The sequence below is a fragment of the Glycine max genome, chromosome 11, assembly GCF_000004515.6.
Source record: "Glycine max cultivar Williams 82 chromosome 11, Glycine_max_v4.0, whole genome shotgun sequence".
Classification (NCBI taxonomy): domain Eukaryota; kingdom Viridiplantae; phylum Streptophyta; class Magnoliopsida; order Fabales; family Fabaceae; genus Glycine; species Glycine max.
Window position 1 is genome coordinate 24,602,840 of NC_038247.2, and position 72,089 is coordinate 24,674,928.

General features: G+C 32.9%; 6 protein-coding genes across 10 annotated transcripts; 3 read left to right on the top strand and 3 right to left on the bottom strand.

The window, feature by feature from the left end:
- The first annotated feature begins 6,486 nt into the window (after positions 1-6,486).
- On the top strand, positions 6,487-9,517 carry LOC100802403 (putative serine/threonine-protein kinase-like protein CCR3). The gene has a single exon (XM_003539279.5). The coding sequence runs from the start codon at positions 6,634-6,636 to the stop codon at positions 9,124-9,126; it is 2,493 nt and encodes an 830-aa protein (XP_003539327.1). The 5' UTR covers positions 6,487-6,633; the 3' UTR covers positions 9,127-9,517.
- A 4,656-nt stretch (positions 9,518-14,173) lies between these two features.
- LOC100801873 (O-glucosyltransferase rumi) lies at positions 14,174-18,489 on the bottom strand. Its single transcript, XM_003539278.5, has 6 exons — positions 18,005-18,489; positions 17,301-17,875; positions 16,092-16,281; positions 15,911-15,975; positions 15,434-15,644; positions 14,174-14,625 (listed from the first exon to the last, which is right to left on the bottom strand). The coding sequence occupies exons 1-6, from the start codon at positions 18,200-18,202 to the stop codon at positions 14,374-14,376; spliced, it is 1,491 nt and encodes a 496-aa protein (XP_003539326.2). The 5' UTR covers positions 18,203-18,489; the 3' UTR covers positions 14,174-14,373.
- A 6,944-nt stretch (positions 18,490-25,433) lies between these two features.
- LOC102670419 (protein MODIFIED TRANSPORT TO THE VACUOLE 1) lies at positions 25,434-29,697 on the top strand. 3 transcript variants are annotated; one of them, XM_026124442.2, is made up of 8 exons: positions 25,434-25,900; positions 25,982-26,454; positions 26,812-26,980; positions 28,139-28,230; positions 28,431-28,488; positions 28,605-28,668; positions 28,866-29,107; positions 29,213-29,697. In XM_026124442.2, exons 1-3 carry the CDS (start codon positions 25,703-25,705, stop codon positions 26,855-26,857), a joined length of 717 nt encoding a protein of 238 aa, XP_025980227.1. In that variant the 5' UTR covers positions 25,434-25,702; the 3' UTR covers positions 26,858-26,980; positions 28,139-28,230; positions 28,431-28,488; positions 28,605-28,668; positions 28,866-29,107; positions 29,213-29,697. The 3 variants fall into 3 exon arrangements, with proteins under 3 accessions (XP_025980227.1, XP_025980228.1, XP_025980226.1); XM_026124443.2 differs by lacking the exon at positions 28,605-28,668; XM_026124441.2 differs by lacking the exons at positions 26,812-26,980; positions 28,139-28,230; positions 28,431-28,488; ... (1 more) ...; positions 28,866-29,107; positions 29,213-29,697 and having other exon boundaries at positions 25,982-26,716.
- Positions 29,698-31,027: 1,330 nt separating this feature from the next.
- On the top strand, positions 31,028-37,229 carry CYP34 (peptidyl-prolyl cis-trans isomerase CYP34). Its single transcript, NM_001357167.1, has 7 exons — positions 31,028-31,174; positions 31,428-31,506; positions 35,444-35,491; positions 35,580-35,603; positions 36,042-36,224; positions 36,338-36,413; positions 36,722-37,229. Exons 1-7 carry the CDS (start codon positions 31,109-31,111, stop codon positions 36,858-36,860), a joined length of 615 nt encoding a protein of 204 aa, NP_001344096.1. The 5' UTR covers positions 31,028-31,108; the 3' UTR covers positions 36,861-37,229.
- An 18,380-nt stretch (positions 37,230-55,609) lies between these two features.
- LOC100791618 (SMR domain-containing protein At5g58720) lies at positions 55,610-61,335 on the bottom strand. 3 transcript variants are annotated; one of them, XM_003538243.5, is made up of 11 exons: positions 60,632-61,335; positions 59,768-59,793; positions 59,438-59,560; positions 59,044-59,129; positions 58,100-58,329; positions 57,279-57,355; positions 57,108-57,164; positions 56,568-56,635; positions 56,388-56,494; positions 56,215-56,285; positions 55,610-56,008 (listed from the first exon to the last, which is right to left on the bottom strand). In XM_003538243.5, the coding sequence occupies exons 1-11, from the start codon at positions 61,191-61,193 to the stop codon at positions 55,877-55,879; spliced, it is 1,539 nt and encodes a 512-aa protein (XP_003538291.1). In that variant the 5' UTR covers positions 61,194-61,335; the 3' UTR covers positions 55,610-55,876. The 3 variants fall into 3 exon arrangements, 2 of the variants coding, with proteins under 2 accessions (XP_003538291.1, XP_006591213.1); XM_006591150.4 differs by having other exon boundaries at positions 56,388-56,506; XR_416863.4 differs by lacking the exon at positions 55,610-56,008 and having other exon boundaries at positions 56,213-56,285; positions 56,388-56,448.
- Positions 61,336-64,369: 3,034 nt separating this feature from the next.
- LOC100499970 (uncharacterized) lies at positions 64,370-66,608 on the bottom strand. Its single transcript, NM_001248048.1, is given in 5 exon segments — positions 64,370-64,641; positions 65,520-65,662; positions 66,066-66,114; positions 66,214-66,362; positions 66,475-66,608. Coding segments are annotated over 5 exon segments (477 nt in total). The 5' UTR covers positions 66,524-66,608; the 3' UTR covers positions 64,370-64,554.
- Positions 66,609-72,089: the final 5,481 nt, after the last annotated feature.

The following is a 72,089-nucleotide window of genomic DNA, read 5'->3' on the forward strand; positions in this document are numbered from 1 at the left end:
CTCTTTTCTCTCCTTCTAATTTGGTCATCACACACTTCTCTGAGGGATAAAGGTTTATGAATAATTTTCTGGTCATGGTGCTGGAAAGAAATCTTGTTGGTGAAGCCATCATGCACTGCTTTGGTGTCCTCTTCAATGTTGGCCCTCACTAGTGCCATCTCCATCTCCTTGTCCTCCACAATCAAACTTCCTTGGGATAACCTTTGGAGTTTCTGTCGCATGGTTCTACTGTAGCTAGTTGGAACATACCTCTTTCGCATAACCCTTCTCATCTCAGTCCATGTATCTATATCCCGCCCTTCTTCTCTCTTCATCTCTCTTTGATTTTTCTTCCACCAAACAAGGGCATAGTCTGAGAATGTAGCTGCTGCTAACTTCACCTTTTGCTCTTTCGGATAATCATTGTAGGAGAATGCATGATGAATCTTCATCTCCCAGGTAAGGTAGGTGTCTGGGTCACTCCTGCCTTTAAAAGAGGATACATTGAGTTTTACTCCCTCGATTCTGTCTTGCCCCTCTATTCGGTTCGATCCATCATTGACCCTTTTATTGCCACCATAAGGTCTCCCAGCATTTGGATTCATTTGGTGCTCTAGTCCTTCTATTCGCCTGTAGAGCTCTTCACTGTTACGTTTCAACAAACATTGCATTTGTGTAGTCATCTCATCCAGTAATAAGCGCTGAAATCCGTCCAGTTGATGATATACACCACCATTATCACCAGTTCCTGCCATGATTAAGGAACAAAGAATTTTGCAGTAATTTTTTAAAAAAAATTCAGGACCTCACCACACTCTACTCACGTGTTTCTCTCTTTGATGGTAGTTCACTCGTGTTTGATGCTCTCAATATAGGCTTTTGTGTAATGTATTCCATCTTGCCTTTTACTACTCGTGTTCATTCTTAAGTTCCTGGATGGACTAAATTAGACACACAAGGTAATATAAAATAAAAAAGGAAAGACAATATAATTATCACAGACTGAGTAACAGATTTGATTTGGGATAACAACTTGGACTTGATTTGGATAACATATTGGATTTGATTTGGATAAAAGATCATATTTGATTTGGATAATATATTAGATTTGATTTGGATAACATATTAGATTTGATTTGGATAACAGATATGATAACAAATAAGATAACAGATAGGATAACAGATAAGATAATAGATAAGATAACAGATATGACAAGTAAACTTCAAATGCTCACTATATATCATAACTTTTGCTACGGTTGTCCATTTGAGGCTCACTATATATCAAAATGCTCAGAATTCAGAAGAGAATCCAGATAAGGGAATTTCATAAACGATTTTCTGCCAAAAAATGCCTCTAACTGCCTCAATTTCGTATTCAAAGATCAAACACCCACTTTCTTCCTTTTTTTTCTTCTTTTTTTTTTCAAAATTTCTGCAACTTTTTTTTTTATACTTGAAACAGAACTCAAACAGATTTTTTTTTTGACACAAAAGGTCATACGTATAAGGCTTACGAATCAAGTTGATCCGTAAGCTTCATACAGATCAAGTTGTTACGGATCAACTTGATCCGTATGAGGCTTACAGATCAACTTCATCTGTAAGACTCATACTGATCAAGTATGCACAAACCTACTTCCTACTTCATCTGTATGCCTAAACCTATTTCCTACATCAAATGCGGATCAACTACATCCGTAATAAATTAAAAACCAGCAATGGAAGCGACAACCATTAAAGGGGAAATGAAGCTTACCTCGATGGTGGAAAAGTCCCTTCACTGCACGTCCACAATGCCGACGGAGGAGAAGAAGGATCAAAGCCCAACGAAAATGACACAACGGTACAAACAGAGGGGAGAAGAATAGCGGAGGCGCAAATGGAAGCTCAGCTTGCTGGTGTACGAAATGCATAAAATGGTGTTGGGTGCACCAAAATCTTTTAAATTAAGTCAAGGGTATTTTTGACCTTTCACATTAAATGTTGGGTGCACCAGTATTATTGTTGGGTGCACCTAACATCACCCGCAACTTTAATGGTGAAATGACGTACCCCTATGCTCTTGATAAATTATCATATTGGGTCGTTTTTACATTTATAGGGCTCAATGATATGAATAAACTAGACATCGAAGGATTGGTATATGATATATTTCTCAATATGGTGGCTTTCATTGCATCCTCTTCAGCTTCACCATCATGCATCATATTATTTTAGGCGAATCATTTATGTTTCTACATCTAATTGTTGTCCAATAAATTCATGCTCCAACTGTTGCATATACTTGCATCACCTTCAAAGCCTTTTCTTTATATTAAGGACGTTCGTCAATCTCCTTAGCTGGTAAAAGGGATGTATCAACGAAAATTTATTTTATATTCTCTTTTGTTTCTTAAGAAGATTTATGACCATTACTAGATAATATATAATGTATAAATTTATTATAAGACTAACATGAAATGAAAAAAAATTAAACACCTGTAAAAAAAATTAAAACAAAAGAAAATTCAGCTTTTCTAGTAGAGCAAGAATTAAGGAAGAAAAACTCTATGGATCTTTTCAAAATGCTAGGATTTGCATAGGATCTTTTCAAGTGATATATATGGCTTCTGCACCTTAAAATTGAACTATATTAGCAACCCTGCTTTCGCTTTCCAATTTCTATAGCTCCAAAGTTTTTAGAAGGATAGAACTATTAATAAAATTTAATTAGAATATGTATTAATAGAACAAATTTAATTAGAATTATGAAAAAATATATAGTCAAATTTTGTAATAGTTAATTAATTTTAAAATATATTTAGAGTAATTTTTTTAATTAATTGACAATTTAAATTACAAACACAGTATATCAAAATTAATCTCTTAATAGTATTTAGACCATATAATTGATATCCTTTGACCAAAGTTAATTTAAATGCTAATCTGCTTTTAAAATCTGTTAGGGCCTTTTGAACACAGTTGTGGCCCCTATTGTATAAACCGAATGAGCATTCATGTAAATTTAAAACAGAAAGCTATAGAAGGTAGTTTACTTGAGAACATATAACAAACTAAACAAAGCCTACTAGAGAAAGGTTAGTTTATCACATGTAAATAGGTATATGGTGTAAACTTTAATTTGATACTATTGTTGATTATTTTCAATCAGAAAGATTCTAGCATGTATAAATTAAGTCAACTTGATCATTTAACTGGTAATAAGTAATGCCACGAACAAACTAAATTAAACAAACCAAAACAGTTCCTAGCTCAGATACAACTCGGATCCCGAGTCAAGTGTGTGTAGAGACAAAGCCCTAATTATCAACCTTTCTTTTTCTATTGTATCTGTATATGTTTGTTTTATTGTACACTATTAAACAAAAGTGCTACAAAACGAATCATTTGGTAATTGAATGGAAGAAGGTGCAAGAAATTAATTAATATTCCAACAAGTTTGATGACAACTCACTTTTAATTATGTGCTGTTTTCTAGCTAGCAGAGGCTAGGTAAAGCAAAGTTAATTCTTTAACCTGCCAAACCAAATTACTTTCAAATTAAATATAAGAGGTTCACATGCCAGCGAAACAACTAACTCAAATGTGATTTATGTCAACGTTATATGCATGATTGTTCTATACTTCTATCTTCCAAACATTTGAAATATATATAATTGTCAAATTTCAAATGGCACAGAATTTTCCATTAATAGCTCAAGAAAGATGGCATCGGTGTGTGTACAGTGTATACTATGGCGTAACAAGATGTACCTGCAATAAATGGTGTGTTTAGTTTCAGGAGGGTGATGATGGATTAAGTTTGACTCGATGAACGGATTAATTTGATCAAAATCAAATTAAAAAATATACTGTAGATTGATTTGGGTAATCAAACTAACTTATATTTAATGTGAACTAATTCAATTATTATTTATGAATATTACTTTTTTAAAATACTTTAATATATATAATTAATAATGTTATTTCTCTTAAAAAAATAGTGTTACTTTAATTATTCTTTAATTTTTTTAACATAAAGCGACATTATTGATTAGATAAAAATTAGCCAACTTAATATTATAGAAATTAAATTAAGTAAATTAGGATTGGTGAAAGAAAATTTTCTCAACCTAAATCTGATCGATTAAAATCAATCAGTTCATTTTTTATTTTTATTAAAAATCATTCCAATCTAACTGTTGATCACCCTAATTAGTACAGTGACTACTAAATGAAGGATTATTCTGAATTCAAATCTAAGTCAGTCAACCTCTCATGATAAAGTTACTTTAGTGAATTTTTCTTTTACCTTTCTTTCCCCAAACCATACCATGAAAATAAATAGAGAAGGAATAAACTATGGAGCCCGACGAATCTTTAGTTTTGGTTCAATAATAATCAATAAAAGCAGCCTCCCATGTTAGATAGATACAATACCAAATGGTTAGATATACCTTTATTAACTTTAACTATAAAAATTCTAAAATTAAATTTAATCACGTGGCAGTATTTCTATAATTTGTATGTACTGAAAATTTGCAAAGAAAAAAAAGAAGCAACAAACAATTAGTTATAATGATATATCAAGAAGTTTAACTCAGTTGGCTGAGTTGGGTGCTATAAGTCCCTTGACACCCTGATTAATGCCTATGGATTAAAAAAAGATATAGATGTATATCATTAAAACTATATCATTAATGATATAGATGTGATAAAAGAAAATTTTAATGATATAGATGCTTAATTTCCTCAAAAAAAAATTGTAGTAGTACATGTTTAATTTTTTAAAGTCCTGAATTCAAAATGTGTATGAAATAAAATCCAACTAGAAGAATTAACTCCACGTAGATGTTCTTAATTCAATGTTTTCGTGAAAATTCTTCTATAAAGAATATTTGTGATTTAAAAGAATTGTAACAAAAAGTTTGCATTATTAATATTAATTATATCTAAGACATAATTAATTTTTATTTTTTTTACTGGAATAATTTTTATTTTAATTAATGGGAGAATAAGATAATAATAAACTTTAATATTTAAAATATCAACTAATATTGATAAAAATAATAAATAGCGGAAGTATCCGTATCCACCTTGTTAGAAAAGTATTTATTGTACCACACCAATAAAAATCAAGCCTCTATTTTACACACATCATAAAATTATCCATATTAGCTTAACGCATTTAAGGGAATTAACTTCTGTCCAAGGCATGGAGCATGCCATCTTTGAACTTAATTTCAAATTTAATTATTTAACTTGGCAATTATCATGAAATAAACACAAACAAATCCAATTCCATACTTCGGGTTTTCTCTTCAAAAGGACCATGTAACTCTACAATTAATTACCATTACGATAGCAATGAATTTTACATTTTCAGGGACCACACGGTCCACAACTACAGGGCATTCAATCATCGCGATTAACACGTAGAAAAATCATAACTACTTAATGAATATCCCGTGCATTGTTGAGTATTTTGTTAATTTCAGTAAATTTAAAAACTTGAAGAAAAAACTCAAAATTATGAAAAAAGTACATAATTATTTAAAATAAATCATAATTAAATTTAATGAGAAATATAGCTATAAGAAATATGTGAAAATAATTATAACTACTATATCAGATTCATTCAAAGAAAAATTTGTTTGAATGTAAGTATGCCATTTAAAAATATTAAGATAATATTAATTATTTTCTTAGTTATATCTTCATCAAAACAAGAAAGAAAGAATAATGCATTAAATGTCACAGTAATATATAAGAGAGATAAAGGATGTAATAAAAAAATTGAAACTAACTTTAATAAAAAAATAAGAACTTATTTATAATAAGACAAAACAGGAAATTTTAATATAAAATGTTACAAATAATTACTAAAGACTAAATTCGAATAAAAATTTTATGATAAAAAAATTAAAATAATAGACTAAAATAAGATGATTTATTTTTCAGGAACTAAAAGTAAAATTATCTATTTACAAGAACTAAAAAAATATTTAATCAAAAAATATATTAATGTCATTAAATGCTACACTTTTAATAATAAATTTTATTTTGTATTTTTTAATTGGAGTTCATAATAATAAAATATATTTATCACATAATAATAGTAATAATAATATCTCATAATAATTATTAAAATTTATTAATTTAATTAATTATATTAAACTTGTTAAAAAATTAATTATTTACAAAATTACCTTTTAAATTATTGAGACATATACTTATTTTTTTATCCAATTAATTTCTACCTAAATAATGAATATGTGATTGGTAATCCATTAATTACAAAAGTCTTGTATAAAGTAATAACATTTTTATATAGTCTTTTAAAATCTAAAACTTTTATATGTCAAAATAATATTTCAAAATTCCAAATTTCCAATCTAATACACCAATTAATCAGAGAGAAGGAAAAGATCTTAATTTGTAATGTTAATTACTTTTTAAACAAAATTGTAAAATAATGAATGGGAGATATACAAACAAATTTGGCAAAAGTTAGGGAATGAGGAGGTAATATTATATTATTATTATGAATGTTTACTTTGCATTTATTTTCTTAACGAGACTTTTCTCTCGCAAGTGGCACTTTCTTCTTCAAACTCGTAACATTTTTTTTCCCCTCTCAATGAAGAAGAAGAAGAAGCCTCCACCTTCCCAATGACACCACCCTTTACTCTCTCCCTCTCCCTCTTCTCCATCCTCGCCGTCACCGCCGTCCACGGCCTGGGCTCCGCTGCCACCACCGCCGTCACCTACGGCACCGCCACCGTGTGCGGCATCGTCGCTGGGGAGCCCCAGCACCGCATCCAGTGCTCCCGCAACGGCAGCCGCGTCGTTCCTCTCACCCTCCCCAACGCCTCCTTCGACGCCATCTCCGGCGGCCGGAGCTTCTTCTGCGGCCTCCGCTCCGGTGGCCGCAGCCTCCACTGCTGGGACACCGCCGCCACAACTGCCTCCTTCCGCCCAAAGAGAGTCTTCCACAGCGACGTGGTGCAGTTGGCTGACGTGGCAGTTGGCGACTCCCAGGTCTGCGCGAGAGAGGTGCAATCCGGTGTGGTACGGTGCTGGAGAGGAAGCGGTGGGGCCCAGTTCAGTTCCCCTTCGGAGAGTTTAAGGTTTCGGAGCATCACATGTGGCTGTGGTTTTTCATGTGGGATAGTAAAAGAGAGTGGAAGAGTTGTGTGTTGGGGTGATGATAACGAGGGTGCAAATAGAAAAGGTAGTATTAGTGATGAGATTCACAGAGAGTTTAAGAATTTCACCATGTCAAGTTTGGTTGCTGGGGTGTCTCATGTGTGTGGTTTGACTCTTCACGGGGCTTTGGTTTGTAAAGGGAACAATGATTCTGGTCAACTAGGATACAACAACAACAACAATGGTGGTGTTTTTTTAACAACTTCTTTGGATCATTTTTCAGGTCTTGCTTTGGGAGAAGATTTCACGTGTGGAATTAGGACTAGGAACGGTGTTGTTGTGTGTTGGGGTGGTGGTTTTGATAGTAATGTGGTGAAAGGTGTTTCTTTTGAGTCACTTGTTGCTGGTTTGGATTACGTGTGTGGGTTAACAACTAGGAATTTGACAGTGGTGTGTTGGGGTAAAGGTAGGTTTTTTCATCATGTGCCTAGTGAGGTTCCATTGGGTGTGATTCTTCCAGGTCCATGTGTTGAAGGTGCTTGTAGTGGTTCTTGTGGTACATATCCTGATTCTGGTGCTCTTTGTCATGGCTCTGGGAGTATTTGTTACTCTTGTCAAACTGAGATCCCACTAGCTGTTCCATTGCTTCCACCATCATCATCAACAACAACACAAGCTGTTCCAAATCAAGAACAACCTTCTTCACGTGGAGGGAAAAACAAAAACTTGAAGGAGTTTTTGGTTTTTTTTATTGTTGGATCAGTTGGTGCTTTTGTGGGGTTATGCACTATTCTCTATTTCATTTGGATTTGTGCAAGGAGGTTTTTGTTGAGGAGAAAAGAAGTAGTAGTAGGAGGAGGTAATAATAATTCTGTGAAGCCTACTAGCTCAGAGAGTGATGCATATGTGGATATAATCCCCATGCCTAATTTTGGTTCCAATGGAACAACATTCAGAACATTTTCTAGCAAAAGTCGGGGATCAAGAAGATTGGGGAGGCATAGGAGTGGTTCATCGTCGAAGCGTGTGGACAGAACCGAGAGTTTCTCATTGTCTGAACTTGCAACAGCCACTGAAAACTTCTCATTGTGTAATAAAATAGGTGCTGGTAGCTTTGGAAGTGTTTACAAAGGCATGCTACGAGATGGTCGTGAAGTTGCAATTAAGAGAGGAGATAGTACTAGTACCATGAAGAAGAAATTTCAGGAGAAAGAGATTGCTTTTGATTCAGAATTGACCATGCTGTCACGGCTTCACCACAAGCACTTGGTGAGGCTAATTGGGTTCTGTGAGGAGAATGATGAGAGGCTCTTGGTCTATGAGTACATGAGCAATGGTTCACTTTATGACCACTTGCATGACAAGAACAATGTTGACAAGAGTAGCAGCATTTTGAATTCTTGGAGGATGAGGATCAAGATTGCATTGGATGCTGCTAGGGGAATTGAATACATTCACAACTATGCAGTTCCACCCATTATCCACAGGGACATCAAGTCCTCAAATATACTCTTGGATTCAAACTGGAATGCTAGAGTTTCTGACTTTGGATTGTCAAAAATTTGGCATGAGACTGAACAAGAATTGATGTCCACCACCAAAGCAGTTGGAACTGTTGGATACATAGACCCTGAGTACTATGTGTTGAATGTGTTAACCACAAAGAGTGATGTGTATGGTTTAGGAGTGGTGATGTTGGAGCTTCTCACAGGGAAAAGAGCAGTGTTCAAACCTGAAGATGGATCAGGCCCTATGGGGGTGGTGGAATACACAGGGCCAAAGATTGCATCAGGAGAGCTTTGGAGTGTGTTGGATTATAGAGTTGGTCATCCAGAAGTGAATGAGGTTGAGTCCATTCAAATCATGGCTTACACTGCTATGCATTGTGTGAACTTGGAGGGAAAAGAGAGGCCTGAAATGACTGACATTGTTGCTAACTTGGAGAGAGCATTGGCTTTCATTGAGGGCACCCCTACTAGCCTCTCCTTTGCTTCATTCTCTGCCCCTCTTGAATAAAATCTTATCCTCAAATTCACTCATGAAATTCTTTCATTTTTTTTCCTTTTCCTAAAATTATTCTTTGGATTGTACATGTATGAACTTTAGGTGAAAACACAAGAATTTCTCATCTGAGATAATGAGAAGAGCAAAAGAATTGATGGTCCATTGTGATTCTCAACAATTTTTGTTACAACCTCTAAGGTTTTTTAGATTTTATGACTATTGACCATTGAAATTATTTGTAATTTCCTGCTATATAAAAAATTGGAATGAAATAGCAGCACAATTTAAAACTTTGTTGCATAGTTAGCAATTGATTACATGATTTTGCTAGAATGTGAAGATGACTTAATAGTTCCGGGTGTTCAGTTAGAAATTAATGATGAAGTGTATGTTTGAATTAAAGTTTATAAAAAGTATATAAAAATATTTCAAGTCTTGCTTTACCAAAATGAAGATTGCGGGCAAAAATTTAGTGCATGTTTAGGTATTCGTTGCAACCAGATGTTGGTGACAAAAGGAAATTTGTAAAAGAATCTCTATTCTTTTTTTGTTGTTTAGTTTGTGGTGAATCATTGGATTTGATATCGGAATTCGTGCACAAGTTGGATTGGAAATTAAACATGCTCTTTTCTCTTAAACATATTTTTGAGTAATAATCAATCATGATTCTAAACTAATTTTACTCAAAGATACTTTTGAATCATCGCACGTGAAATCCAAACATATCCGTAGGTGTTACTTCACTAGTTTGACTTATTGAGTGAGGCCAGCTTATTTGTTTCTACTTAAACCGCCCAAAAGTACTAGCCATTCAGATTGGGTAACAATTTTGAATAAATTTAATTTAACGAATGCTCGCCTCATCATTTTTTGCTTAATTTAATTCCTGGCCAAGTAGGCATGGGGCATGCAGAATTAATTAGTGTTAAGGTAAGTCAAATGCTGCCAATTTTGAGATCAAAACCGCGTTGGGACACATTGATTTAAGCCCGTTTTCAACGGATCCAGCGGCCTTCATGCTTATACGCAAGAGATGGTGATCTGTCCTAGATGATTGTAATTGGATTTGTTTCTTAAAGCATCTTGATAATGCATTACTTAAATAAGTTATTTATATAAATAATTATTGTTTAATTCATTCATATCAATTAAATAATTATTTTTTAATTACAAAATTTAATATGCTTTTAGTTAAGCACTCACTTTAGTATTGAAGTAAATTTTTGTGTAAATTTTTTAAATCTAAGTGAATTATAGGATTCACAAAATTTAGATAAGTAATTCATTTAAGCAAGCTGTATTGTATATAGGCATTTCTTTGGGTTGATATTAAATTGTGACAATTTAAGCTCCTTCCTCAAGATAAGTTATAGCGTTGAAATTAATATTAGAAAATAATTACTTGTTTTTGAAAGAATTTTTTTAATTCACTCGATTTATGTATTTTTTTTTTGGAAAAATGTAAATTATATTAAATCCAAAATGATATAACAATAAACGGGGCATACTCCGCAGTTAGAGAAAATCAAAAGTCTCCCTAATACAAGAAGAGCTATATCAAGATGCTAAAACAAATGCAACAGGTAGGCTTGTCTATACATAAGAAACTTAATCTTGGTAATAACCTCTATTAATAATCTTCAAAAATCAGCTTGTTCCTAGACAACCAGATGCAGTAGACTGTAATTGCTATAGCCAGACAACGTAATTTTCCTTGAACACCTGATGTGGATCTGCCCCTAATTAAAGAGTCAGTAATGCGCTGTAAGGAAGTGAAACGCCTGCGGAAAGGAGCCAAATTACAAATGTGAATCCAAACTTAGAGAGATTTCCTGCAAGAAAAGAACAAATGAGCATTTGACTCAGTCTCATTTGAACATAAAAGGCAGAGGGAACCTTTGTTCAAAAAAAGCAACTTTGTCAAGAGTAAGCAGCCGACCACATAATGAAAGACATCTTAGTGGGGGATTGATTGTTGGATTCCATATAACAGAACACCAACTAAGGCTTGACACCTCTAATGTATTCATAGACTTTGCCAACAAACAATTGTTCATTGGTACTTCAAGATTGAATCTTCTTTTTAGCCTCTTCCGTACTTAGCTCTTTGAAGATAATAAAGTCTCGATTTATGTACTCATCTTGCTTATGGAAATTAAGAATATCCTACAATTTTTTTTTTTGCAAGATTTTCTTTAGAAGTTAAAGCTTGAATGATGGTTGATTCCGGTACTTAGAGTCACACATTTATCTAAGAATGATTGATTGAGATAGATAAATAGCAAACGTAGTTAGTGGACTCAAAAAGTGTTGTAGCATTAATTCTCCTTACTTGGTGTCGTAAACTTCCCCGCCATGGTTCCATTATCTATTGAATGGCCGAAAAGTCTGATTTTTGGCTCCTTTCTTTCTTTGATCCATTACTTGTGAAACTAGAAGATGCTGTTACAACTTAATATACGATATTTATACAAATTTCCATTATTTTGGTTGTTTAAACCATGCTTATAACGGCATATATATGTCTCCAATAAGCTATAGATTTTGAATTTGAATACGCATCAATCTCAAAAACATGTAATGATATAATGTTAGTTATTAATTTGTTATTTATTTATTTTTTTGTTTGTGGAAGGATTCAAAATTGCATTTGAGTGGCTTCCAAGAAAATTATATACCGAACTTCACTACTAGATCATCAAGAAAGAATTTTATTTCTGGCAGAAACTTCAACATACATGCAATTGCATTGCATACTATGTTCTCCCTCCTTAATTTAACCCATTTTACAACATGGCTCTTGCACCATCATGCGTGCAAGTTTGATATGATCCATATGGGAAGGAATCAAATGAAAAGCAAGTTTCTGAATAGATAAGCAAATTGCTTTTTAAACAACAAACCAGACTCCTCAAGCATTTCAACCCGATAAAAGCTAATTCAAAATTTACTTATCAATCTTGAATAGTGGCGCATTACCGTCAGTCCCAAAAATGTTTTTTTTTTTTACTGCATCCCAATAATGTTATAACAACACAAATTAAGAATTTAATAAAAAAAATAGTTATTATATTAGGATATGTTTGTTGATGTTTATAATAATTATTTTAAAAATTATATACTATAAGATTATTTTTTATTGGTTAATAATATAAAAATCTTTACCCTGTTATAAAATTAAACTCTACAAATTAAATATTTATGCTAAGAATTAATACTCATAAAGAAATACCCAATTTTTTTCTAAAAAATGATAAATAATAAATCTTAAGTTGCACAGATTAGATAAAAGTTAAGAGAATGTGCATTGGAAGGTTCTAAGAAAACAAAAAAAGAACAAAACATGGAAAAATAAAAAAAAAATTAAAGAAAAAAATAATATCAAAATAAAACTTATGATGTGTTAAATAATACTACCTCTGGTCATGTATATAAAAAATAAGTTATAGTGTAAAATATATTACAACTTGCTTCTTATCAAAAAAAACTTATTTCTTGTGTATTGGACCAAAGTATCAAAGAGGAGGTAACTTCTGTGTGAATGTTTAATGAATAAAATTAAGTTTTTTTTTTCAAAAAATAATAAATTTAGTCTTTCAAGCCTAACATAGTAGTGCTGCTGTTTTAGAGTATGAAATGCCGCTATTTTGATCATATTACTATTGAAAATCACTTAAAGTGTGTTTGGATAGGATAATTTAATTAGGTAATGTATTTTTTACAGGGAATTAAATTCTTTTTTTATTAAAAATAATTGTTTGGATATTTTAGTAAAAGGAATTCAAAATTTTAGAATTTTAAAAGGGATTTTAATTAGTTGAAAGAATAGAATTTCAAACTATCTTCAAAAGAGTGAATTTGGAAATTCTGTGGACAGAGGCACATCTCACTCTTGAACTTCTCTCTTTCTTTGATTTGTCTTCTCTCTTCTCTCTTTCTCTTGAACCAAAATTCACGCTCTTGTAATCGAGTGAGTCAAGTGGGGGAACGAGTCTAACTCAATCTCCACGCACTGATCTCATAGCACAGTGAGCGAGCATAATGCTTGGGCTGAGGAAGAAGGAAGAAGAAGCATGGCAACGCGGTCCACAGTGTTGTGTTTCCCAATGGACACGGACGCCCGCGAGGGCTCCAACCTGCTCTGAGGTGTCACTGTCATGCCGTTCGCCGCCACCAACGAGAACACCCGTGCTTTGTCGTACAACTCTGACGATGACCTCTTGCCCCAGTGAGAGAACTGTTGGGCCTACTTCAACACCTACTGCAAGCTCGAGCAGTGATCCTGGTCCTGGTCATGGTCCTGCTCCCTCTGCGACAACCTCAATGGACTCTCCTACGACACCATCGACCACTACTCTCGCCCTCAATCCTGTGCCGAGATGATGTCCTCTTTCGTAGATCTCGAATTGCCTTCACGTGATTATCCTCATTATTAATGGATTGGATTGGATTGGAATTGGAATTGGAAAAAATTCAATTTCTTTATCCAAACACAAAATTTTAAAAATGAAAAAATTTAATCTTTTAGCCAAACACAAAATTTTAAAAATGGAAGAATTTAAATTAAAGCATTTGAAATTTTCAAAATTTAAAATTCTTTAGAATTTTAAATTACCTCATCCAAACATACTCTTAGGTATTTGAATCATAATGTACTCCTCCATTGCAAGCCCTTGACTACTATTATTACACGTTGCATGTGATATGAAATATTATCAACAAATTGGTCAGTTATGCATTTCCCCCACATGGTCTTACCTTTATAGTTTTACTGTCTCTGTAGTTGAAAGCGTAATAGTCTATGACTATTCGACCATCAAGTTTTTATTGGTTTGGGTGTGTTGGCTGCAGACATTATGATGAAAAGGATTCTTATCGAATCTCCATTATGATGATCAACCATGCTAGAATTTTACTCAAGTTACAACATTGTATATTGGCTCGGATTGTTTTATCTTAATTTAGTTGTGATTTAAGAAATTTATGCAAAATAAAAAAAGGGAAAGACAAAGATAAGAAAACAAAAAACAGAGTAACAAAAGAATGACCGGGAAGAGAATGAAAATGAAATTCCTGTGGTGTTGTTTTCTGATAAATGATGATGGCCTATTACTAAAGCTAAATCTTGTAAATGATAACCTAAAAGGCACTATATTTTTACACTATTAAATAACGTGTAATGTTCACTGGGAGTTTCCATATTCTTGGATGTGTAAAATCCTTTAGTATATTTGTTGTGTAAACTAAGAGGTGATATAACTAGGCAGGTTTGAGATTGCAAGGAGGTTTATGTGAAGGGAATGTAAATGATTTATTGAGGAACATCCTCTGCTTCTCATCAGCAAAGCAAAGCACAGATTCTACACAAACTTCCAGGGCAGTTGGTGGTGGAGTAGGCTTGAAGTCTTGAAGTTTTGAGTAATCAGAAATAAGGTGGAACATGTATTCATAAATTCGATTCATGTTCAAGCTTTCCATTAAATCCTGCCCTCTTTTCCCTATAGCCTCTGCCTGTAGCAATATAAATGCAACTATATAAATAATCAAATTCATTGGGGTACATTTTCTCATGCAAAGTAGATATAAGGTTGATTCAGTGGTTGAGGAAGGGTGAAGGGAGGGGGAAGAGGTGGCAGGTTCGAATTTCCCCAATTGACATTTCTTACAAAACTAACAAATTAACATTTGCCGATTAAAAAGAAAACATTTTCTCACACAAACATTTTAAAAGTTCAATGATTAAGGTATCCGGAACTCACGGCTAATTGCAGTAACAAAACTAAATAAGATTGACAGGATTTGAATCCTTTTCATGTTGGTAAGAAACATGGCAATGTCACGTTATGAGAGAAAAAGATGCCAAATAATTATAGTAGGACCTTTCATTATTTGTGTAGGGTCCATTAATTTATTTGTGTGTCCCTCATAACATGATATGTCATGTTCTTTACTGACATGAGACAATCCTCATTCCTAATAATCATGGTCTTTCTTGAAATTTTCAGAAAAAAAATCACTATTGCAATTCATTTTGAGCAGTTAAATTGAACATTCATCCGATTTCCAACCATTTGGATTTGAAAATTCAACTACACAAATTGGACAATCATAATGTATTTCAACATATAATCCTAAACATGTGGGCCTTTTTTTTTTCACCTCAACCTCCATGTGCTAATGTTTGCTTAACTAACAAAATTTTAGATTTTTAGTTCTAGCTTCTTTTAGTTCTTTATGAACACCAATATATGGAATACTTAAAAAAGAGTGGGAGAGAAGGTATAATGACAGAAATATTAAACAATGAGTAAAGAAATACCTCTACTGGGTGTTGGTTCCCCCATTCTACAGCATACTTTATAGATGGACATAGATTTAGAGGATCAACAAGCCAAAAATTATGGTTTGGAATAAGGCCACGGCTGAAAAAATCTTCATACTGGGGTGATATAATCAATGCAACAGAACCACATGAGAGAATATATTTCAAACTCACAGACCATGCATACCCTTCAGCATAGATCTTATACCTGCAGGAAGAAGACATATGAGGGGATGATGGAAAGGGTGATAAGATAAAATCCTACAATAAATGTGGCTTTTCAAAATGGAACACAAATATAACTTAATGACACCCAACTTTGTGTAACTTTTTAATTTGCTCTTCTATATATGTTTAAGCATTGTTAAAATGAAGAGGCATCAGGAAATTGTTCTATAATGTGCATTATTAATGTTCAAAAGAATCCATTTATATTTAGAGTGCATTGTGAGTTGTGACACATCTAATACTCACCGATGATTACACTGATCTGAAAGTTTTGACTGCTTAAAGCCATTTCTAGCTGCTTCCCCCCAATCCTGCAATGCATATCATATCAGCATACACATCTGACATAATTAATTTGGTAAGCAAAGCATATTGAAATTACAAAACACAATTAAGGTCCAAATTATGCAAAACAATTTAATCTAACCTGGCGCATAATCTCTGCTCCCCACTTCCTAGAATCATTACAATTTATTAATTCAGTACGAATAGGAGATGCAACATCAGGGTTTCCTTTCCAGTATGCCCATGGTAACTTATTTTTCCAAGTAACAGATCGAGAACCTCGCTTGATATCTGGGAACTCTTCCTGCCAGGGTCGTATGTTTATTTCTGACCTGAGCAACAAATGTTCAACAGATTCACGATTCAAGTCAAAACAAACACACCAGAATTACCAAGTGTCTAATATGCACTTCTCACTAAACTATAACACATTAACATAGTTAATTTACATTAGTCCTACGGTAAGTTCGCGAACCGCCATTTTTTTTTAGAGATTATCTTCACTTTTTCACTCACTCAAGAAGAACCAAGCCTTTTTATTTTTATTTACTTCCAAAGTGATCTTTTGCATTTCAAAAGAGATCTAAAAATTTGGCAAAAGAAAAGAGATTGTCTTTTTTAACACAAGCTCTCCTCTCACAACTTTCTAGCATAAGAAAAAACAAAATTTCTATCTTTAAAATACACAAATAAGATATAATAACTCATAAATCTTAATAAATTCAAATCACAGTATGCATTTAAATTAAGGGTGAATGCTATGATACTCATCATATAGCATTAGTCCTAGTATGTCCCGTCCCAATTTCTGGAAGAAAAAAAACATTCCTTTTCAGAGTTTGTCTTCAAAACACACAAATAACAATGCACATGTCTTTAAATTTTTAAGGAACCAAAAAGTGCAGTGTACATTCAACTTAAAGGTGAACTTTTTTTTTCTCTTCATGAACTCGCGACTAGAAGTCAGAGACTAATATCAACATACTGAGATCTATTTAAAAAATTAACAATTTCCAACAGATTTTATTCTTTACAAACATAATGAGATCTATTTAAAAAATTAACAATTTCCAACAGATTTTATTCTTTACAAATGAATCTAGAGATCGAACATCTGATCTCATGCTTAGGAGACAAGACTACCACTACTAGAGATATAAGCTTATGCGTCAACCATGAACCATGTCATACCAGGCTTGTCAACTTAAAGGTGAATAAAATATCCTTTTAAATACCCATTACACAACAAACAGGTGGATTCAAAAATCAAAGGCATTGAATTGAATGACCCACACAAAGCCACAAGAGAAAAAGAAATGACATTTTGGCACAACCCAATTGAAAATCTTACCAACCCCAGAAAGACCAATCCGGAAAAGGGATGTCAAAGTGTTCCTTTGTGGTGCAATACCGAAATAGAGGCAAAGGCATTGCTTGGTGTTCAGTCTTATTAACAGAAGGTTTATCCATGCAATCAAACATCATATCCACATCTGGCACCATCCCAGGGTACCTCCTCATAAGCTGCAACAACCCCCACAGTGTAAACATTGCCCTACTCTGCACACAAGCATAGTACCAATCCACAAACACCTTCCCTTCAACAATCACCACTCTGAACGCCGCGTACCGCTGCGCCGCCGCCACGTGCGCCTTCGATATCCGGCTCTCCGACCACGGCGCCAGGTCCCGATGGATTGCCCGGAAAAACTTGGGGCACTCCTCCCTGCCGCCGCCGGTTCTCCGCCGTGCTCCGCCGAGGGCTTCAGCGGCGTAGCGGCACGTCAGGTAGGAGCATTGTAGGATTTTGTACGCGCGCTGCTGGCGGGACTCCTCGTCGAAGGGCTTGTGAGGGAAGACGTGCCACGGCGTCGGTTCTAGGTTGTGACCCACCACCGTTCCGGTGCGCGAAGCGACGTCGTCCACCTGTTCGACGAAATTATCCAGAGAAGGAGAAGTTAGTGAAAGCGCGAAAAAACGTTACAAAGCGAATAAGAAAGGAAAATGGGAAGTTAGTAGGGAAGTAAAAATGATGGGGTGGGGAAAAAAAAGGACCTTGTAGAGGAGGAGTCCAGTGAGGGAGAAGAGGGCAAGAGCTATAACGCAGGGAATTAAGTACGTAGGGGAACGAGGAGTGTGCGTGGAAGAGGGTCCCATGTTAGAAGAAGAAGAAAAGAATTGAGAATGGTGAAGAAGAAGAAGAAGAAAAAGAGTTGTTTTGGTGCATTGTGGTTGTGGTGTTGAGTGGCACATGCAGTTACTTGTGGAAAAGGCGGGGTCCTATTTTGAGACACACTTTTAGTCTTTTTAGTTGTTTTTTTCTCGTGGTGGTAAAGGGTCCCTCCCATATGCAATGATATGGTGGTGGCATTTGCATGAGAAGCCACGTGGGGAAGTGTTTGAATTTTGAAACGTTGAGAGAGTTTATGTGTGATGATGGGATATATTTTGGCTTTGCTTTGTCTGGTGCTGCATGATTGCATGACAGAGAAAAAGTGGAGGCACGCTCGATTTGGAAATTTTACCAAACACATGGTGGACAAGGCTTGCCGCCCGAAACTCGAGTCAGCACTGTTTGCAGTTATGACATTTGGACGCTTCTTCAAAATATAGTTTACCACCTTTGAAGACACTTGGAAATGAAATGCTCTTTATCCATCTCGTCTTACACAAGTGTCAAAATTTCCTGTCTGTCAAAATCCTACAATTTTCTTTTTTTCTCTTTTGCATTTTTTTGCTTATTTCTTTTATGTTTCTTTCTTTTAATATTTTTCTTTCTTTCTTTTACAATACCAATTTATATGTTTTATTTATAAAATTTATATTCTTGAAATCATTCATTTAACAATATGTTCATTATTTCATAAAAAATGTTATTATTTATATTAAATATTAAATGAATGAAAAATCTATATGATTACTTATACAAATTAATTATAGTTCAATAGAATTTATATTTTCCTTAAAAAATATATTAATTAGTTAATATATTTACTACAAAATAATATTTCAATTAAATATTTAAATAAAATTACAGTGACTATTTAACTCTTTTAGTAAAAGTATTTTTTATAGAAAATGTATTTTAACAAATTAATATTTTTTATATAACTGTATATTACATACTATTGAACAATATGGAACAAATACAAAAAATTACGCACTCTATTTTTGTATTTGAACAAGTAATTATAATAATTATAGAATAAATACAAATTTTTCGCGAGACATTCTTGAAAAGAAATGAAAAGCTTGAGTTTTTTTATTATGGATTCATATTTATTAATTTATAGTTGTGCATTACATTGATAAATTTAATATATATCAATTTATTAGTATATATAAGTCGATTAAAACATGCATAAAAATTAACATGACACATGCAATCGCACGGTTACATGCTAGTTTATAATAAAAGTAAAGTTAGGTTATGAAGAATGAAATTACATTTATAGAGAAAAAAAAAGTATACTTTAATGATTAAATTATGGCTTGCTTAGTTTAGGAAAACATTTTTTTTAAATTTTTTTTATTTTATTTTCATCCTTTCTAAATATGTAATTTCATATATTTCATTTATATTTTTAAGAAAACTAAAAAAGTCAAATATAAAAATATAATGTATTTTAAAAATTAAATAGAAGTATTTTAAAAAGTTTATATAATTATCAATGGTCAATTTAGCGCTGAACATTTTTTTATAGTATCACGTCCTCAACTTAGCTATTAACATTTTTTTTCCCAGCGAAATTGTGGACTAAGTAAAATATGAGCATCAAATTTGTATTTTAATATGTGTAATTTTAGTATAATTTATAATATTTTACTTTAAAAATTAATTTATTTGCTTTTTCATTTGTATTATATTAATTTTATATTTAAATATAAAACAAAAAAAGTCCACGACATCACATGGAAATTAATTTTAATGTTTGTGAATATCAGCATATTTCTTTTTTATTATTCTATTGTTTAGTTTTGTTTCACCTGAATAAAATATAATAATAATCTCTATTAGTTATTCTTAAATAAAGAATTATATATAAAAATTGTTTTAGAACATGCAAAAAGATCGGTATAAGTAGGGACGGATTTAATGAGGCAAGCAGGGACTTGGCCCCCCCCACTTTCTCCTTTAGGATTTGTTATTTAGGATCATAGTTATTAAATTTGGTTTGACCCGGGTTCATCCGTTGGCATGAGAATTGAGTATTTAATCGGTTTGAGTCACAAGTTGAAACGCTTCTGCATACGATTTAGTTATCCGATTGACTAAATTAGTCATATATTTTTTAGATTTTTTTTACAACTGAACAACATTATTCATATTAGAAAGATAAATTTATAGCTTATAATTGACTTGTTTTTATACTAATATTTTTTACCAAGCATAATTATATCTTAAAATTTGAGATGATAAAATTGTTATTATTTTTTATTTTTCTTTCACTCATTTGTATGTGCATTTGATTACATGCTTCTCATTGTACTATAATAATAAAATATATTTTAAATTCTAACTTAAGATAGTTTATATATACTTTCTAAAAAAATATCTTGCATGCTCAAATTTTAAATAAGTTTATAATTATGCTTCTAAATATGTTAAATTTTATTAAATTTTAAATCTTAAGTTTATAAATCTATATTTTATTAATTTTTTTTAATATAGACCGAATCATGTGAGTCAATTGATAACTCACTAAGTTGATGATCAATTCGAGTCTAATAGCACTCATAGAATCGACAAAATGGACATGATTGGATGGATCCATCCTCAATTAAGGTCAATTTGAATTCAAAAAAAGTAGCCCAAATAAAAATGAGTCTTTGTTTGGCCCAACCCATTCACAACGGGCAAAATGAACTTGGGTCAAGCTGACCTGATTAGTAATATTTAAAAAGTATTAAATAAAATATAATAATTTATTAATATAATTTATAATTTTATATTATACTTTATATTTTTAAAAGGTAAAACATATTCATTAAACATAAAATAAGTGTCCACAAGAAGTGTCAACCTAAAGTAATATTACTAATTTGAATATTTATTAAACATACTTTAAATGACTTTGTCAATACTTGTACAAGGACTTAGAGAGAATTTGAACCACTTTCGAGAAATTGTGTCAACAACAGTGTTAGAATGCATAAATACATAATAAATAATTTTTGTCTTTGTAAATTAATTTATATTTTTTTAAAATAAAATCAATTTTTCAACTTTTTTTACTAATTTTTAAATTGGCATTAATAGGCGCAATGACTCGGGAACCTAATAAGTCCACAACTTAATAACTAGATTGTGCCTAAGAAATTCCAACTCGGAAGAATATGAACCAAGCTTCGATGGAGACATTTTCACTATTAGGCCCGATGGGTTGGGCTATGCTGGCCCATCTCATCTATTTTGTCAACCCTAGTGTTATTGTGTATATATAACATAAAAAAAAGAAAATTAAAAATTAAAAAATATTAATAAAAAAGTATGTTTTTAAGTTGATATTTGTTAAAAAAAATTAGTAACAGATTATATCTCTAATTTTATTTATTAAATAAACAAAAACTATTTTTAAAAATTATTATTTATTAAAACTTAAATATTTATTAAATAATTATGTATAAAAAAATTCTACCCTTTTGATAGACTTGTGTATTTGTTCCTGGTGTAACCCGCGGTAACCAACTAGTTTCCAATAAAAGAAAGAAAATAAAATAAAATATTTCATAATGGATTGGAGTTTCATAAGTATATAAATTAATATTTTTTAGAAGGACATATAAGTTTATAGGTCATAAAAAGGTTAAATTAGTTTTATTCATCAAATTTATTTTTTAATTCAGTTTGTTTTTCTAATTTTTTTGAAGTTTAATTTAGTTATTTATTTTATAAAAACAATTTAATTTGGTCTTACAGTATAAATTGGGTCAAAGATATTAAGAAATCTTATTTTGTGACGGTTTAAAATTATCATTAAATAATTTTAAACTATCATAAAATACACACTTCTTAAGTACACTGTTAGTTTACTTTAAACGAAATGATCAAATTGAATTAGTTTTAAAAATTAAAGAATTAAATTGAATCAGAAAAATTAAATGATCAAATTAAATTTAAATAATAAATTAGAGCAAGAAAATTATTTTAACCTTATAAAAAGTAATTTTTCTTTAAAAAAAGAAAAATAATTGATATTGATTATAATTAAACCCGAAAAGTCAAACACATGCTTCTCGAAATCACTGAACAATTGCTTAAAAAAAATCACTGAACAAGGAGAGAAGGTGACTACATCTAATTTCTTTCCCCTCTTAGATACACATACATCAATTGGTGATTTAACTGTGTTACGCCAAAAAAAGAAAAAAGGAGGGAAGGTGACTAGGATAAGAAACTTATAATCTTATTTGATACAATACACCTATGACACATTAAATTGTAAAATTTTTCCTTACTTCAATTTCCTTACGTGGTCGTTAACCGAACACATAATCATGTTACATGTGATATTACATGTAATCTTTGTTTGAGTAGAATTATATATAAGAAAAAGTTTATTTTTAAAAAAAAAGTAAAATCGACGTCGTATTATTTTTGAGGATTTTTTTAAAAAAGGTTTTTTATCTTTTAAAATGATGGTCAAGATTTTTTCTTTTTCTACTTTTTTTCCTTCTTTATTTGTTTTGCCCCTTTCTTCTTTCTCCTATTTGTCTCTATCACTCTTCATCTTTCTTATATCCCACCAGTGTGCCATCAATGGTGTTTTATTTTTTTTCTCAATGGTTGGACTAAATGAAAACAAGTTGGATGAAAGAATAGATATAAACCAACAAAATCTTAACAACAAAACATCAAACCAAAAAATCGAGAAAACAAAAACACCGATTTGAACACATCTCCACAAAAAAAACCCAAAATCCCCCCAAAAACATCAAACCACAACAAATAGTAACAATAAATCTGAATATGAAAGCAAGAAAAGCAAAATTGATTCTGTTTGGTGGACTTCACTCGGTTTCACGGTTGGGTCTCGGAGTCGCTAACGACGAGTGAGAGCTCCAGGGTGGACTCGATGCAGTGGCCGCGAGTGAGGATGAAGGAGGCAATGGAGGAGGCAGCGATGGTGAAGACAACAACGCAACGCTTCTGGTTCATGTTGATTTTCATGTGCCAACGACGCCAAATCTTGGTTGGGGCAAACATGCATCCACCACGACACACGTTTCCGAAGGCTCCCTAGGCAACACAATGGGTTCTGTCGCCTTGGAACACGAGGGATATGGGAGACGACACGATCGATTCCCCAGAACTCGACAGAGGTCTGGTCGTCGATGCGGTGGTTGACGACATAGGGTTGTCAACTATTCTTGTAGATGTTGGAGTGTACGAAGTTGATGATGGTCGGGCGGATGGAGGACTTCATGAGTCATGACATTAGGGATAGGGACGGTGGCAGAGGTGTTGGTAGCCATGTCACTGTCGAAGGTTTGCGCGGTGACGAGAGAACGTGTTGTTGCGGCCATTGCGAATGAGAGTGAGGAAGAGCTCTCTACCTAGGGTTTTGGGGGGGGGGGGGGTTCAAGGGAGTTAGTACACGTGTAATCCTATACAAACAAAGATTACATGTGGCACCACACATCACATGCCTACGTGTCCAGTTAACGACCACGTAAGTAGATAACGGATTTCGACTAATGACAGGGATCTCCAACAAAAGTTTTCAAATATTAGGGACCTGATTGAAAGAAAATTTTTATTAAGGATCAAATGTAAAAGTCTAGTATATATTAGGGACCGAAATATATTTAAACCAACTCAAAATTAATGTTAATACATGAAACTCTTTCTATCATAAAACAAAACAAAAACATATTTACTAATATATTTCTATTTTATGTACATTAATTCAAGCTCTCCTCAATGATAAAGGAATATGTTTTTTGAAACTTTAAAGTTATAGTTCCATTTTCCTAAACATAATTACTACCAAAATTATTTTGCTGTTTTCTTTTGTTGCTTTTCCACTGATAAAAAAATGATAATTCTATTATTATTATTTTTATCAATAATTATTGGCTATAAAGATTTGTTGAATATATATATATATATATACTTTCTTGTTGGCCAACTTGAAATTTTAACATTGTGGGTGGAAACAATGTTGAAATAAATATAAAAGTGTTTAACCTTGTTCAACATGCAAAGCATGCTGCTAAATGACCACATGGGAGAAAGCAATCCCTTTGAGTATCAAAGCAAATGCTGGAGTTCATTCCTAGTTTTCCCTTCCCTTGATGACTTACCTTCCATAGAAGAAATCCCTGCAAGCCACATTGTGAGATCCTCTTCTTCATTAGAGAGTGATTCATAAGATAAACCCCAACTAGAAAGAAAATCATCTTTATTAGGCAGTAGTGGAGCTTGTTCTAAAATCACTTGAACTTGTTGGAATCCTTCCCTTACTTCACCATTAGTTAGGAACATTTTGAAGATTTTCAGGGCAAGTAAGAATAGCAAAGCCACCTGTATTAATCACATTATGTACATTTACAAAATCACTACAAGAAAAATAACCTATGCCTACAGACGCATTTTTGCTACAGACATAAATTAGTGTAGGTAAATCTCAAAAATACTTTTACCTACAACTGACTAATGTAGGTAAAACTCAACCACTTGTACCAACCATTATTTGGTGTAGGCAAATTCATTAAAACTAAAAAAATACTTCTACCTACAACTATGTTGTGTAGGTAAAACTCCAAAAAAACTTGTGCCTATGATTGATTAGTGTAGGTAAAACTCAAAAGAATTACTATCTATAGAAGCACAGTGTAGGCAAAATTTTAAAAAACTTATACCTACAACTACGTGATGTAGATAAAACTTCAGAAAATCTGTGCCTATAATTGGTTGGTGTAGGTATAACTTCAAAAGTCTTATACCTATGATTGTTGGTGTAGGTAAAACTCTTTAAGACTATTTGAATTTGAATACTAATCTCTTGTTTTTTTTAGTAAATACTCAATCTCAAAAAATAATCATTCAATTTAAATTAATTTTTAGTTAATAATTATTCAAAATTTTCATTCACATTCGGAGTTTATGCTTGGATGCACCGATCGCGAATTTGTACCGATTCCATCCACTTTTAATGTTGTAATCTTTTTTTGTGTTTCCCTCTTGCTTATTTCAGTTTTCTTTCCAAAATATTGGAGGTTTTGAATTGCCAAATTACATACAAGGTTTGCTGGCTGGCCTTATTCAACTTTGCCTCAATTTTTAAAATGTTTCCATTTCCATTCAATTTTTTCTTTGGAAAAATGAGGAAGCCAAAAATGGGATTCCGTATCTTCAAATTGATTACTTCAAAGGAAACAAAAAAAAAGAGAGAGAGAAAGTGAAGGTCTTTCTGGATAATATCAAAATGCCATATTCATATTGTGATATTTGGACCAGCTCTCAGTAACATGCGAAAATCTTCAATTTCGGATTTTCATTTCATAAATTAAGTAATAAGTAATTTAGTAATAAAAAAACGAGTCAGTTACCTTTTCTTAACTTTTGTCCCTCTCTCTCTCTCTAATTATTTCCAAAGAAAAATCTTTAAATGCCTAACATGCGCCACAATCTCCACATTCAACAAAAGCCACTGTGATTTTTCTTTTTTCCATATTCATTTTCTGTTTCACACTCTAATTTTCTTTCCGCGTTTGAATTTTCTCAGGAAATTTTCAATTGTCAAGAAAATGGTTGGACCTAACTTCATGGATGAGATAGACTGTGGCAGCTTCTTTGACCACATCGACGACCTTCTCGATTTTCCCGTCAAGGACGTCGACGGCGGCGCCGCCACCTTGCCTTCCGTCGCCGCTAATATTGTCAAGGAGCTCTCAGATTTCATCCTTAAACGCCTCGACCATAAAAGTCCCATCGTCAAACACAAGGTACGCACAATTTGAATGGAATATTATTCAAATCAGATTTAAATCATTACTATCATGTTATGTTGTGATTGCACTGGACAGACTTTACGATTGATCAAATATGCGGTTGGAAAGTGTGGTGTGGAGTTTAGAAGGGAAATGCAGAGACATTCGGTGGCAATTCGTCAGTTGTTACACTACAAGGGTCAATCGGATCCTGTCAAAGGCGATGCATTCAACAAGGCTATGAGAGACACTGCTCAAGAGGCCATCTCTGCCATTTTTTCTGCAGATGATACCAATAAGCAACCTCTTCCGGCTCCTGCTGCTGCTGCTGGTCTCAATAGACGGATAGAAGGGTTTGGGAACACGAATTTCCAAGCGCCTTCTCAGGATAATAAGAAATCGTTTCTCGGTGAGGTGGTTGATATTGGAAATGCAACCACTAAGCAAGGACTCAGTGCCTTCACACAAGGCCATTCTTCTCTCATCAAGAATGAGGCTGGGACTGGAACCTACAAGGGCCCCAACAATCTTCCTGCCTCATTTATGACAGCAACAGAAAGTGGAGACAGGTATGAACCATTCACAGAACCTAGTCACATAATGATTTCACCTACTCATTGCTCATTTCACTCCCACGGCGTACATTATTATCACATAATGGTATTGTGGCATCCGAATCAGAGGAGGGTGTGGTTAGCTCAATATAAATGAATTAGGAAGAGTTTTATATACACTGGGAAATTATGTGAATGAAGGTCACTAATAAAGAAGCTATAGGCACATTATTCGTATCAAGTGCCCCTAGCTAGCTATAGTTTATTGTGGACGTGTGAGATCTTTTATTGTATTCTGAATCATGTTGTATTTGTAATAAAATTCTCCTTTTCCATATCTGTTTGTTCTTTTCGTGTTGAAATTATTTGTAGAGATTACCGAAGTGAAACTTTGGAGAACAGAATAAAAAATACTTAAAGAAACGACATTCAAGAGGGAAATGTCGATGGAATTATACCCAAGGTGATGGAGACAATATTCAAAAGGGTTCAGACTATGAAGGAATCCTCAGAGTTTTTGATTAGGGTATCTTTTATCGAGGTAAACAATAATGTTTGATGAATTCTCTCTGTAACTAAAATTGAGCTTTTGAAACATGGAAGTTTGAACTGCTATATATTTTTTTGGTGAATTATTGAACTACTATATTATGATGAATATTTTGTGGATAGTCAACAATGAATATCCAACAATGCCATGTGGCGTGTACGTAACCTAATGCCAATAGCAATTCTATAGGGAGCACACAGGATTCTCAAATTAAGGTTATGGTCTTTTATTAATTTTTTTGTTGTGATGTGAAATTTAAAGGATTTAAATACATTTTTGTGTTTATAATTTATTTCAATTCTGAATTTGGTTTTTATATTTGAAAAAAAATTAATTTTAATTCTTATAATTTTGCAAGTTTAAGATTTGTTGGGAGTGGTTGTTAGTTTTAAGCGTTTAAAATCATTAGAAATATCAGATTTTGGTGTAATATCTTATATAATTATATTTATATGCTTGTGATCTTTTTATTTTAATTGATATTGGAGTTTGCCTTCGTAAGCAATTTAATTTGCATTTTAAAGGTCATCAAGTGTTGCTAAGATGGAACTCTAGCTAATATTAAACTCTAGCCACTGGGTCAAGCTGAATTAACCTTCCCCAAAACTTTGACCGAATGTTACTGTCAGCCCAAAATTTCCAACCTCTACCTTCACAGTGGCAGCCAACGACAGTTGGATGGTGACTCACCTGTTTCACACATAATCAGTTGTTTGAGAAAACAGTAAATATTGGCAGGTTAATTGTCTTACCTGCACAATGTTTGAGAAAACAGTAATTAAATAATTAAATGTCATCTTTCAACTGAACTATAGGAGGCTAAATAAAAAATAATTAAATGTAGCCAAATGATTAATACAGGTCTCTCCCTCAAAAAATTCCTCGGATTCATCTGAGAAGAGATAACTGTATATACAAATGATTAAATCAGTAAATATTATTATTCTTCCCTTGTAGTGAAAACTATATATATATATATATATATATATATATATATATATATATATATATATATATATATATATATATATATATTAAACTCTAGCTCTAGAAATGACTCTTCAACATATAAGTCATTTTCCGTGTAATGAAAACTATATATATTGGTGTTTTATATATATATTTTTGGCTACATTTTTTCCGAATCAGGAAATGGCGAAGAACACTTGACGCAGTCAAACAGCGAATCTAGGCCTGAAATCTAAAACAGCTTCGAGCGGAGTCTCAGGGGCTTCTTCAAGGTAAGGATATTTTTTGAAGCTCTATTCGATGGTTAATACTGAAATAGGAGAGCTTTTAAAGGAATTTAAAATCACAAAAAAGTCTATTACTTCTCTGGCTTTCTCGCATGGTGAATGCTAATTTCATCTAGAGCTTGTCCATCATATTCATTCATCTTATTGCATGACAACTGACACTTGTTTCTTTTCTAATTTTCCAGATGAAAAATATTTAGCTATTGTCAGCTCTAGACCACGGGTTATAAGCTGGGAAATTGGGTAAGAGATTCTGAAGTTCCCTAATGATTTAGTAATCTTCATTACTTATTCTGGATATGAATATATGTCTTTACAAGTTAAAAGCATCATTACATTTTAGTTTTATTCCTCAACAGGGAAATGTAGAGCACATTTCTATATCGAGTGATGCCAAAAATTTAGTTACATCAGATTTTAAGGGTAAACATCTTCAAGTTTGGAAGTGTGATTTAAATTCAGGAAGTCTGTGTAGAGGTCCTACACTTCCCATAAGACATCCTCCATTAGTTTATGTAAAATTTACTCTTTGGCATGATGAGCAGTAGTACTACCACGGTACCACCATCTGAGTATATTTAAGAATTGATTGGTATTTTTTGTACTATCATTTAATATAGATCAACATGAGGCTGCTGAAGGAGTCCTTCTTGATGATGATTTGAATGAGCCAACAATGAGAGAGAAACTTGCTAGTCTAAGTGTTCTGGATGGGAACAAATCAAGGAGTGATATAGAGCAAGAATCTTCTGTCCCAGCAAAGCCTCCAAGTGCAGACTCTGTACATGTTTTGCTTAAGCAAGCATTAAATGTTGATGATCGCACCCTTCTGCTAGATTGCTTGTTTACACAAAATGAGAAGGTTCTCTTTCTCTCCTATTTCTATTGAACATTATGTATATTTGAATGGAAATTGTCCACTTGCTCAGTTTCTTATATGTTATACATGATGTAACTCCTTTTGCAGGTTGTTGTAACTTTTCAAAGGCCATGTTGCAACAGATCTCTAACTTTGTGCAGCATAATAATAAGCTCATACATATTTAATTAAAAATTATAATCAACAAAGAGTGTAATTAGGAACTAGTTTTATTATTATTATATGACATTTACCTACATAAAACTGTAGGTACAAGTAAATTGACTTTTACCTACAGTTAGAGATTATAGGTATAAATTAATATCTTTTACCTACACATTTGAAATAGTAGGTGTTACCTATAGTGATAGTTAAATTTGACTATAGGTAAAAATATATCCGTAGGTAAAGTCTATAGTGACAGACTATTAGTTGTCACTGTATACCCCCTCAAAGTTGACGCAAAAAATGTCTGTAGGACAAAGTCTTTTATACATCTACCTACAGATTTTGGACTTCTAGTGATAGATTTTGACTGTAGGTAAAAGTCATTTTTCTTGTAGTGAATTGAGTCCTTTCCAAACTTTTGACCAAGTTCTTTTCACTAATTAGAAGATTTTCAAAGCTAGTTATAGTACCTGATGTTGTGAAATTGAAATATATGATCCATCTTGGTTCATAAGACTCATTCACATCAAACCTTTCTTCATCAGAAACACCCTGAAAGATAGATCAGTTAAAGTTAAACAGATGTTGAAACTTCCATATACAGGATATGCTTGTATTTAGATTAGGGAAATGCTATATATATATGGACAACTAATGTGCCTAACTAACCATTGTATTACATGCGAATTTGTGCAGAAGAGTTATGCTGTGACACAAATCCAACTATAAAATTTCTAAAATGTAATCCAATAGAAAGTCAAAACTATTAGATGGTGATCATAAAACTAAGGGAATCATGAGAGGATGAATGCATGACATAAAAGGTTTATTGTTGATTTAATATTGGTCTGTAAGTGGCATGGGATATATCTTAGACACAATAAAATTTGGGACTTTATAAGATGTTGGTTTTATTTAAATCTCTACGTTCAATACAAGCGTGAAGCGTCCAAACATTATGGTGTGAGGCTGAGCTTGCGTTTTGCAGCACTTACTATTTGTTCTCAAAATTAAAACAAATTTCCAAATTGAATCTGGACAACATGAAAAGAAGTAATCAGACCAAATATATACGGCTTTAAACTAGTCATTATTTTTAAATTTTTTAATGCACAAGTATTGTTTTAAATTTAATTACGTTTGTGATATGTAGATTCACACCCCTTATTTTTATTTATGCACCCCATTCCTTTTTTTTAATATTTTCCCCCAAATTATCCTAATACAATATTCTTCTTCTTCCCAAATAACAAAGCACACCCCCTTCGTTAGACCTTTTATTTTTAGAAAAATATTATAAAATTGTGTTAGCAATTTAAGTGCTTCGTATAAAAGGATTGTGTGTGATGTTGAACTGCAAATTGATTCAATTGCAGTGGTTCAGAGTATATTAGGAGACACAATTGGGAGTGCTAGCGGGTGGAGTCTTGTTGCGGCAATTCGGAGATTCATGCTTTCCTTTAAGAGGATTAGAGTTTATCATATCTATCGTGAAGGGAATGTGTGCGTGGATGCTTATATAAAAAATAATTTAAGTAAAAATACGGGGATAGTTTGGAGGAGAAAAAAGAAGAAGTGTAAAAGTAAAAAAGGAGAATGTAACTAGCAATAGTCAGAATTTGTTAGTGGAAACAATATTGATGGCCCGAAATGGGAGGAGCCCAGCAAAATCAGTAAAAAAGAAATGCTTACGTGTCGCACATCCATTGGCTGGGATGACGAATGACAAACCGAGATTTTCTCAAGTAAAACGACAATCCCCAACATCGTATTGTCTCTCAATCACTTCACGCACACTGTCACAGGTGTAGCGGCGAAACTGAGGTCGTAGAAAGAATGGCGAAAACGACGTCGTTGTTGCTCTTTACACTGCTCCTCTTCGGAACCTTAGCTCTCATCCAGGTCTCAATTTCTCCATTCCAATTTTAGATTTACTCCGATCTCTCTAGGATTAAGGGAATAATGGGTCAACAAATTGTGCTTGAGATCGATATTCATTTTTATCAGAGGAAAAATCTATTATTATATCATCTTAATTTGAAACAAATTTCATGTTATTGAACTTATTAATTTGCAATTGGGTTTTGGTTCACATTTAATCTTTCCCCCCTTTTTTATTTTTATTTAATTTTGTGGTCAATGTGTGGGTTCGCAGGCGAAGAAATCGAAGGAGGATTTGAAGGAAGTGACCCACAAGGTTTACTTTGATGTTGAGATTAATGGAAAAGAAGCAGGTCATTGAGCTTAATTAATTCCTCCTTACGCCTTTTATTCACTTTGTGTTAGGTCTATGTTTTGCTTTCATTTATATGATTCAAAGTAAAGTGAGATGATTGAGTAAACTTACTTCTGATTAGGGTAATCTTCTAAAAGTTAATTTAGTACACACACACACACAAGGCAAAAATTTTGTCACAAGGCAAAAATTTTGTCTCTTTAAAAAATAATCTAAAAAATACTTGCTAATATATTTAATAAAGAGTCTCACTTAAAAAATACCAAGATAAATCATCATAATTGAAATGATAAATAAAAAACTGTTAATCCTAATCTATCTAAATTCTTCCCCTTCCTTCTTGGTCATCGTCATTGAAAAATGCAACTTCTAATTCTTGTTCATCAAGGGATAAATTAGCAACTTCAAGAATTCTATTATCATTAAGTGATTCAAACTCATCTCCTATAATGTCCCACATTTTAGTTTCTCCTTGATGATATTGTGGGAAATTTCTTGAAAGAAGACGAAGATTACTATGAACAAAGACTGGATCCTCTGCCTAATGAGGTGTCATCTTATTTCTTTTGATTGAATGAATGAAAGAGTAAGTACTTTAGTTTCTTTCACAACATGATGATGAACAAGGTTGCCCTAATAACTTAAGAGCAATCTTTTGAAGTGTAGGTGCATGAGCACCATGAATTAGTCACCAAGACTTTGCCTCCATTAGACCTTCTCTTCTCTTCGTACCCCATTACCCAGAGGCTCTTCGCTATGCGAAGGTATGGGGGAGGGATATTGTACGCAGCCTTACCCTTGCATATGCAAAGAGGCTGTTTCCGGATTCGAACCCATGACCAACAAGTCACCAAGGCACAACTTTACCGCTGCTCCAGGGCTCGTCCTCCATTAGACCTCTATCCCTTAAAAAGTCAATATCATCAAAGCTTCTCTTCCACCAAAAAAGTTTGCAAACTCTACATTCACTTGCCTTCTTTCATTATCATCATCAAAATACCTTTTGAAGCATTTCAATCTTTCATGAGTAAGTTCTCCATCTTGGTGTGGAGGAATTCTATTTGAATCTTCACTTAGCCATTCATGACTATAATATCTATAATAAAAAAAATGATTATAAATTAATATAACATATAGAAATGTATGAAAAAAATAGACTTCATAAATGAAAGAATATAATGTATCACCATGGATTCAAAGAATGAGCTAAACAATGAAGATGTGAGCTACTCTTAATCCAACGGTCAATTAATATTTTATGTACTACCTTATAAAAGGTAGATTCTTCACCTTCTCCCTTTCTTTCATGTCGATATATGACCTTCACATTTTCAATCATTGAGTTCCACATTTCATACACCAAATGAAGACAAACTACATCCGTATCTGTTTTTCTAAGAATATCATAGATAGGAGTAGTGAAAGAAAGTATATAATCAACCTTGTCCCACCAAATGTCATCCAATGCTGTCTCTTTCACAAATTTTGCCTTGTTAATATCATCTGCCTTATAAGAAGACCATTGCTCACTAATAACCATCTATTGAAGTCATTTTTTCAAATGTTTAAACCTCTTTAGCATCACTATGGTGGAAGCAAATCTTGTGGGAGCAAGAGCTAGCAACTTCAATGTGTTGAATGAATTGAACATTGATAGTCTCATAGAATGACCCATGATAAAATTTCTAACATACATGGCAACGTTAGTCATCTGTGTGATCCAACAACATTATTCATAAATCTCATTATTTTTTTCTGTGTTCTTGGCTGCGCATATATTTTTCAATGCAAGATTTAAGGTGTGCACAACACAAGGATAGATGGAAGAAAACTCAACCTCTATGATCAAACCTGCTGCCTTACATACAGGTGCATTATCCGTAAGTAACAATTTATACTCCATTCGAGTGACCAACCTCTATAATTACATCCCTCATTTGTTCAGCTATGAAATCCCTATCTTTTACCTCATAAGAACAATCTAAGGCCTTTGAAAACATCGGTCCACTCTTGGTCATAGACTCACAGCCATGAAATTGATAAGAGGTCTTCTCTGAGGATCACTCCACCCATCATTTACAATACTCACACCTTTTTCTTTACATGTATTTTTTATTGGTTGTAATAGGTTCTCTACATGTCTTCTTTCATTTGCAAGTAAGGTTGTTCTCAACTTATTGTAACCTGGAGGTTGATACCCAGGTATACAATTATTGTTGGCAGCAAAAGAGAATGCCTTCCTATAGTGAGGATTCCTTGCTAAATGAAATGCTAATCCTGAAGAATAAAACATTCTGGCAATTTCATAATCAAGGGTCTCTCTAGCTTGCATATTAAAAAAACCTTCAAGAGTCTTTATCTTTTTTGGATCAACATTGGTTGTCTCTTGGTTAGACATCGGAGGTAAAGAGACATGTTTTTTCTTTGACCTCTCTATTCTTAATGTAGTCTCATTATCCATCTTTGTAAGTTCCGTAGGGTTTGAAGGAGTTATCTTCTGACAACTTCTAACTCCTTTTTTTGTAATTTTTAGCAAGTGTGTCCTTACTCTAGTGTAAGACCCATTAAAAACTATTTCACAGAAATTGCATCTAACTTCAAAATTTCCACAGCCTCCACTTAGACCTTTAATCTTTGAAACATAATTCCATAAAGGTTTGGTGTCTTCACCTTGTTCTTTAACTTGATTAGAAATATCCATCTCTACGATTAATCAATATAAAAAAATAAAAAATAAGAACACAATGACCAATTTAAAAATAATAAAAAAAACTATGAATGGTTAACTGTTATATTTAAAAACTACTATCAAATTAGGATATAAAATTAAAATTCAGAAAATATTAAATGTATTAGTAGGTAAGAAAGTAAAGAAAAAAAATATTAAACTAAAAATTCTTACGAGTCTACGAAAGATGAAGAAAAAATTATAAATATTGGAAAGTAAAGAAAAAGTTTCAAAGGTGCAAACCTTACAAAGTTACAATGCACCCAGTTAGAACCAAAACAGTAAGTCAGAGGTCAGCAATCACAAACGCATCAAACAGCAAGTCAGAGTCAGCAACCGTAAATGCTACAAAAGTCATAAACTGAACAAATGGCGGGAGCAACAAACTCAAACCAATAACAAATAGACATGAACGGGGGAACCAATAACAAATGGCGACACGTGTCTAGTGCATGTCCGTGCCGTCAGCGTATCGGAAACGGGGACATTGCTATTTGGGGCCATGTCGGTGCTTCACACGCGTGACATGTTTTTTTCCTTATATTTCGGTGGAGGCTACTTTGTACCAATATCATGGTCAACAAAAAAAAAGAGGGAGTGATGTTTTCTTTCACATAAATTGTTTCCCATGACCAAGTATTAAACTCATTTAACCAACAATCCACCTATGGTAGCAGGAATAGTTTGAGTCATAATAGCTAAAATATTCGTTTCAAAAGTTTGATATTTGGTTCATGGAAGTGATTTGGGATTGTTGTGATGTGAGTGGAAGTGTGTGTGTGTGAGTAGATTCTTTCTTATTAATGAATTAATGAATCCTTATAGCAATCCTAAATTATCAGAATTCCCTATTTCCCTGTATCTGTACAAATTTTAGGTAGAATCTAGGTTGAACTTATCTCTGATGGGAAGTTGGTAGGGGAGCGACATTGCCATTTTGTTAGAGGTGTAGTTTATTTTTTGTGCTTGATCAAGTATCCTGTTTTCATATGTAAAGCTGTAAGATTAACCCTCAGGCTGGGGATGGTGGTTTGGTAAAACCCTCCCAGAATGGCTACTAAAATTACAAGTAAAATTCACCTAGGGTCAATAGTCCACTTCTACTATAGTTGATAGATGAGTCTTTGTTTCATTACTCCTTTTACCTGGAATTTTGGGTATCAAAATTTGACCTTTGGTATTTTTGCTGTGATAATTGACTTTCCAGGTCGTATTGTGATGGGTCTTTTTGGAAAGGCTGTTCCAAAAACTGCAGGTTGGATTTTCGTAGTCTCTATTTTAATTCTTATTAATTGTCATTGTTAGCATTAACTGAAGCATTGTTTTGATTTCCCTTTCTGCAGAAAACTTTCGAGCTCTTTGCACTGGTGAGCTTGTTTCTTCTGCTTCTATGCATTGTTATTTTCATATAATTAGAGAACTTCTTTCAATCCTTGTATTGGGTTTCATCTTCAGCTGTGTTACAGAAATAAGTGAATAAATAGATTCACTCAATGTAAGAACTGATGAGTAACATTTGGCCTGTAATTAGACTGCTGTACTTATGAGAACAAATTGATTACAGATGTATTAGGACATAGTTGAGTTCTTAGAGAAGGTGGATTATGTTTTATTCACTTGTTTCTTTTCACTGATGTTTGAGTTTAATAACATTTCCTCCTCCCTTTCTTAATAACATTAGATAAGGATATCACTATTCACTGCTTGAATTTATAAGGTGCCTATGTTCATCTTACAAATTGAAATATATTATATTTACTTGATACTTAATTTTACATTTACTCTTGTTTGGTCCAAATTATTAGGGGAAAAGGGAACTGGTAAAAGTGGCAAGCCTCTCCATTACAAAGGTAGCTCATTCCATAGAATTATTCCTAGCTTTATGCTCCAAGGAGGTGATTTTACACATGGCAATGGTATGGGTGGAGAATCAATTTATGGAGAGAAGTTTGCTGATGAGAACTTCAAGTTAAAGCATACTGGACCAGGTAAAATTCTTTCTTCAATTTTCTCCTTTTACTTTTATAGTTGTTTGCTAAACATAAATTAAAATGAATCTATGATGGGATTAAAGCTTTTTTGTTATGTTATGTATGGACAGGACTTCTATCAATGGCAAATGCTGGTCCTGACACCAATGGCTCACAATTTTTCATTACAACCGTGACAACTAGCTGGTAATTAAACCTAGATCAATAGCTTATTGCAGAAGAAAACAAATATCAAAATCTTATGTTCTACTGCTTACTAAATTATTTTGCTCTTTTCATTAAAGCATATTTGTAGTGCATAATACTTTGATTCTGCTATGATCTTATGACATACATCAATTTATGAAGGCCTGTATTTCCTGTAACCATTTATGCAGATTGTGCAGTGTGACTTTAGATATACGAATGAGTTTCTTTGGCATTTTATTTGTCATAAATGTTGTTGCCATGCATTAAGAAACTACTAACTATTAATATATACATCTATTTGATAGGTTGGACGGAAGGCATGTTGTTTTTGGTAGAGTTCTTTCTGGATTGGATGTTGTTTACAATATTGAAGCTGAAGGAACACAAAGTGGCACTCCCAAGAGCAAGGTTGTGATTGTTGACAGTGGTGAACTCCCTCTATAATTGTACTTCCTTGATTCTCAACCAGGAATAGTTGAAGGTGTTATCAGTTTTCATTTCGATTCCATCTACGAGACTACTTAACTTTTATAAGCATGTTCTAATAGATCAATGGTTAGTTGTGGTTTGTGATACTCAGTCGATGAAGTTTCCCCCTAATGATAAAATGAAAAATGGCATTTGTGAACATGAACTTTGTAGGGGGAAATCTAAGTGAACAACATGGCTGTCAAATATTAGCATCAGCCCTTAATGTGGAGGATCTTGAGCTAGGAAAGAAATTGGCACACCATCAATGTATGTTCTGCAGTTATGTTGCAATTAGTGTAACATTCCATTTTTCATAAACTAATTTAAAAAGAATTGTTATTTATAAATAAATAGAATTTAAAAAAAAATATCATCTTTTTATAAAGAAATAAATAATGAGAAATAATGGTTTGAAGAAAAAAAAAAGATAATTGATTTATTCATTTGATAGGGAATAAAATAGAGTTCCATTTTATAAAATATTAAAAAAAATAAATAAATAGAGTAATAATAAGTTGTGTGTACCCTAGGTATAAATATCGATGTCAGGTCAGTTTTAGACTGACGATTTCTCTTCTTTTCCTCATATTCGTTTTCTCTCTTCTCCTCTTCAAAATCCTTTCTTTTTCCCACAACCCACAAAACCTCTCAGAAAAACAATGATCTCGGACTCATTCACCATTGGATCGTCGTGAAATTTGAGTACCACGTTTGCAACCCAATTTCGAACACTCTCACCGTTGGGAATTGCAAAAGCATGTCAGAGCTAAGAGAAATACCCTTCGCATCGTAGCTTTCTCTTTTCTCGCTGAAACCCAAAACGGTCTCAGTAAAATTACGATCCCGATTTCTTTAACCGTTGGATTTTAATGAAATTTGGATATGTTGTTCGAAATTCAATTGCGCACACTTTCACCGTTGAGATTTGCGAGATAATATTTGTGGAGGAAGAAAAAGGAATCGCATGAAAACAGTACAAGTGGATGCTTCAATCTCTTCTTCGTCTCTCTGATGTTTGGGAATTCTATCGGAACTATCGGAGGAATAACTGGAGGAATCTCAGGGAACCGCTAGAGATGTCGCTATCACCATCGAAAGACACGTGAGTCCGCTCAGAGGTAAATGATGAGTTTATCGCAATTGGGGGTTAGAATGAACATGTGTAGGGATCCTTAGATAACTAAATTTGAGTTTATTTTGGGATGTTTATTGAATTATAATTTTCTCTTTATGATTATAAATACAATATTATTGTGTTCTATGTACCAATTGATGTCCTGATGAGAATTGATTAATAAACTTGAGTGCTCTTGATGTCTTTGTGTTTAACTCATGAATTTTATTAATTGATTTTGATATAATTGTGAGAAACTATTTCAGGGATTTTACACCCCATGTTGTGATAAAATCTTTTGTATAAATTGTTATGTTGAGGTTATGAAATGATGATTCAAACTGTGATTATGTGATAAATTGAACATGTGACGGATGATGAAATACATGTGTATTGAGATGAGATGTGTGTATTGAGTTGTGAACTATGAATTGTGCAATCACACAATTGTAAGACCCTTTAAGGGCGACGAGTATTGTGATGAGATCCATTGTAGGAACCCGACGAGTTAAAATGATTTTGAAAACAATTGAGTAGTTTTGTATATTGCATAGTTCATAGGTAAAGTGAATATGATTCATGAGAGGTGATAACATGCTATTTTGAGATTATACCATTGTGATCGAGATCGAGTGTATGTGATAAATTGTGTATGTATGTGATTGAGATGTTATGTGCATTGAGTATTAACTATGAAGTGTACAATCACACGACTATAAGTCCCTTTAAGGGCGACGAGTTAATGCTAAGTCCCTTTAAGGGCGACGAGTTAATGCTAAGTCCCTTTAAGGGCGACGAGTTAATGTTAAGTCTCTTTTTGGGCAACGAGTTAATGTTAAGTCCCTTTAAGGGCGACGAATTAATGTTAAGTCCCTTTTTGGACGACGAGTTAAAGCTATTTTGAGAACAATTGAGGAGTCGTGTGTTTTGTACAGTTCATAGATAGAGTCTGTGTGCTAAAATGTTTTCTGGGTTAGACCTGAATCAGGAGGGAGAGGCCCTGATGGACTCTTCGGAGTGTAGGCCTTGGGGGTCACACGGTTTGAGTGTTCCTTTAAGTCTATGTTAAACCCATATGGTTGGAGCATTCTCGCAAAACACTGACCCTGACTGGTCTCCCTATGATATTACCTAGTGAGAGTGACTTGACTTACTAGTGTGTGGTTTGTCTTGTCATGTACTCCTAGGCACCCGACGAGGTTTTTCACTGACATGGTACCACATTGCATATAAGCTTGAGTCTTAGCATAATTGTTGCATACGCTTGCTAATTGTTTATTATGAAATTGATGTGTTATTATGTCTTGATCGGAGTGTGTGATTCTTGTGTATTGTGATTGATGATTGAAAAGTGAATTTTGAATGACAAAGTGATGAAATAATGTGAGATATGCTAAGTAAATTGTATTTGGCTACTATATGTTGTCTTGTTTCTCTCTAGTAGTTAGGAATGTGATAACTCACTCCCGGTTTGCTGTTTGTGTTTGGATCCTGTGATGATCTTGAACGTTGTGTTCAGGGGAGCAGATGAATAGGTGGATGACTATGAAGAACATCATGCTAGAGGACATGGGAACACAACACTCTGATAGGATATGACATTAGGATATAGGTTCTATATTAATTGTATGAAGCTTAGACGACCTTGTTTGAGCCGAGATGACTTTATTATTTATTTGGACAAGTTTGAATATGATGTAGAAGAAAATGAATGTGAGCCTTTTACCCCTTTGAAAGGCTTGTATTTAAAAATGTTTTAAAAATACTTTTAATTAATATTTGAATTTTATTCCTTTATTAGTATATATGTGAGGGGTAGAGGGTGTCACAATTAGAACCCTTAGTCTTCACTGTGTTTTTAGCTACAGTCAAACAAGTTAATATAAGCTTTTTATATAAGCAAATATAAGTTTTTATTAACTTGTTTGTAGCTATAGTCTTCACTGTGTTCTGCAGTTCGTTGCAATTTGAAAAAAAATATAAGTTTTGCAGTTCATTAAATTTTACTTTTTTTTAAAAGGCAAAAAAGAACTAATATATTAAAATTGGACCAGGCTTCAACACAAAGGGTGTATAAAGAGGTTATTAAATATTACTGAAATGGTAAAGTACAACTTGAATTCGTAACTTTTTTTTTTAGTGAATTTCATTTTGTCTTTCGACTCATACAAAAACGTCCATTTTGACTTAGATTTTTTTTAATGGTTAATCTTGATTATAGTTGTTTATATAAACAATTTCTATAAGAACTCTATAAAACCTCATTTGCTCCAATGGTATTGTCAAATTGCTTAACTTTAAAAAGTAAGAACCAACATAGGAAATTGCATTAGAATTACTCTAAGTGGCTTAGATGGCACTTACCGGTTGATCCTTTGAGCAAGGTAGTCAGTTCAAAAGTCTATGTAAGCTTAAAGTTTCACTCAACTCAGACTTGAAAGAGTTTACCTAATATAAAAAATAATATTTAAAAACTTGTTAATGACTACTACGTAATTTTCATTGAAACACATGATTGAGTTCAAGTTTCTTGAATCAACCCAGTGAGTTCGCATTGCACTTCTTTGAGCGATACCTTGTGCTTGGATTAACAAGAGTTTTAATAAGATCTAAACACATCTCTTTCAAGAAATGCAAACCACTATAATAAAGTTTTCATAATGAAACTAAGATAGTCACACATTGCAACCGAGCTTGCAATGAATGGCCGAATGGGGTTTCATAATAAAATTGTATAACTATAAACATAATTTTAAAAACACCGATAAAAAAAAAAATGAAAACAATGGAGCTTAATGGACTCACATGCATGTTGAATGGATGAGCTAAATAGGTCAGCACAACTTGCTTTGCAAAGGAGATTAAAGGGAGGTTGATTCAACATGCTTTGTAAATGAAACAAGGGGTTGAGGGAGAGAAAGAGGAAGGGTAGGAAACGTGCTAGAGGAAGGTTGTTGATTGTTTTATGTGAAAGAGCTGAGAACATAAAATGCTTAACCTTTGTTTCACAATGGCTGCTAGTATACACAAGTCGAAACAACTTTGTACTAGTGCACAAGTAATTTGGACCGTTGCATGTGGGGCGAAAAAATGAACGGCTATGGATTTTTATTATAACTATTTTTTTAATATTTATGTATTTATATTTTAACTGTACATGTGAAAAAAAACCAATATTTTGAGGACGTGACCATATAGATGGTTTTGATGACCTAATTTCCTCTACCTTCATCCCACAGTCGTTTTCATTTTCCTTCATCTCACAACCGGTATCGTCGTTGAGGGGTTTTGCTACCATATCCATTCGTCGTTAGATTGGGGCTGTCATCGCTCGTTGAAGGGTCTCTCTCATCCAAGGTGTGAACCATTTGAGTTTGGATTTTCACTATATCGTTGACGAAGGCTGAGATTGAGGACAAAATTGACACTAGTAAGTATCGTTGTTCTATTGTTGTGTTATTTGACATGTTATCTTGTCTATCTTGGTGAACATATGTTGGGTTTTTTTTTGTTTTTTGTTTTTTTGAAGAAAAAGGGTCAACCGATTGAATGTAGAAATAAGATTGAATGTCTCTTTTGTTTAGAATGTTCTTATTGACCTGTTGCATTTTTTACAACTTTATTTGATTGATTTTGGTATTGGTATGAGTGCACTTGCAGAAGCTTTGAATGTTTGGTCAAATGTGTTTTATTTGAAATGCATTTAATTATGCATATATGTTGTTTGTGTTTAGACACATTTTGAATAATTTTTTTAATATTGGTGTAAGAATCTACTTGGACCAAGAATATTGTTACTTAAGGTTTCTGAGTGAACGAATAGAGTCACAGGTTTGTATTTGGGTAACTATGTGTGTAAATAGTTTATATGTGTAAATAATTTGATTGTGTGGTTTTTTTTTTTTGTAGGGGTGGGACTATGACAATGAGAGTAGTGTGGTAACGTTGATGTAGATGATGATGATGTTGAATATATGGACGTGGAATTTGGAAATACACTAGATGGTGTTAAATTTGACACAACAATTGAAATAGTGATAAAAAGAAGAGGTGACGTCTACAATCTTGATGTAGGAAATCTTTATTGTGAAGATTTTGCAAGGTTAGACTTTTTTTTTTATCATGAATGTGCTTACCAATTCTACGTTTGGTATGCTAGAAATAATGGTTTCTTTGTCCGTAAAAGTATTGTTATGAGAAACATTATAGGGAAAACATTACAACAAACTTTTATTTGCTCTCATGTTGGATATTGAAATGATAGTGGTTTGACATTGAAAACTAGGAAGCGTGAGGAAAAAATGATACAAGGTGGTTGCAATGCTAGGTTTCATGTTCACGTTAACTTTAGTAACGATCATTGGTATGTTACATATGTTGACTTTGACCACAACCATGACATGTTGGATGAAATGGATTGTGCAATGTTACTTGGTCACAAGAAATTGAGCACAAGTGATATTATGCAAATAAAATTTTTCAATAAGGTTGGAATTATACCCCCCATTGATGTATGCTTCATATGCGAACAATTCTGGTGGATATCACAAGGTGGGATTGTCTAAAAAGATATCTACAACCAAGAAACTAAACGAAGACAACAAGCTTCTAATGCTATGTGAGTAGTGAATTATTCTCATGAAGTTCTTGATACCGATATGAATTTTCAGGTTTTTGGTGATGTGGTGGCTTTTGATGCTACATATAGGAAGAATAAATATGTGTTCATTTGTGATTTTCTTTGGAGTTAATCATCACAATCAAACCATAGTCTTTGCTATTGGTCTTATTACTAATGAAACTGAAGAGACATATGTTTGGTTGTTAGAGCAATTTGTGGATGCCATGAAAGGAAATACTCCTTCTTGTGTAATTACTGATGGTGATATTGCCATGAAGAATGCAATAAGGAAAGTTTTTCCCAATGCTCATCACAGGTTATGTGCATGACATCTATTGCGTAATGCAACGATTAATGTCAATATTCTTGGTTTTTTGCCCAAACTTAAAAGATGTATGTTGGGTGACTATGATGTTATAGAATTTGAAAACCTATGGGGTGAAATGGTTGCTGAATTTGGTTTAGAGAACAAAATTGGATCAAAGAGTTGTACCAAAAAAGGAGCATGTGGTCCATAACTTATATTCGTGAGAAATTCTTTACTGGAATTAGGACTACATCACGATGTGAAGCTTTCCTCAACCACAACCAAATTTATGCATTCCAAGATTAATCTAACAAATTTTGTTGAACAATATCATAGGTGTTTGACATATTTTATATTTATGGAGCTTCAGTCTAATTACTATTCAAACGATGCAAATTATGCCTTTCATTCAAGCTTTCAATTCCTTGAAAGGTATGCAACCAAGCATTTGACCAAGAAGTTATTTTTAATCTTTTGACCCATGTTAACTAAAGCTACATTCATTAAAGTTGTTCATTGTCAGGAAATGTCAAGTTTTTTTATGTATACAATTATGAAGTATTGTTGTCTTGGGAAAAAAATGGTGTGTCTTACTGTCCATCCAATAATGAAATTTGGATTGTCATGTCATCACATTTTTTCATTGTTTTTGTATTTAGACTTTTCAGAACTGCCAAGTTGTTTGTTGTTGAACAGTTGGTCAAAGACAACAAAGGACTCCATTTGTGGGTTGTATGTTGTTTCATCAATCTATTGGGATTCCACTCTAATTTCTAGATATGCAACATTAGTTCATATCTCTAGAGAGGCTTGTGAGTATGCCCATAGGGAGAAAGAGGATTTTGACAATTTAATGGAGTTACTTACTGGTGAGATTTCAAGGTTGAAGTTAAAGTACAAATCAGTTGAAGAAGAAAAGGTTGAAGATGCAACACCCCGATCGAAGTACATCAGAATGAGAGGGATCTAAAGGCTATACAAGTATGGGATTATGCAGTTGAGGATGACTAAAAGGAATTAATTGATCAACCTATATCAATAAGATGTATCTACTTTTCGGTAGCCCATCACTTAAGAACTCCATAGTTAAGTGTGCTTGGCTTGAAGTAATTATGAGATAAGTGACCTTCTGGGAAATTTTCTGGAAAGCACGTGAGTAGGGATAAAACACACTAACAAGTCTTGTGTTGGTTTGTGGGATTAGTCACTAATCTTGAAAGCATGCATAGTTGATTTTTGAGGTCTTGGAAAGGGCTAGCTACGGAGGATTCTGATTGGTAGAGGACTTTGACCAATAAGGATATTGAGTGAAATTCCACTATGTGAAGTATCATAGAGTGCGAGTCACTGAGAATTTGAAAATCAGGAATGTTACAAATGGTATCAGAGATGACCTCTCTCCTAGTAGAGTACGGTTCAAGGATGAACTAGGTGGAAGTTGGTGGGCATGCAGCACCTCGATCGTATCACACCAGAATGAAAGGGATCTAGAGGTTGTATAGGTATGAGACAGTACAATTGAGGATGACTTAAAGGAATTAATTGATTTTGCCTATACCAACAAGATGCATATACTTTTTGATAACCCATCACTTAAGAATACCATAGTTAAGTGTACTTGGCTTAGAGTAGTTATGAGATGAGTGACCTTTTGATAAATTTATCAAAAAATGTGTGAATAAGGACAAAACACACTGAAAAGTCTTGTGTTAGTTTGTGGGGTCAGTCATTCATCCTTAAAGCATCCATAGCTGATTTTCGAGGTCTTGAAAAGGGCTACTTACAGAGGGTTATGACTGGTGGAGGGTTCTGACCAATAAAGATATTGAGTGAAGTGTCATCGTGTGAAGTACCATAGAGTGCAAGTCGGTAAGAAGTAAAAAATTAGGGATGTTACAGAAAAGACACAACCAGATAAAGAAGAAATACTAGACCCAATTATTGTTAGAACCAAAGGTTGTGGTGGAACAACCAATGAATCTGGAAGACGGAATAGGGTACAGGTATGTGGTTCTAGTGGTGGAACACAACAAAAGGTAATGTACGTCCACTTCACAAAATGTAAGGGTTGGTAGGGGCGGAGGGTTGCATAAACAGAGAACAGGGTGTCCTCCTCCAACTGATGGATACAACAGTCAACTAATAAGAATAATTTTGAGTCAAATTACTTTGTTGATATTTTATTTGTCATGCACTATGAATACCAATGGTTTATAGTTGTTTGGGTAGAGTTTTGAATAAATTTATTTGTTTATTTTTTTCTCTGTTTTTGGGTAGTTCAAGGATAAACCGAAAACTTTTATTCCATCAACCAACCGACATGTTGTAGATTTGTCTACGAATGAGATGCCTTAAGTTGAACTTTTATAATCATAGAATGTTTTTACTAATTGACTTTTATTATGTACCATTTTTTTAGACTTTTAAATTGATTTATCAAACAATTGTGTGATGTTGTGGATGGTATCCCTTTTTGTGATGTAGTGACTATAAAACATCATGGCCATTATTGGAATTAAGGCAAGCAGTTGAACTATATGGTCGTGGTGGAGGCAATTTTACACAAAGGCACAAATGTTAGCCCAATATGTGATAATGTAGAATGTTGGGGCTTACTATTGGGTGCCATGATAATGTAGTTGAGTGACTAATAGGTGTCATCTTTACCTATATAAAAATGATTTAATGCAGGACAATGAAAGAAAATTTAATGTTTGATAAAATTTTATTGTTTGGTTTGTCTATTTTATGAAAATTATTATTTCTATAAATATACCGTCGACGGATCACATGGGCTTGACTTTCTTGTATTGTATGATCATGGTAATTTAGGTTGTTTCCAGTGGTCACGTTTGGATACTAGGCCAATATGTGATAATGTAGTATGTTCGGGCTTACTATTGGTGTCATGATAATGTTGTTGAGTGACTAATAAGTGTCATCTTTACCTATATAAAAATGATTTAATGTAGAACAAGGAAAGAAAATTTAATGTTTGACAAAATTTTATTGTTTGATTTGCCTATTTGATGAAAATTATGATTTCTATAAATATACCGTCGACGGATCACATGGGCTCAACTTTCTTGTATTGTATAATGATGGTCATTTGGGTCATTTTCAATGGTCACGTTTGGATATTAGGTCAAACATGAGCTTAATTATTGTAGTTGGCAGTGAATTGGGCTTAAATATACCATTTAAGTTCAATATTTTGTCAAAAATATTGGCGCGTTTGTAGCAAATTTATAACAAGTTAATAATCAAATTTCCACGTGTGGCTAATTATTAATCTTAAATGACAGTAGTAGTCCATGATCCCATATTCATCCAAGAAAATACAAAACGAGCTGAAATCAATTAATTTAATATGGGTTACATAATTTAATTGTAAAGACGAACCAGAAATGGACCTACCAGCGTACACACGCCCGAGCCCAACAAAAAAGCACATAGTAAGGATAATATTTTGCCATCTCCAAAATCGACTCACTAGTCCCATGATGACCCAATTCAGTAGCACTAAAAATTCGACAATGTTGACCCAAAAAAATTGTAATTGTTTAGTGGCACATATGCGTGTCAATTTGGTGGGTCATTTTAAAACTATTGAGTGACATTCATCTAAGGAGGGTATTGACTCCAATAGTCTTGTGCATCACTCAACACAATGTTCCTTTGCTTGTTCTTAGCTACAAGCACAAACCCTAACACAAATTTCATTTTAGACACTTTCTCATCCAACTGTAAATGGAGTAGCAAATATGGTATTATGTAATAAAATATTAATCTTTTTAAGTTTGCAATTGTCTATTAAATACACCTACAACTCCATAAAGGGTATTAACAAATGAGTGCTTCATTTGCATCCATTCCAAAACCCACAACGCATAATTTTTACTACATTATAAATTTGAGAAAGTCAACAAAATTTATTTGAAAAACAAATATGTTTTTTTTTTATAATGATACAACATATACTAGTAACCACAATTAGGTATTCCTCCAGGGTCACAAATATCCAAAACTTCAAAATCTATTAGGCCCAAAATGAATTATTGGCGGTCATAAACAAGATTCACAATACGATACATTGTAAATGCCTGTTACCATAAAATTATGTTTATGTATCAACTTATTTATAGTTGTATGAAAATAAACAACATGTGTAAACAAGGTATAACACCAGAATTACCATGGACTAGATTAGCCTTTCCCTTTCCTCGTTTACATTGTTTGTCAAATAAGAGTCCAAATGATAGACTTTCCGCTCCTCAGTAGTTATGAACATTAAATACCAGTGCTCTTTGTTTTCAAGAATTGGTATGCAAATCTTTGATATTGAAGAAAAGATAACTATGTTAAATTAATCAAATTAACTATTATTAAATCTTAACTTTTTTTAGTTGAAATTTATATTCGACCATCTTACAAGGTTGAGGTTGTCAAACGAATTGAGATAGTCTTTGTCGTAATGCAAACATATATCGTGAACTGGAAACCCTTCAATGGCATCAGCCTGCAAAAAATGGTTTAGTTAAACAAAAAGTTATGATGTTGTCATAATAAATACATTAAATAATTCATTCGATTGAATAATAACCGCAAATGACAGAGATAGACACCAAACTGACTTGTTGCAGCTTCTTTGATTTTTAGTCATCCTTAAAGCCATAAAGAGAATAATCTAATAAAATAACAAAAAAAAAATTAGTTGCATGTTTGGGAAAAAATATCATTTAATTCATGTAGAATGCATTAGTACAACCTCAGGCTGCACTTCCCTAGTAAGGCACAAGGTTGTAAAGTATTTTTCCTATATTATTCTTGACTTTAAATACTATCTCATTGTCTCTGTTTTAAAAAGAAAAAAGAAATTAAACTATACATGTCATTGGGTCATGTCCAAGTTATTGTTCAAAATGTTAATTTACCTTTTTACCTCAGATCCAAGCTATCATTGAGAAGGTAGGCGCAAGCTTGTGCCTCTTCAGCTATTAGTTTCACATCCACAGTTTGTCTGAACATGCAAATCATATGCTACCAATAATGGGGAATAAAATTTCAAAAAATCTTAACTTCTATAAATTAAATTGTCAATAACGAAAAATATAACTATCATATATGTTGTAACAAATCATTTAACCCAAATCATATGTATCACGTTAAAAAGTTTAATGTCAACCTTAGGTATTATATTCCCCTTGGGTCTATTAAATATTTTTTTCCTTTTTGTCAGAGTTGTTGTTGAGCTTATGTGTTTGTTGAGTGACTATAGTCAGATGTTTATCGATGTTATTCTTCACTCCAGCATTAGTGTTTCCTTGAACCTTGATTTTTAGTTTCTTTAAGGACCTTTGACTCGCGACATGGGTAAAATATAACTTTCTTGTCGCTAAGAAATCTTGAGTCAATGCAGTTGCCTTGTAAAAATGCAATGGTCAAACTAATAATCAATTAACTCCCTATAGATTTATAGCAAATGGAATATGGCGACGAAACTGGTCAAATCCATAGGGGTATGACAAGTTTGGGGAAAAAATTGTCACCTTTGAGTCTAAGGTATGCCTATAGTTGCTCATAAAAATCTTTTGTTCGGTTGATTATTCAGCAGCATACACTACATCTTCAACCACTTTTTTTCTTTTACTGCTACTGCCACCAACATTTGTGCAAGTCTTTAGGTGGACATACTTGCCTTTTAAACCTAACACTCTCTTTGAAGTGTTATCTTCATTTTCAGAGTAAATGAATATGGTCTCGATGCCTTCTATAGTCTCATTGTCATTATGGCAAAATTATTAACAACTATTTTTACGGTTAATTATCGTTACATGTCCTAATACCAGAATTTTGTTGACTGAAATCCTGTTCCAACGGTGATGGTGTGGCCTTTAAGTTTTTCACCAAATGGTTGGATGTTGTCTTTGTTGAGTTGGTAACCACATGCTTGGATGTTGTCTTTGTTGAGTGACATACATCCCTTTTGACATTGTCAACAATGCTTTTCATGAACTCATTATTGGATAGAACCATATCATCCATTTTCGAACAAAGTGCCTATTATAAATAACATTAGTGTTTACAATGTAATGTAATGTTGCTAGTTTTTCATGCGATCAAGTTAATATGACCAAGTTAGCGCATGGAGTTGCTACATTAATTGATCAAATACAATGTATTTTGGATAACATCAATCGCATCCAGCACATCTTGCAAGGTGCACTGACTAGGATTTGTTTGTCTACTTCTGCAGGAGATCCATTTGCATGGGTGGCACTGAAATAGTTGAAAGTGTTAATGAATAAAGTAAGAGGTCAAATAAGGCCAAAATAGAAACTTTAACATTAACATACAAGTCGCTTCTCAACTACATGAGTTTTGCTAACTGGATCCTGGAAAACACCATTTTCATTAAACGAAAAAAAATATATCAACATAGAAGCGTTCAAGCTTGCTAAGATAAAGGGAAGATTAAACTGCTACCACATGGGCCAAAGGAGATGGTAGTGTCAACTATGAACTTGGTCAGGGTTGAAATGAATTTGTAACATTTTTCCAATTGAAAAAGACAATATTATATATTTCATAAAGTTTAATGGCATCGATCGCACGCGGGTTGAAGTTTTCCAGCCACAACTTTAAGAATTGGTACAAATCTAGGACTTTTAAACATGTTTTTATTATTGTAACTGTATGGTATTATGTAATATCTACTTCATATAGGATGTTGATACAAGTACCTAGTAGAAAAGCTAAGAAAATGTTACTATTTTATTTTTATGAGTCATCTTTGTGATTTACAAGTATGTAATCTATTAAATAGGTTCAATGTGCTAACATTTTAAATGTGTATATGACACAAATAACATAACTAGTGAACGATTAGGCAAAGACAAATGAAATGAAACATAAATATTCCTGTACTTTTGATGTGGTACAATAGAAGGGTCCAACTAGGTCAATAACCATAAGGAAATAACTAATGCATTTGACACAAACGTTACTAATGAACCTTAAATAAATGACGTTAAACATTAATAAGGAAATAATTAATAGTGATTATGTCATTACACTACGTCTGATTTGACACTTCTCATATGACCCATTGATACTAAATGTCACTAGACCTTTGGAAATACTTGTTACCCACGTATTAAGGAATTAGGTAAAAAATATAACAACACTAATTAAGTATATATCATTATAAATAAATAAGGCTCAAACCATAACCTTCAAAACATTTTTCCAAGTAATATTTAGATAACATTTGGAGCTATGAAGACATAGACAGAAGATCGCAACTATATACAAAGTATTTAATTAAATAAAACAACACACGAAATGTACATAACACATCTATATGAAATTATAAGTATGATACACACCTCACGCGGTACTAACACAACCACAACAATATATTTCCCATAAATATCATCTCCTAAGGCACTACGATGCACAATGGTACTAATACTACCTGTTTGATCCTAAAATTTGACCAAAATCATTATATTAAACAATAAGTATTTCAAATTATGTATATTTCGAAATTAGAATACGTGCAAAAAATTATATATGTACCTTAAGGGTGATTGTTGCATCACCAAAACCATTGGTCTTGAGTTTCATCACAATGGCTACAATCAAAGGTGCTCTTTCAAATTTCCAAAGAATAGAAATCAACGAGGTTACATTAGGAACACAATCAACGTCAACCAATCTTGTAACAAAAAAGTTGTAAAAACTACCTCAAGCTACCATTGCGAAACCAAACTCATATTTTACGTTACCTAACCTTCTGATTCTAAGTAACCAACAATAAATATCCATTGGGTGGACTGAAAGACTCGGCCCCTTTCTATTTGAACACACCTAATGAATTCTTGGGTTGAGAGGGACTCATTTAGATTCATGATTTCTCATCAAAACGTGAACAACACCCGCAGGATCAGGGATCAACGACGATGAAATGGAAGAGAAAGGATTAGTGTTACATGGACAAATAAACGATGAAAGGTTGGTGTCATCGATAGGTAGACCTTCCTAGGAATGGTTATCCATTTTCCAAACAACATTCATGGTTGGTTCAATCCAGACGAGGTTCACTTTTACATGCCCAATGCACTTCTAATTATACAAAATTATTTGTGCAGTCTTCAACGACAAAGATTAACTTCCATATATGAACGACTTAGATTTATTGCAACAAATTTTTAAAATAACCATTTGTCTTACACATATGTCAATTTGGAACAAATTAAAATGAGAATATCAATTTGCATGAGTATCATAGAGCCTATAACAGATCACACGAATAATTTGATGACATTAATAAAGACTGTAATATATAATGAACACATTATATTACTATATTATATATATATATATATATATATATATATATATATATATATATATATAATATAATAAATACAACTATCCTCAAGCAACATGCAATCAATTATATCCATATCTATAATATATAGACTTTGTTGTCATAACCTTTTCAATCTATATTGTCCAATAATGTCCCCACATATCCACATCTACTTTTGATGATCCTTCGAGCCTTCTAAAAAGCTTTCACGATTTATAACACCGTCTCATTTCGACAATTGCTTTTCATAGTACCACAACTGCTAAAAGCACTAGCTAGGATATGTATCGATTTGCTTTATCGCAAAATTGTCTCTTTGACAGAAATAATTTTAAAATTGTGTATAGATTATGGGTCACAAATAACAAAGGAAAAACACATCCATTGTACACGTATACAACAACATCCTATTTCCGTTGTCATTTTTTTCACTCCTAAATGCACAATAGAAGCATGATGCTCTAGGGAAATTTTTATTGTAACCCTAAATGGATAAGTACTATTTTTTAAGCTTTGATAAATGATTGAAATAACCTAATTCCAACAAGCATAGATGTGTAGTAAGAATAACAGTCAAAAATAGCTTCTGCCTTCCAAAATAGGTGTGTCATATCAGTAAAAATTAGCTTCCAGCATGTCTCTTCCATAACAAGTGGGGGAGGACATTTTGCAGCGGCATAACTCATGAGGAGGAGGTCGTGAGCCTGTCGTGAAGAATGTGAAGTCGTGGAAGAAGAAGTTTTCGTCACAAGCCAACAATATCAATATAAAAAAAAACCTAGTCAAACCTTTGGTACGAGCCAATCCAGCCTAACCCATTTTCACCCCTACAGACAAACATTTTATGATGGACAAGCCAACAATGACCTTGTGCAACTCAATGGAATCTTAGGGGGTATTTTTCAAATGTCCCAATTCCCAAGGATTCAACATCTATGCATGTTACTGAAGAAATGTAGATTGTTGGTTTGATCAATAAAGTTACATATGTTCATGGTTATCAAACTCGAGATTAGAGGTTGTTGGAGAACAATGGTTTCATACTATAAATGTCATTGGTCATAAACTTTTACAAAAAAATATCTTATTATTTATGTTATAAAAATTGTTGAACTAAATTAAATTAGTTTACTCAGCGTATTATCTTTTACAATAATAGTTATTAACAATCCTTGAATAAGAGTTTGCTTTAGAAAATGTTACAAAGTAAAAAAATAAAATTGTGTTGTGCCATATATATCATTGCTAAGAAAATAAATTTCAATGAATGTCAACTATATTTTATTGTTAAACAAGTTGCTTATTTTAAAATATCCTTACTTGTCAATTCCTTGTATAATTGGAAATATTAATAATAAATAGTCTTCAATTCTTAAATAGTTATAATGAAATTAATGTAGAAAAAACTAATAAAATCATTTGATTGCAAATGCAATTATTTATAAATCTTTAATATAATAACAACAAAATATTAAACAAAAAAGAGTTTTTACAAAAGGAAATAAATTATACTTAATTATTTTATCTAAATAGAGGGGATATAAGAATCTCCATAATAGGAGAGTTTATAAAAAGGAAATAAAATATATTTTAAAAATATCATTATCTTAACAATAAATATTATAAAATATTTTAGGAAAAATATATTATTTCACAAAACTTAAATATCTTTATAATTAAATTTTAAAATATAAACAAATTCCATAAATAATATAATTTAATCGTTATTACTATCATTGATGAAAAAAAAATTAGTATTAAAGTTTAAGTGTATTTTTGTTTTTTATTAATAGATTAATATTTAGTTTAACTTAATTTATAATTACAAAAATTAAATATACAAATTTCACAACCAATTTAATATAATACTACTACTCATATAATATATATTCAAAATCAAACATCTCAACATGAAATGACAATCGCCAACAAATGTGTGCAACCGTTTGAGCTCCCTTGTTATTGGGTCTATTATGTATCAAAAAGTTTGACCCAAAATTTACATCAATACCAAAATTCAATATTGGCCTATAAGGCTACGTAATCATTGGATCATCTCCAAAATATGGTTCTAACTCTACCACAAACTCCAAGAATAACAATTAACCCATTTTGATTTGGGTAGGAATATCATCATATTACAAAATGTGTCTTATATCTTCTTTATCAATTATTCTATCTAAAATCAAACATAACAAAAATATCACAAATTATCTCTAATAATTAAACACCTTATCTGTTTAATTATTATTTTCTAAACATTAATCAATTATTTTCATTATCCCAATTGGGTATCCAGGTAGTCACCTATGAATTTCTACATAACTTTCAAAACTGATAAACAACTATCAGTGTCTGGTTGATTATATGCAGCAATAACATTCACTTGCATTTACTCCAATTTATTTAACATAACCAATACTTTCAAAACATAAACAAAACACATAATCAAATCATATTAAAATAATCAATTTATTTAAGATTTCTTTTTCTTTAAAAAAATTCAATCTATGATAAAAAAAATATTTTTAATGGAATTACATTACTCATTAAACAACTCTTCTTTTCAGAAGCATTCCAATTTCTCTCCTTACATAGCATGCAAAGACTAACTCCAAAGTAAATATGCAAACATTGTCAATGCTTCGTCTGTTGTTCTTTTTGGTTTATATTACACATAACCCAATCCATTACATAGCGGGTGTAGAAACATTATGGTAGTCCCTTCCTAACCAATTACAATTCAGTGTCCTCACACCAATTACATATACTAAAACCATTCAACCACATGCAAGTTTCCTACATAAGGCTTCAGACCACTTCTCATAATAATCCAAACAAACAAAAAATCAATTTCATGATGCTCTAATCTACTACGGCTGATCTGTGCTTGCGAGTCACAAGGATTAGAGGTGCCAACAATCTAACCAATTAAAGTCTTCAATATTAGATAAATCCCAATTCCCATTAGGATGGAGATAACTATTAAAATTTTGTATCTGACTCTCTGGAATACTTGCAAAACCTTCATGACTAACAATTTTTCCCTATGGCAACATTTATGTGCATCAAAAACATTGAAAGATACAATTAACCAACATTTGAAGCTATGCCATAAACCAATTTCAACCACAAATCTTCATCAAAAAAATCAGATAAAGGATAACTTCATCAATTAAAAATAACATAAATTGAATAAACTATTACAAATGATCAAATATCGGATGAATACACATATAAACTCACATCACGCACAACGAACCACATAAATTACATCATCCCAACTGTTAAATTGTGAATCAAAATACTACCAAGTGAAATCATACCAATTTCCCAACTATTATTAAAAAAACACAACGAAGGAAAAACTACAAATTGACAATACAAGAGAAATACTTGTGTTCACCGATATGCCGTCAAACGCCACATTCATCCATTGTATAATCTTCGACATGGAATATAACACTCGCAAATTCAACTGTTCCACATCTACGACGGTCGACCACAAATAATAAAGACAACCAACGAAGACAACGATCACGATGGAAGGCTGCAAAGATGACAACACACCCCTTGGGCTCCACTCACGACGATAACGGTTGTGGGATGAATGAAGACCAAATTCCTTTTTCTCACGAGAGAAGATGAAATTAGGTCACCAAAATCATTTGTTAGGCTACGTCCTCATAATAGTACCTTTTTTTCCACATGTGTAATTAAAAAATAGATGACATAAATATGAAAAAACCAGTTATATATATATATATATATATATATATATATATATATATATATATATATATATATATATATATATATATATACACTTTTTCACCCCACATTCAACGGCCCAAATTACTTGTGCAAGATGACAGTTGTTTCGACTTGTGCATACTAGAAAACGTCTTGTTTCACCCCTTCAAGTGACGGAAGATGTGCTAGAGAGAACATGAAGAGAGCTTAGATCTAAAAGTGAGCCAGCCCTGATCGCGCAAGAAACCAGCACAAATCCATGCCATGTTACACTCTAAAATGGGTGTGGAAAATCGCCAACTCAGACATAAACTCGTGAGTTTGAGGGATCCCACCCGAGTTTGTCCTAGTTCACCAAGAAACATCACATCCAATTCAGCTTAATTTGCAGGAGTGAGCTCGTAAACTGAAACAAATTTATAAGTTAACCAGAGATTAACAGCCATTACCTTTGAGCCAACCAATGTCCATGGCATCAAGCATACTAGTGTGTGTAATTATCACCCACAACACAATTTTAAATAACAATATGGAGAAATTAAACATAAAATCCTGAAAATCAAACATCATCTATACATATTCATGTATGTACACAGCTGGGTCATTAGCCTAATCAAGAAATGCAATTCTGACTCATACAACCAGATTCAATTGAGCTACAGGTTCTGCTCTACATGATATGATAAACCCAAAATGTCCCAAGGTCTAGCTTGGCTAACAAAATAATGTACATGTCAATGTCACAGCTCTAATTTATTTATTTTCGCCAGGCAATTGATCTAAATATGGTACAACAAGCTGATGCACTTAGACATGCTTAATCATTACTGTCACTGTCACTGCTGGTGTCCAGAAAGCTATACTCTCTCCATCTGCTGAGTTTAATCAACACAGTTCCCCGGTTCTCTTCCCTCCATTCAATTGCTTCTCTATCTAAAAGGTTTATAACCTGTATTAACCAAATGGCAAGGAACCATCATTTAGAAACAGTTATGGTCCCCTCAAAAAATGATCAAGAATTTCTAGGATTTGAACAAGAAAAAATAAGTCAATTTCCTTGTTAACAACCAAGTTCCAAAATATTCATTGAACACTATGTTTCACTATACATTAGAGCATAAAAGATTGATTAGAAGAGGGTAGATTAAACCATACTGATTGTTTCAGCTTAGACTTTCCAACACCATGTGATCCACATCCTGTAATGACCCTTAGAGTCTGGACAGCTGAAGCAGACATAAAAGGCAATCAGATAAAGTAAATGAAAATGCAATGCAGTTTTAGTGTCACAAGAAAATGTGAGAACCTAGATCCTCAAAAATGCTTACAGGGAACATATGATCCAAACAGAAGGTGAAGTTTCAGCATTCTCATTGCTTGTTTTACGTGCTGCCCATGTAAGTCAATAGTTATCACATTTTCTATACCTTTGTTTCTGCATATGCCACTAACAATAGCTTAATACAAGCAATAGTACACAAGAATGTGAAAAGGGGAAATCCACCAACCTAGCTACAAATATGTCATGGCTGGCCTTAGTGTCTGCTTTCTGAGCTAATTTAGTTTGTTCTTTACCCTAGTCAGACATAGAAATAGTTAGCATTATAAAACAAGGTGACCCACCATACTGAAGGATCTGAAAAAATACAGTTAGTGTACATATAAACCACCACACAATAAAAGTAATCAGTGTTCCACCAAAAACCATTTAACTTAGAAATTAAAATCTTAAAATATTTCTATAAAACAACCTTGAAAAGGAACAGACAAGACATGGTTGTATTTGGATCTCAATTCCACACTACAGGAGCATAAAAGGGGGAAAGAAAGCAATATATAGAGGAAAGGAGAAAGTAAACATTCAGACAAACCTTACTAGTTACTACCAATATTTAGGGTAAAAAAAATAACGTTCAAGCTATATCATAGAAGTAAACTGAAAAGATAAATTACACCAAAAGATTATTATGAATAACCATCACAATTATTGGTGCAAAATGAGTGTCTTGTGTTCTCCACACAAAATTTCAAGGTTCTATTCAATGAACCTGGTCGGAAAGATACGCAGCATAAGCTCGTTCCCGTTTAGTATATGCTGTTGCAGCCTGCAAAATAATGGCACCCATGTCTGTTCTCAACTGACATTTGAACTCCGTAACAAAGTGGCTTAAAGATCACAAAGGGAAATAATCCCAAGAAAAGGCCAAATGTGAACTTACTTTCGTATAATAAGATTTCACTGAATCCCATTGCTTCCTTGAATCTTCCCTAAACACATGATATTCATCTCCCTTGGCTACAAATGAGGAAAGCAAAAAAAGCAAATGAGCTGTCATAGTTTGAATTTGCTAGCCTCAAGGAAATAATCAAATTGAAGCATATTATATTAAAAATAAAGATAATCTAAAAGACTAAATACAGCTGTCCTAACTAACATACTAACAACTAACTGTCTAACTACTAACTATAGTTAGACTTTTAGCTACACAGGAATACAACAAGTATACTCTTATATGCTCCTACTAATCAAACGAGACCAGATACCAAGCAAAAAAATATATTTGAGAAGACCCCATCCCACATTTTCTGTCCATACTCAACAATATCCAGCCTTTTCCAGTCAGATCCAACCCTTTCTAGTAAACTCTACCAATATAGCAGAGGTAATCTTGCCAAAAATGCATGATGAATCCTCTTCGCTCTGACTCAGGTTGCCTAGGGTGGCAAGCCCCAAGCCACCTGGCCACACCATAAAGACAGGTAGTAACTTGACCATATTAATTTCATTAATCCTTAAATTGAGTGAATTGCAAGCCAACGTACTTTGTAAAACCAATGACAAAGTCCCATTTCAAATATGATTAAAGGTAAAACAGAAGGAGAAATGAGCATGAAACAGATTCATAAAGGTATTTGCAATTACTGAAAATTAGCCAACTATTTTTTAATGATAAAATGGAACCACAAAGACACTAACAACAAATACTGTTCAAGGAAAGCCTATGCAAGTAAAAGTATTTAAGAAATTGTCATTATGTACCACAAGTACGTTGCTGAGATTCTGCAACATGCGGAGAAACATAGAACCCAGGTCCCAAAGACTGAATTTTCTTTACTACATTTCTCCAATTCATGGTATTTTTGTCATGTTCAGTGCTTTTGGGAATGTTAAACAAAGATTCCAACACCTTCTGAGGAATCTCAGACTTTGTACATCCTGGGCTAACAGCAGAATTAGCTTTAGAATTATTGAGAACCTCCGCATATTTCCTAAAACCAAGAAACAACTTAGCTAGTGGAGTGGAGTTAGGTTCCAGATATCAAGATCCTTGATTAAGAAGATATTGAGATTCGAATGCAGTGAGGTGTAAATGGTGACCAAAAGCAAATACTAGAACTAGAGGATATTAAAGTAACAGGCAAGCCAAAAAAAAAAAAAATTACAAGTTCTTATTATATTCTTATTTATTTAGGTACCATAGTGGTGTTGAGCTTTAAATGCAGCATGTGTATCCCTACCAGGGATTTGCGCTAAGATTATAGCTCAAGTTCAAGATTGAATCTATTACAATTTAATACAAGGAGTAGAGAATGATAATGTTTAGCCTGCTTTGAAGAGGATTTCAATCAAATGAATGTACCTTTAGTAGTTCTATGCAGACACTTAGAAACTAGAAGAATATAAATGCATATGTAAAGGTACAATTTAAATCTTATGCACCATGACATATCTATTGGCAATATTCAATTGCCAACTCAAATTTTCACCTTCACCTTCAATAATTTTATTTACTGGGTTACTTTAGTAGCTAAATCTCATGATATAGCGAAGCAGGTTAAAAGATGTTGGCTTTAATCATACATAGATCCTTTACCAAAATTGTTTCCTCTTTTTGGGAAGGAGGTGCATCATGAAAGAGAAATGGGAAGAAAAAGCCATAATTATTTGACTGACAGCATACCAAATACATTGATATAATTTACCTTCCAAAAGATCCAACAGACCATGGATTATTAGAAAGATAACCTTCCCATGAAAGAGATGTGCACTCTAATCTCCTGTCTATCAACTGTGACAAAATTTGGCAATTAGTACTGTACAGTATGGACACAGATGATGAAGTTAAAAATACCTCGAAAATCTAGAGTATTGCAACACAGTAGAGGTGAATAGATAAATAATATAAAAACTATACACTGTACAGTACAACTGCAGTAGCTTAAGCAAATTATATTACTGACTTTTTCAGAAGAGAACACATGACCAGTTAAAAGATAAAACAACAACAAAGCCTTATCCCACTATGTGAGGTTAGCTAAGTTAAAAGATAAACCAAGTACAAATTTGAAGTAAGCAAAATTCTATTCTGGCACTTACACTGTCATTGGGGTCAGCAAAGAACCTCTCATCATCTATGTTGTCCACTCCGTAGTTAGGATGTCTAGCAGTATTCGGTTTCTCATTTGTGGAAGCAGCTAAATCAAGCAATATATCTGAGGCCTGGAAAATCATACTTAGCTAATCATATAACAAAACTAGCATAGGCACCACAAAACCAACAAAAAGAGCACAAACAGACAACAATAAACTTTTTTAATTACACACAATAATTAACTGACTAAAAGTAAAAGTGCAATATTGAAAACAATACGTGAACATCAAGTGTTAAGGACATAACTGAAGTACAATCTCAGATTGTCATCATACCCTTTCAATATCATTTCCACACTGACCTGCATGCAAAGACAAATCCCAAGGTCAATCAATAAATAATAAACCAAAAGAAGCTAATCTCCAAAACAAAATTTCATAACTAACAACCTCATATACACAATGTCCTTAATAAGCTTGTTTGCTTGGTTTAAGCAAAGTATGCAAGGACAAATTCTGGCTTTGCTTTAAGCAAAGAATGCAAGGACAAATTCTTGCCTGCTTTAAGGCACAAGCAAAGACCAAAAGTCTAAAAAGTAACATCAAATCACTTTAAGGAAGAGAATAAATCTCTAATCCTATGTAATCTCAAAAGACTATCTAATTCTCCTTTTAGAAGCACATCAAGCGGTTGAATCCTAAACAAGTTTTAAAAAACTGGCAATGATTACAAAATTGAAATCATAACTCTTTTTTTGTTTTTTTTCTTTCAAAAGTACAACATCTAGTCATTCATGTTTCTACAGCCACAAATTCTGCATCTTCCTGATCAAGTTCTATAGGATGTTATTCTCCAATCGGAATTGGAGTTTTACCTCAATAATCCGCATAACAAAGGATTCCATGAAATGCAAATCAACACCGAGGTGAAACTCCAATTCTGATTAAAAACAACACCAAATGCACCAATGGAATTTTATCTAAGTTTTGTCCAAATTAAAATTTCATGGAATGTCAACACCGAGGCAAAACTCCAATTCTGATTAAAGAACAACACCAAAAGAAGTACGAATGAAATTTTATCTGTTTTTGGTCTAGAACATCCTCCACTGGAGTCAATCCTGTTCGAATGGAATTTTATTTTTATCCAAATTAAAACTACAATAAACGAAAAACAAAAATCCGCCAAATGATACTCACAAAGAACGTCTCTAACAACAGCCAAGTTAATATCAGAATCATCGCCAAGCATAGAGCAGAGGAACTGCTCTGCCTCCTCCATTTCAAAAACTCCATTAGAACTTAACCCTTTGTTCCTTATATTATTATTGTTCCTCCTCACATATTCCTTCCCCAAAACCGTTGAAACAGTGCCGGTTGAAGCAACCATCTTCTTCTGCTGCTGCTGCTGCCTCCAACCACCTTTCGAACCCAATTCCAACCCCGACGAAGAGGAAGAAGAAGAAGAAGAGCCGTAAGAAAAACACGAGAACGAATCCTCGGATCTGTCCGAAAAACCCTTCCTTAGGATCTCCGAAGCCCTGTCGGGATCACCGCCGGCAATGTTATAGGCCATGGAAGCTTCCCTGACTGAAGACAAGGAGAAGGCCTCAACCAGTGCCTCCAAAATGCTGCGTTTTCTCTTTTCTTCTTCGTTTTCGTTTTCGTTCTCGGCAACAACAGCAGCAGCAGCAACAACGCCTTTGTTCTTCTCAAGCTTCTTCTGCGGCTTCGGTCTCTTCTTCTTCCTGGGGTTCTTCATCTCCGAAATAGGGCAAAACGGATCTGGGGGCCTACGGAAGGAACGGAATTAGAGAATCTCAGTTTCGTTTGAGAAGAAAAGAAATCCAATACTATGAAAAATTTATTAAGGATAAATACTCGTCTCCAAAAATTCAAATTTTAGTCCATATTTATATTTTCCCCTGTCAGTTTTGTATAAATTCTTCTCTTTTTCCGAAAAAAGAGAAGAAAAACCCTCTTTATTTTGGAATTTTTGTTTTTGTTTAGTTCGTACTCATTACAAATTTTTGTTCGACATCTATTTTTTTTTTATAAATTTCATTGGTTTATTGAATTTTTGACCATTTCTTATTTAAAAAAGGGTATTTTTCCTAAATAATATAAACAAGTAATAAATATGAAAACAAGAAAGATAGTAAAAAAGTACAATAAATTTATCCATCTATCTTTTTTAATTGTTGCAATCATAATATTATACTAAACATAATATTGATTAATAAACATAATAATAAACATAATATTAATTAATAATTCAATAGAAATTTCAAAGCAATATCGTTTTCCTATTTTTTTAAGTATTGATTGTAATATTATGCTTGCAACAATTAAAAAGGAGGAAAAATAAAAATTAAATTATATTTTACGTAAATAGTCATTTTCATCCGTCCTTAAATGTGTAGAACGCTGACAAATTCGTTCCTGAATATGACATGTAAGCTTTTTTATTAACGGTAACGATAGATTTATTACACTGTTAAACTTTCGAGGACTAAAATTTAAATTGAAGACAAATTTGTCAATTGAGAGACAAAAATGGCTTTTTATCCATATATTAATGATTGTTAATAGATACTAGTATATTGCAGTTTTAATATAGAGAAAAAAGTATTATATAACGATAAAAAAAAATTTACACAATCATCAAATTATAATTCATAATATAATAAATTTACTGACTTTTAAAATAATTATCTTAAAGTAATTTAAACATGATTTATGATTAGATAGGATGTAAAACAGTTTTATAATCTTAGTGATATCAAACTCTTTAATAAATGGATAAATAAAGAAAAAGGAAAAAATTATGTTTTAGACTTTAGTTTCTCAATTTTATGTAAGAATTACCCTAGGTCACGAATCCAATTGGTTGGTATCTAACATAGTTGAATATTTGGAATGGGAGGTTTGTCACATATAGTACTCTTGTCTTTTTATTTTGTTAGGCAATAGTAATTTTATCTTTTTTTTATAGGCAATAGTAATCCAATCTTGTTCGTATAAGATTATCCCAAGTGAAAAACATAGGTTGTTTAGTTAAAAAAAAATGTCAAATTGATTGTAGTCTACATATTTTAAAGCAATAGTCATACCATCCTTTTTTTTCTTTCTAAATACCTTATTTTTTTTATTGGATAACAATCAAAATTTATTATATAATGATAATATATAAAAACTAAACTATTTTAATAAGAGTCAATAGTTTATAAATGATTGTTATTTGTTACACCACCATTCATTAATTATAAGGAATATAAAAATTATTTCAATAGTTATAATAATACTGATTTTTGACTAGATTAATATAAAGCATTTTATACTAATAATATATAAAATTAAAATCTTTTTATAATTAATGAATTTTTTATGAAACTTAAAATATTAGAATAAGAAACAAAAACTTACCACTTATAAAAATATATATATATATATATATATATATATATATATATATATATATATATATATATATATATATATATATATATATATATATATATCATATATCAAAGAAAACCTATGTATGAGAATGAAAGGATTAAATCAATTGTATAACCATACATGGAGGGTTGAGATTTAGTGTTAAAAAATCACATTAACTGTCTATGTTGATTTTATGATTTAGATTTAATTCTCTTATTTTTATATAAAATGTTTTTTTTCATAGTATGTGTACTGTAATACTTTACGTATGTCTTTGTGTATAAACATTAAACTCTTTTTTTTCTATTTTTTTTTTCAAGAAAAGGTCAGTTGCTCTTCACTTCTTCTTTTTTTATATCATTTGGGTGTATTTTTTTTTTTTTTTTATCAAAATTATGAAATGGAAATACTTTTTGAATTAATTTCCGTTTATTTATCCTCAAATGGTAAAAAAAAACCTCACTTCTTTATAAGTACTTTATAGGTACAGTACAAGAGTCGAAAACCATTTAGCATTTGCCATTTGGATCAATTTTTTCCAATTTAAGTCTTACATTTAAATATTTAGAGGATTTTTTTCTATGATTCCACTTAATTAAGGTCATCTCAAATAAAAAATACGAAAGATCTTGAAAAAAGTGAATAAGATTTAGATAAATTAACATTCCAAAAAACAATAATACTAGTAGTTTTGATTTTGACAAATCAATTGTAGTATGTAGATTTCAAATTAGATGTTTTTTAAGAGGTTATTTTAAATTAAATGTTAGTTAATCACACTTTGTCGGTTGTGGTTAATTATTTTTACAAGTCATATGTGTGCGTGAGATTTGACAAATGGACGATTCTCCTGAGTCAATTATTAAGATTAGATGACATGGACAAGTGTTGTTAATTACTACTATTAGATTTGACAAATGGACCATTCTCCCGAGTCAATTATTAGCTTACACTTTGACATATGTTAAAATTTCGATAGTATACCATAAAGTTGAATCTATCTAAAAATTGAACATCAATCCGACTTTTCATGGTTACAGCTTTAACCAAATTAGATACTACTAAGGATTAAAAATACTAGATTGAGTAAATTCGTTCTAACCTAAGAAATTAAGCTTAATCTATATTAGTATTCAAAATAAATAGAAATTATATATTCTTAGATTTTTTAGGTTTCTACGTGAAATGAAGTGTAGAGGAAGGAGTTTTTCTATCTCTTTCGAAATTATGTTTTGATATACATTAGATGGCAATCGTACTTGCCAGTTGCCACAATTCCTCATGAAACAGTACGTTTTTTACTTTTTTATTGTTTGAAACGACCAGTGTACTTACCACCAATCAGAAAGTTCATATTTTATATCCCTACCAACCCTTCCTCAATCTGGTTTGATAATTGGTGACCCATAGAAGACTTTAAAATAGTACAGCAGACCTTAAGTTATTATTGTCCAAGTCTGGCTAAAAAATGCTCCATGTTTTATATACATGTTTAAATGCCAAGGGTCAGAGAAGAGATTAATAAATACCACAAGATGTCAATACAGATTAGAGGAAGTGCATTAAGACTACCATAATTAAATGACATCTAACAATGAGGAGACAAATACCACAACAGATTATTACCATCCGATCATCATCTTAGAGCAGACAAATACAAATTACAGCATCCAAGATCATCAGTCTGATCGGATTCCACCCATGAAGGTTCTTGGATCAGGACAGTTTCCAGAAAATTGAGCTTGTGAAAAATCAAAACCTGGGTTCTGCAGGAGGCACAACAGAATCATGAGTAATAGTGATTTGAGGCAACAAGATCATCATCCATATATTGCAAGATTAAGAGTCATCTATGATTCATAACATGATACATCATGTGATTTGAATCACCAGTCAAAAGATTACTTTTCCGGTTTTTTTTTTTTTTTTGGGGGGGGGGGGGGGGGGGAGATTCGACACAGAATCAATTCAACAGGAGAATAGTCAGTGTTGGCCGGATCTAGATCAGAATATAAAATCTGGATTCAGTCAGTGTTCCTGTTACCCCTTAGCAAAAAACTTCTAAATCGAATCAGTGCATCCAATAATGAAATAAGAAATATCTGCCTAGCTAAAGAATATCCTTGAAGAAGTCTAATGGGAGCAGCATGCCAAGTTCATTAATAGTTAAACTCAAGCCAACTATTCAAGCAAAGTGGTCATTTGATGGCGAGGACAAACAAACACTATAATGGGAGTGCATCAACTAGCAATAAAGCATCAAGTGTTGGTAGTCAGTAGTCTTAATTAATAAGTAGAATTTTCATCTTAACATCAATTGTGTTTATCCACATTAGCTACCCACATATAACTAGTGTGCAGTAATGAATAATAGTATAATGACTTAATTACCAGATCCTCTTCTCAACATTATACACAGCTTAGGAAAAAAAAACAATATCAACCAAAGAACACACTTTGGAAATGGAGGAACACAACCTAGCAGCTAGATGGCTAGACCCAACAGATGAAACATATGAAGACAATATTAATAGAACATAACGACCAAGGACGCTGATAAGCACATGTTAGACATATCATGGGGTTGCAAATGCATTCCAAATCCCAACAGCCGGAAAAGGATTCTGATGAAAGCAAAACTCACCTCCTCTTGAAATCTCTGAAGCATGAGTCGCTTCTGCTCAAGATCAGTAGCATAAGGGTCCAACTGACCCTGACCTGATATGGGAGAAGCCCATGTCTGACCTTTATCTCTTTTCTGCAGTGTTATGTGCATTATGTCATCCTCTGCAGGCCAAATTCCAAAATCACCATCACCATCAAACTTAACCAAATCAACACCAAATAAATCACATTTATTTCATCTTTGATTCTGAAAACAAAAATCTTCCTCAATTGATTCCAAAGCCAAAATAATAACACTAAAAATACAAGTTTAATTGACATGTGTCAAAGTTTTTACACTGCCACCCAATCAGAAATCATTATGCTTTGACTTTCAAGGTAAATAATATGAAAACCAACAAACTTATCATACATAGCAGTTTCTGATGGGATCACAACATAAAACACTAAAAACTTTTACACCATTAGGGCAAATATGGTTAGTTCAAAAGAAGTATAGAAGAATCAATTTGAGCCAAAAAAAAAGAAAAAAGAAAAAACAACTAGGGATAGCTAAAACCTTTACCTAAGGTCCAAAAAGAAGAATCTGTCTTCACCGGGCTAGTAAGATCATGCTGAGAAATCACACACAAATAATAAGAGGAAAATTAAATCAAAATGACAAAAAAAGAGAAGATGAGAAAGGAAATGAGGTGGAGGTAAATTAGGGTTACGTTGAGATACGGAGGGTTGCCTTTGATGCCAAGTTCGAGGTGCTTGGACTGAATCTTACAGTAGAATTGCTTGGAATGAACGTTAGGAGGAAGAGCTATGTAAATATTGACCTCGTCAAGGGTTTGATCCCACTCGAACACCTTTTGACCTAAAATCACACACGCACACGGGTTTGTTTGTTTGATTCGGATTCACTTGATGAAAATCAGAACAGAACAGAGCAAAATTGGAGAAATTGAGACAGGGAAATTGAAAGGTACCGTTGTGGACGAAGCTGTGACGCTTTTCCGGGGCTAATTTTTCTGCCATTTTGTTTCTAGGGTTTTTTTGCCCTCACTCTCTTCTTCTTCTTCTTCTTCTTCTTTTCTGATTCCTCTTCAGTTCTTCTTTCCCCTTCGTTCGCGCGGTGTCCTTTGTTATTATTTTTGTTTTCTTAAATACATTTTTTCCAATAATTTAATATTTTTTTCCTGAAAAATAAAAATTTGTTTAGTCCTTCTCATATATGATTATTTTATTTTTTTTCTCGTTAAAGTATTTTAAATAATAATTTTTTAGCGTTTAAAATTTTTTTATTGTTCAAAATGCTATTCAAAACAATTTAAAACCGAAAAATAAAATGAATTATAAAAATTAAAACGAAAAAATATATATACAAAAATAAAAATAAAAATACTAAATTATAGGCAAACTTGTATTTTTAGTCCCGTTACTTGTTTTCAATTTCAATTTTGGTTTCCTTCTAAAATTATTGACGAATTTTATCCTTTTATTTTATCCCATCATGCAATCTTGGTCTTCCAGTCCAAAATTGGACGTTGACTCTGACGAAAAAATGTTGATTGTCACGCGTCCCGTTCTTGGTCCCGCTAGTTGTTTTCTAACTCTTTTAGTATTTTTTTTTATTTCTTCTTCCCTTATTTGTTCCCTCTCACCTTGACTTATTCCTATTCTCTCTTTTCCTTTTTCCTTTCTTTCTAATGTTTTTTTTTTCCATAACTTGAGGGAACTCAATTCATCTAATATTTTTAGATAGAGGGTCCTTATGACTAGTACCCTCACCATTAACATTAGATGAATGATGACTCATGTTGGTTCCTAAGTTGTGGTTTTTTCGTGCTGGGGGTTTGCAAAAGGTAAAAGCTAGGGTTCAAAAGAACTCAAGATAAGTGGATAAGCAATAAGAAAGTATTATGCAATAACAAGATAAACTAGGGGCGACTAGTAAAAAAGATAAGCTATTGTTAGTTGGTGAATATGGTTAACTTTTATGTATAAAACTTGTGTAAATTTTATCAAACTCTTCTAATTTATGGTTATTTTGTAGTGTTATAAGTATTTTCTGTTAAGTATAGGTAATAAATACTTAGTACTTCCATTTTGTGTGTTTAATAATCATTTTCTCTCAATTTCAGGTTAATTAGACAAACTTTGAAAGGTGCTGTTTTTCACCTTCTCGCTAAGCCAATTTGCTGGCTTAGTGAGTGTCCGCTAAGCGCAACACTCATGGGTTAAGTGCGAGGAAAACTCTGGAAAAAGATGAGTTGTACAGGTTCGCTAAGCGAACCACTTCATCTCACTAAGCGCACCGCTTCAGTCCATCCGCTAAGCGAGAAAGGCACGCGCTAAGCCAAAATTCACTAATGTATGCTAAGCGGTCCATAATTGCGCTAAGTGCACAAGAATGAACAGGGCCACCTATTTAAGCTTGAAATCAGATTTTAGAGAGGGAGTTTGGACTGGGATTCAGAGCTTTGCATGTCTAGAGATTCTAGAGAGAGAAAGGTCCAAGTTCTAGAGAGTTTTAAGAGATTTTTCTGTGTGAAGGTCTGCAGAGACTAGAGCTTGAAGCAGGAGCCAGTTTGAGAGCTTGAGATGAGTTTGTGAGTGATTGTGAGATCCTAGAGGTGAAGGAGACATCCTTACCACTTATATTTTTGCAATCTTTCATCTTGTTCTTATCTTTGTTGTAAAGGAGGCTTCCTGGTTATGGAAAGCTAAATCCTCTGTTGGATCTTTCCTGTAGGTACCTGATGTAAATATATTTCTATCTATTTAATGATGTTTTGTGTGTTCTCTGTGCTATCTGCTTTTTACTCCAATATGCTTTTACCTTGATCACATAGATGCATGCTTTGTTAGGGTCATTCAACAGTGAAAACTGGTCTTATTCTAAAGTCTTTGATAGTACAGGGCTAAGTTGTCGTACTATCACGAGGAATCGGGGTGCGATAATTTAGTTGTGTAAGTGTGTCTTAATGCGGTCCTGGTTGAGTTTAGTCCAACAAGAGGAATCTGCGGACGATGCTTGATCAGGATTAGGGTAAACTATCATGAGGAATCGGGATTTAGTATCTCAGGAGACACCATAGGAACACATGAGCATTGTTAGATAGAGAATATCTTTTTAGCATCAGACACTTATTAGGAAGGCCAATGTGTTTTCTACTTGTTTTTACACATCATTTCTCTCGCGTGATTTTCCTTTTTGCACAGATAGTTTACACACCTATTCATATTCACACTTATCTTTACACATCAGACACCTATTTGCTGAAATAGCTTACCAAATAACTCAAGTTCCCCGAGAGTTCGATACTCGGTTCTTACCGTTTTATACTACTTGTGCGATCCGGTGCACTTGCCAGAAGTGAACAACTATGAAAGTAAGAAAGAAATTAAAGTGCAAGAAATGCAAAGTAGATGGATCCTAAGACTGTTTGGATGACCACATTTAAGGTTCTCAACAAAACACTCATTATCCTAAGAAAAAATTGCCTAAAATTATTACACACAAATGGAAGTAGGGTGACATATTGGAGGCTCCCAACTCACTTCCAATGAAAGGCCTTTTTGTTACAAAATTTGAAAGCAAAGCAAATAGTCAATTACAAAATTACAAAAAAAAAGTCCTCAATTTTGGTGGCTATTCTCTCTTTTGGTGTTTCACTCAATTTGGAGTGCTTCTTAGTCCAATGGCTCTTAAGGTAGTTGGCCCCTTACTTCTTGACTCAAATTCTTCAAGGGATGACTCCAATCATTCTTTCCAATTCTCTATACAACAACTCACAAACAAGGAAACAAAGAGACAAGCAATAACCAAAGACCAAAATATGAGATGAAAGCTAAACCAATAGAGTTTTAACAAGACAAATTTTCAAGGATTATTCAACAATTAAAGCAATGAAAAGCACATAAAAGCAAGCTAGGACTCAAAGAGAAACGTAGAATGACTCTAGAGTAGAGTAAAGAAAATAAAAAAAAGGACTCAAGAAACCTCTAGTTTTGGCACTTTTTTTCACACTAATTTTCAATTGAAATTTCAGAACTAAGACTGGTATAAAATAGACACCAATTATAGAATAAATTTTGAGCCAAAAACACAAGCACACTTCCCTTTCACTTTTTTTTTCTTTTCTGGACACTGATTTTCCTGCCAACTTGTATGATTTTTCTTATTTTTTCCTTTTGTCCAAATCACTTGTTTCTTTTTTTTTATATAATTTTTTCCAGATGTTTAAAAAATTTAGTAAAAATTTCAACTCAAAATTCGCAATGACCAATTCCCAGTAATTTTTACAAGTAGGTATGTTCAAGCTGTCTACACCAGCAATTTCAACCTAGAAATCAAGAGTAGTGTTTATGTTGCGTAAGGCTTGGATGATTACAATTTGTGTTTGCTTATGCTCAAATGTCTTGAATAACTTAATTAAAGAGAGCTTAAGACTTATTTTGATTCACAAATTCAGCCATAACTCAGCACCATAACTCAATTTCTTCATAGGCATCATATAGGAAACTTAGAAAACAAAACAAAGTTCAACAACAAGACTACTTCTAGGAATTGATTTAGAACATGTTATGAACTAAATAACATGCATGAATTAGACTCAAAATTCAAAAGATAGGCTAAGAATGACAAGAATACATGAACAAATGTATCTAGAATTCAATTAACAAAATCAAAATCCAACACAAACTTAAAACATAATGTGACAATTATTATGACTAAACATGATTCTAAGACAACATGGAATAAGTGATTTACACTTAGATTTTTGTGTTTTTTTTTTAAATCTATATTTTGGAAGAAAATTTAGATCTAAAGGTTCAGCACAAGAAGATTATGACTGAAAAATGATAGAACCTAAAATCAACACAAAACCATGATTCAAGAGTAGATCTATAAAATTTGAACCATAGAAATACAAGAACAAGTGTAGATCTAAGATTTAATCGGTTTATTTTTTTGAATCTACTCTAAACAGCACCAAACCACAAGAAAATGGAGGATATAAATGGAGAATAAGATTAAGAACAAGGAATTAAAGTGAATTGACCAAACAAAAAGATAGAGGAAGCAAAAGAACATCACCTATACGAAGATGCTCTTGATACCACATGATGTAGCTCCATGTGGAGCTTGTAGGCCTTGGATCTTCTTCATCAATGGAGTCCTTTGATTCTTGAAGATCATGGCAGCAGAATGGAGAAGGAGGAAAGATGATTGGAGATGCCACTTTAAGGAGAAGATGGGTCAAGAAGAAGCTCACCACCATAGGAAGCCATAGATAAGAGTTTGAAGGTAGGAGAAGATGAGTGGAGGGAGAGGGAGAGAATGAGCACGAAATTTTGTACCTCAAATGAGGTTTGAACTTTGAAGTTCAATTCTCAAATGATCAAAGTTGAAAAAATACACACACATGACCTCTATTTATAGCCTAAGTGTCACACAAAATTGGAAGACAATTTGAATTTCTATTCAAATTTCACTTGAATTTGAAATTGAATTTGTGGAGCTAAATTTCGGAGCCAAAATTTCACTAATTATGATTAGTGAATTTCAGTTATGGTTCAGCCCACTAATCCAAGATCAAGTCCAAAATTCTTCACTAAGTGTGCTTAGGTGTCATGAGGCATGTAAAACATGAAGGACATGCACAAAGTGTGACTATATGATGTGACAAGGGGGTGTAGCAAGCAAATGACCACCTCCCCCTCTAAAATTTAATTGGATTGGGCTTCTCCCAAATCAATTAAATTTATTTCCCAACACACATCAAATATTCACTTAATGCATGTGAAATTACAAAACTACCCCTAATACAAAAACTAGTATAGGTGCTCTAAAATATAAGGGCTGAAAAATCCTACATTTCTAGGATACCCTACCTACATTATGGAGCCCTAAATATAAGGCCCAAAAATAATGAAACCTTAATCTAATATGTACAAAAATAAGTGGGCTCATACTTAGCCCATGGGTCCGAAATCTATCCTAAGGCTCATGAGAACCCTAGGGCCTTCTCTTGTATCTATGGCTCAATCTTCTTGGAGTCTTCTATCCAAATCCCCTGGGGGGTAGGATTGCATCTGTAATTATTGCAAGAAGTTACTTGAAGGAGAATCAAAGAATGAAACAAAGCACTTGCACCACCATATGAACCAATGTATGGTACAGAAGTTACAAATGAGAAGAATGAAGGGGAAAACACTTCTTGTTCCAAAGTTTTCACAAGGTACAAAGGAATTGGCATGTGAAAGTTTTAATCAAGAAGAGGCAATAAGGTACCTTGCATGTGCGATTATCATGCACTATCCACTTTCAATAGCGGATCATGTTGGGTTTAGGATACTTTTGACTACACTTCAATCATTGTATTAAATTCCTTTGTGAAGCACCTTGAAGAAAGAGATATTCTATGTTTATAAAGGTGAAAAGAAATGGTCATGAAGTTGTTAGATACTAATGAAGGAAGAGTGACAATTACATCAAATATGTGGACAACAAATAATAGAAAAAGATTATATGGCTATCATAGCTCATTTCGTTCATAGCTCTTGATTCTACAAAGTTTCATTTTGAGGTACAATC

Coding starts and splice junctions, on each gene's coding strand:
- LOC100802403 (XM_003539279.5), top strand. CDS start 6,634: ATGACACCACCCTTTACTCTCTCCCTCTCCCTCTTCTCCATCCTCGCC.
- LOC100791618 (XM_006591150.4), bottom strand. CDS start 61,193: ATGAAGAACCCCAGGAAGAAGAAGAGACCGAAGCCGCAGAAGAAGCTT. Junction 58,330..59,043: donor TCTGTTGGATCTTTTGGAAG/GTAAATTATATC, acceptor TCTTGGTTTTAG/GAAATATGCGGAGGTTCTCA. Junction 56,286..56,387: donor GTTTGGATCATATGTTCCCT/GTAAGCATTTTT, acceptor TGTCTGCTTCAG/CTGTCCAGACTCTAAGGGTC.
- CYP34 (NM_001357167.1), top strand. CDS start 31,109: ATGGCGAAAACGACGTCGTTGTTGCTCTTTACACTGCTCCTCTTCGGA. Junction 31,175..31,427: donor GAACCTTAGCTCTCATCCAG/GTCTCAATTTCT, acceptor GTGGGTTCGCAG/GCGAAGAAATCGAAGGAGGA. Junction 36,414..36,721: donor ACAACCGTGACAACTAGCTG/GTAATTAAACCT, acceptor TCTATTTGATAG/GTTGGACGGAAGGCATGTTG.
- LOC102670419 (XM_026124441.2), top strand. CDS start 25,703: ATGGTTGGACCTAACTTCATGGATGAGATAGACTGTGGCAGCTTCTTT. Junction 25,901..25,981: donor GTCCCATCGTCAAACACAAG/GTACGCACAATT, acceptor TGCACTGGACAG/ACTTTACGATTGATCAAATA.
- LOC100801873 (XM_003539278.5), bottom strand. CDS start 18,202: ATGTGCCACTCAACACCACAACCACAATGCACCAAAACAACTCTTTTT. Junction 15,976..16,091: donor GAGCAGAGATTATGCGCCAG/GTTAGATTAAAT, acceptor TATGCATTGCAG/GATTGGGGGGAAGCAGCTAG. Junction 15,645..15,910: donor TCAGATCAGTGTAATCATCG/GTGAGTATTAGA, acceptor TTCTTCCTGCAG/GTATAAGATCTATGCTGAAG.